The sequence below is a fragment of the Urtica dioica genome, chromosome 2 (assembly GCF_054948205.1).
Source record: "Urtica dioica subsp. dioica isolate 48M chromosome 2, U.dioica_male_clone48M_v1_H2, whole genome shotgun sequence".
Taxonomy (NCBI): Eukaryota; Viridiplantae; Streptophyta; class Magnoliopsida; order Rosales; family Urticaceae; genus Urtica; species Urtica dioica.
The window spans coordinates 32,758,177-32,829,448 of NC_142757.1; the positions used below are offsets into that span (position 1 = coordinate 32,758,177).

The 71,272-nt window shown below is 40.7% G+C and overlaps 5 protein-coding genes and 1 pseudogene across 6 annotated transcripts; 2 read left to right on the forward strand and 4 right to left on the reverse strand.

Annotated features, from left to right (window-relative positions):
- Positions 1–19,825: 19,825 nt before the first annotated feature.
- On the reverse strand, positions 19,826–23,539 carry LOC149404427 (scarecrow-like protein 9 pseudogene; annotated as a pseudogene). Its single transcript, XR_016294358.1, has 3 exons — positions 23,489–23,539; positions 20,731–23,011; positions 19,826–20,647 (listed from the first exon to the last, which is right to left on the reverse strand). The product of XR_016294358.1 is annotated as a scarecrow-like protein 9 pseudogene (transcript).
- An 11,771-nt stretch (positions 23,540–35,310) lies between these two features.
- Positions 35,311–38,248, reverse strand: LOC149404428 (telomere repeat-binding protein 6-like). The gene is made up of 9 exons (XM_089606079.1): positions 37,962–38,248; positions 37,680–37,790; positions 37,254–37,596; positions 36,934–37,173; positions 36,767–36,846; positions 36,480–36,673; positions 36,064–36,384; positions 35,691–35,754; positions 35,311–35,604 (listed from the first exon to the last, which is right to left on the reverse strand). The coding sequence occupies exons 2-9, from the start codon at positions 37,728–37,730 to the stop codon at positions 35,452–35,454; spliced, it is 1,446 nt and encodes a 481-aa protein (XP_089462205.1). The 5' UTR covers positions 37,731–37,790; positions 37,962–38,248; the 3' UTR covers positions 35,311–35,451.
- A 181-nt stretch (positions 38,249–38,429) lies between these two features.
- Positions 38,430–42,130, reverse strand: LOC149404429 (uncharacterized). Its single transcript, XM_089607525.1, has 6 exons — positions 41,936–42,130; positions 41,314–41,657; positions 41,081–41,225; positions 40,797–40,926; positions 38,991–39,055; positions 38,430–38,543 (listed from the first exon to the last, which is right to left on the reverse strand). The coding sequence occupies exons 1-6, from the start codon at positions 42,128–42,130 to the stop codon at positions 38,430–38,432; spliced, it is 993 nt and encodes a 330-aa protein (XP_089463651.1).
- A 952-nt stretch (positions 42,131–43,082) lies between these two features.
- On the reverse strand, positions 43,083–44,226 carry LOC149404430 (uncharacterized). Its single transcript, XM_089607526.1, has 2 exons — positions 44,217–44,226; positions 43,083–43,474 (listed from the first exon to the last, which is right to left on the reverse strand). Exons 1-2 carry the CDS (start codon positions 44,224–44,226, stop codon positions 43,083–43,085), a joined length of 402 nt encoding a protein of 133 aa, XP_089463652.1.
- Positions 44,227–45,599: 1,373 nt separating this feature from the next.
- LOC149404431 (uncharacterized) lies at positions 45,600–52,275 on the forward strand. The gene is made up of 5 exons (XM_089607527.1): positions 45,600–45,721; positions 45,884–46,057; positions 51,182–51,305; positions 51,377–51,478; positions 51,554–52,275. The coding sequence occupies exons 1-5, from the start codon at positions 45,600–45,602 to the stop codon at positions 52,235–52,237; spliced, it is 1,206 nt and encodes a 401-aa protein (XP_089463653.1). The 3' UTR covers positions 52,238–52,275.
- A 15,219-nt stretch (positions 52,276–67,494) lies between these two features.
- On the forward strand, positions 67,495–70,014 carry LOC149404432 (uncharacterized). The gene is made up of 4 exons (XM_089607325.1): positions 67,495–67,990; positions 68,143–68,350; positions 68,464–68,629; positions 69,696–70,014. Exons 1-4 carry the CDS (start codon positions 67,574–67,576, stop codon positions 69,781–69,783), a joined length of 879 nt encoding a protein of 292 aa, XP_089463451.1. The 5' UTR covers positions 67,495–67,573; the 3' UTR covers positions 69,784–70,014.
- The last annotated feature ends 1,258 nt before the right edge of the window (positions 70,015–71,272 follow it).

Here is a 71,272-nt window from a genome sequence, read left to right on the forward strand (position 1 = left end):
TTTTCTACAGCCATATATATATATATATATCAGACATTCATAGTTTGTTCTTGCAGCTTTATTTTAATGTGTATGATAAAGTCCCACTATAAATAAAAAGAGCGATTTTTTTATATTTTTTTTTAATTTAAACATAATTAATTTTTTTTAATTCTGAGATGGTGACATGTGTCATTTCATCTAATTTAACGGCTCGGATACTAAAGGAGGAACAAATTCTTGATTTTGGATATTTTTCCCGTATTTGTTTAATAATGGATACTTAAATGTTACAATCTGTAAATATTGGATCTTTTTATCGTCATTTCTTCTTACTTTGTATTTAATATTCGTGTTTTATACGAAGTCTTTTTGAGATTCATAAATAAAATTAAATCAAATTAAACACAAATCTATATTGTTTTATCCGTGATTGTTGATATTCATAAACGGCATTATTTTCGACCAACCACACTCATAACTCCAAACATATGAGATGTAAGTGTAGAGAAAATATAAACCACTCATGTGAATACTATTATTTTCTTCATGTTATTGGTAACTCAAAATCAAATAACGTTATTAATATGGCGCGGAAAACGAAAATTGAGTCACTTATAGGTAAATAATAAATGCCAATTATAATGTTTCACAGCAAAGTTGTTCAAATTGCTTAACGCTATTCATCATGATTTGGTTGATGTAAATTATTAGAGTTGTTGGATAAACAAAAATGTACATCAACCAACAGCCCACGCGTAAATGTCATAAATGTATGTCTCAACCTATTTTTTTTAAAACTTGTTCTTCTCCCTAAGGTTTCGGAACTTGGCGAAAAGAATCGCCATGTAAAGTCCTATCACTCCGCCTCCTAGCAGTAGATGTCTTATGTGAGGAGATAAGGTGGTACCAAAGTCCATGGATCATAATCGGGGATCTCAATACGATTATGACAATCGAAGGCCAATCGGGCCGGACCAGGAAAAATACCATCAAGGCCTACTTCAACCGGGCCGAAGGCGAGCCCGCGCTCACTCGCGTCGCAACCACGCATAACATAGGCCGCGCGCCCCGCATCATAAGCGCCGAAGGCGCGCGCGCAGCTTGCTCCCCCCGGCGCCCGATATGCGCACGCGCGGTCTGCTCCTGCGCCCCACGTCCGACATTCACACGCGCGGCCTACTCCCACACCCCGCGGCCAACATGCGTACGCACGGCCTGCTCCCACTCCCCGTGCCCCTAGAAGACCCCCCCCCCCCCCCCGCACTCAAAGGAAGTGCGCGCTCGGCGCGTAAATGAAATGGCACATGGCACGCCGCGCCATCCACCCGATGCGGAGCCCGTGCGCATCCGCGCAGTGCTCCAACGTGCTGCATGCGCGCCCCAAAACCGCCTCGCGTGCCCAAAATCCGCGGCGTGCTCCCCGATGTGCATCCAAAGGCCCTCCTAGACCTCCATATCCACTATAAATACCACCTCTCAATGAGGGGGGGAGACATTCATTCCTCTCTAAGATTATTCGCTCTCAGAGTTTTTAAACGCTGCCAGAAACTTTCTGCGCATAATTTCCTCTGATCAAGCGCTTAATCCAACGCACAAGTTGCGCCTGATATTTTCTACTGAAAATCTCCTACGTCTCCAGCGCACAAGCTGCGTCCCTACGTCTCCAAAGAGAGAAAACACACATTCTCTCTCGGGTCACTCGATCCTAGAGTCCCGAGACGTCGCCGAGGACTCCTCCACGCTCCGTCTCATCTGTCGAGCACACCCTCTAGGCTCCGCACCTCACGTAGCATATACACATGCCTTGAACTACATTTTGACTTGATCCCGCAATGCGGGTACATAGGCTGCTCACAAGAATCACAGTCACACCCCTCATTCATCCCTTTCTCTCCTTAGAGAACACCTCCGACTGGAGGAACCTCAACTCGAGACTTTCGAGTTCACACTTTTTGCTCGGGTGCGATCACTTGGTCCGACCTTGGGTCGAACCGCCCGAAGCTTTAAATCGTTGTTCATTTTCGTGCGACAACAATAACCATCTTCTTCGCTCATGGTTTTCTTGATCAATTTAAGAGAGTTAACATACTAATCATGTGTTAGTGATTGTGTTTTTGGATTTCGATTTCTTTTTGGATTTTTTTTAGTGTTTCGATTGATGTTTTTTAAATGTCAGGTCGTAGAGATGATTCTCTTGAGATGATTGGTGCTCAATTGGATGGCAAAAATTACTCATATTGGAATTATGTTATAAGGAATTTTCGGTGTGAAAAATCTATGTGGAGTTACGTAACCTATGTATGGCCTAAGCCCTCTGATGAGAAGGCCGTTGATTTTGCGACTTCGGTTGATGTTTGGGAGGCTGATAATGAGAAGATTATCATGTGGATTAACAATTTGTTACCCACTCGATCGATGTTCAGTTCGCAAAGTACGAGACTGCGAAGGAGTCTGGGAACATCTGGAGAGACTCTCTTGGTCAGTTTTTTATGGTGCTTCGTGACGACTTTGAGGGATTATGTGGTGCGATTCTTCACCGCAGTCCTCTTCGTTTTGTTGATGTTGTGGTCAATGAGCTATTGGCCGAAGATATTCGTCTCAAGTCTAAGGTTAACAAGGCTTCACCCACCACATCGCATACGGTCCTTTCTTTCCCATGTCGGCCGTCTGGTGGCAGTAAGCCCAAGCCATCAATGACAGTCCCTCTGCATGAGTGTGCTTTTTATAAGAAGAATGGGCATTGGAAATCTCAATATCCAGTCTTGTTGAGCAGAAGTAAGGTGCAACTACAACAACGACAACCTCAGCAACATCGTCCACTCCAGCCTCAGCAACGTTCGAAGGCTCTGTGGGCACCTCGTCTCCTCGTCGCTCCTCTTGCGACCGGCTCCACAGCTTCCAAACCAGGGATACACACACACACACTCAATTACCATACACACACACATACACACCCACACACAGAAAAACACATTTCTTCGCGTCCAGTGGTGAGTCTCGGTGGTTGGTTGGGTCGTGTGGACGAGGGGTCGGCGATTTCTTCTCGGCCGGTGCTCGATGGTCGAATCGGAGCCGACGACGGGGGTGCGAGAGGCGAACCAGGTCTACACACCTACAACAAGAAATAGAGGGAGACAAAGTTAGAGAGAGAGTCGGACATAGAGAAAAAGAGAGAAGAATAGGAAACTCACCTGAGGTCCGGCGGCGGGGGCTCAGCTGTTGGAATCGATCTAGGGTTTGAGAAAATAATTAACGCTTCGGTAAGCGGCGGAATTTTAAAAAATTTCTTTTACAAGTAAAACAGTTTTTACTAACCTAGACAAGTGCAAGTACATGTAATTAAAAACCAATATGAGCTAGAAGTTTACTAACCTTTCTTGAAGCTTGAACTTTGAAGAAGCTTGTGGAAAGTTTGCAACGCTCGTCTCCCCTCGCAGCACGTCTCTCTTTCTTTCCTCGGCACCTCGAGCAACCACGAAAGTTTCTATCACTAAATCACTCGAAATAAAGGAATTAGTGAGTGGGCACTTTTAAACACTACGACTTAAGAACAAGTCTTGAAGTCGCAGAGCTAAACACTAGGTCGAGTGAGGACCTAGGTGCCAAGACAAGAAAAAATCGAAAATAAACTAGAGAGAGAGAGAGAGAGGATTTTCGGCCACAAGTTCTAGAGAGAGAGTCTCTCAAATCTCTTAAACTTGGATGAATGAAATGTGAGGAATGGGGCTCCTATTTATAGGAGAGGTTTTACCTTCAATAAGGTACTTTCCTCTTCTATAAAATATCACATATTCATGAGCAAAAATCCCTTATTTCCCATTCCATGTTGGGCGCCCAAGGCTGCCTCCTAGAGGCTTGGATTTGTTTCATTTTTTGTTCCTTGCCTTGCCCATTACTCTCTTGGCCGAAATTCCTTGTGCATCTACATGCAAATTTGTTTCCTCTTTTTCTTTTGGCAAGTATCTAAATACATTTATGCACAAAATAAACTCTCTTTCCTTGGGTATTATGGGCGCCTATTCTCACCTAGAAGGAGCTTCTAGAAGCTTCTTCATTTGTTCATGACAACATGAGAAAAGCCCATTAAGAATTTTCAATAAAATTCTTATGAAACGAAATTAATTCACAAGGCCCAATAATCAAGTTATGGCCGAGTGACATTAAGTCATCAAATGAACTTGTCAAAAAATTTATTGACATTCATTTCATCATATGTCTCAAAAGACAAAAATACCCTTTTGACTATTTTCGTTCTTGTTTTGACTTAGCTTCCAGTTTAACTATTCCTATCGATGTGATTCGTGACAGTGACCTCATGGACCCAAATGAACAAAGCTTGAGCTAAAAACTTGGACTCAAAAGTTCACAAACCTTTTCCAAGTTTAGCTTAATGCCAACTGACTCCACTAAAGAGTTGACACTGAAAATCTCTCGGTTCAAATGAATTTGTTTTCTACTCAAGAATTCGACCTAATTATGATGAGCGGATCCACTGAATATTATCTATGTTTACCCTTCATGAATGTCATCAGCTAGTCAGGATTTACTAAATTACCATTTTACCCTTCTAGCTGTTATTTCCTCAACTCCTTTGTCGCTTGTGAATAAGTTAGAAACAATGTATTGACGAGGAGCTAACAAGTCACATTGTTTCATCCAAAAGAGTCAGGACTCAATTTGGACACTGGCCAGTTCATTTATTCACACTCCAAGGAACAAAGCATGAGGTGACATACATTGCATTTCAGCAATCTTGTACATGAATTCCATATCTATGAGAACTTCACAAAGTTACTCATGACATTCTCACAACTCAGTACTTCACCAATAGGCCCTGTTCGGAATCACATAGTGAGTCCGAACTCTGACTTTCTCAAATGAGAATACTAAGGTGTGAAATGACATGTCTCATTTCAGGATTAAGGTAAGCATGATGCAATTCATACATAGTGACTTCGAGACATAAGAGGTTAAATGGTTTGTTCTTATATTGTCTCTAGAAGTGCACTGGTCAATTCAGTACCTTCGGAAGATACCTAGAAGAACTATAGAGTCCCCAACTCTCAATGCCTCATAACCAGACATCATAGATTCTTCTAACAATCATACTGAGGTCAATAGTCCTTTGACCCTAAGATTGCGAATATATCGTTTTAAGCAAACTACGAAGAGTTTGTTCATGCAAATCTACATTTGTCTCTTCGTAAGTTGTTAAGTTTGTTTATGGACTAAAAGACTATGGTTTTATCATAAAGCTTCAGACAAGGAAGATTGAATGAACGTTTCAACTTTTTATTAGTGAATAGGCAATTACAAGCAAGAGTCTTCGTAAGACTATATTACATCAAATGTACACAAATAGACACTACTACTCTTCTTGTGGGCACCATTGACAACAAACTCCCACTTGACTCAAAGAAGATGTGAGTAGTCCTAGATGCCTAATCCCTCTCGAAGTTGGTCGAAGACCATGTTCGCTAGGGCCTTGGTGAATGGATCTGCCAGAGATCTACTTCACCTCCACGTCTCCGCGTTGCGTGATCTCTCGAATCAAATGGTATTTCCTCTCAATATGTTTAGAGCGCTTATGGCTTCGAGGTTCCTTTGAGTTAGCGACAGCCCTACTATTATCACAATAAAGGGTCATGGGCTCGTCGACGTTTGGAACAACTTCCAAATACTTAAGGAATTTTCTAAGCCATACAGCCTCTTTGGATGCTTCACAAGCAGCCACATATTCTGATTCCATTGTGGAGTCAGCAATGCAAGATTGCTTAATACTCCTCCACACAACAGCTCCACCATTAAGGATGAACACAGATCCCGACGTGGATTTCTTGGAATCCTTATCCGCTTGAAAATCGGAGTCAGTATATCCCGTCATAGTCAGGTCAGTACCTGAGTATGTAAGCATCAAGTTCCTATTTCTTCGAAGATACTTAAGAACATGCTTAACAGCAATCCAGTGCTCGGGTCCAGGGTTGGATTGGAAACGACTTACTACGCCAACGGCGAAACAGATGTCAGGTCTAGTGCAAAGCATAGCATACATGAGGCTTCCTACGGCAGAGGCGTAAGGAATCTTCCTCATGTCTTCAATCTCTTGTGCAGTCTTGGGAGACTGGTCCTTAGAGAGTGAAACTCCATGCCTAAAGGGTGTTTGACCCCTCTTGCAGTCTTGCATCGAGAAGCGATCCATCACCTTATCAATATAAGATGCTTGAGAGAGCGACATGGTCCGGTTTTTCCTATCTCGAAAGATTTGGATTCCCAGAATGTATGCGGCTTCTCCTAGATCCTTCATATCGAATTGCTTTCCCAGCCAGACTTTAACCTCAGATAACTTACCCACGTCATTACCAATGAGTAATATATCATCGACATATAGTACCAGAAACACAACCTTGCCTTCGTGTATTAACTTGTAAACACAAGGCTCATCCATTGACTGTTCAAACCAAAGCTCTTTACAGTTTCATCGAATCTAATATTCCATGACCTAGATGCTTGCTTTAGTCCATAAATGGATTTAAGAAACTCACAAACCTTGGTCTCTTGACCTTTATCCACGAAACCGTCTGGTTGAGCCATGTAAATGCGCTCGTCAAGATTGCCATTCAGAAAGGCTGTCTTGACATCCATTTGCCAGATCTCATAGTCGAGAGCTGCAGCTATGGATAGGAGTATGCGGATGGATTTAAGCATCGCGACTGGCGATAAGGTTTCTTCATAGTCAATCCCTTCTTGTTGGGTATAACCCTTCGCCACAAGTCGTGCTTTGAACGTCTCGACGTTCCCATCAGGACCCCTTTTCTTCTTGTATATCCACTTACACCCTACGGGTTTAATCCCTTCAGGAAGGTCTACAAGTTTCCAGACTTTGTTGACATACATCGAGTGCATTTCAACTTTCATGGCGTCAAGCCAAAGGTTTGATTCAGAACAAGCCATCGCTTGGCTATAGGAAACAGGGTCATCCATGTCGGAGACGGCTACAAGAGAGTCTCCATAAGACATGTACCTGTCAGGCTTTTGAGTAGCCCTCCCACTACGTCTAAGTACTACTTGACGAGATTCTGATGAGTTAGGTTGTGTTTCAGTTGGGGTAAGAACAGTTCTTACAGATGAGGTAGAAGCTTCCTCACCCAACTTTTCTTCAAGCACAATTTTGCTTCTAGGTTTTGCATCTTTCATAAAGTCCTCCTCAAGGAAACGAGCATTCGTGCTAACGAAAGTCTTATCGTCCTCGGGACTATAGAAAGTAAAACATTTGGTTTCCTTTGGATATCCCACAAACAGGCACAATTCTGACCTACTAGCCAACTTGCTAGTCTTTTGCCTCAGCACATGTGCAGGGCAACCCCTAATTCGGATGCGGCCCAAACTTACTTTACGGCCAGTCCATCATTCATAAGGAGTACCAGGAACCGTCTTAGACGGAACTTGGTTCAGAATGTAAGCGGCTGTTTTGAGGGCATATCCCCAAAAGGAAAGAGGGAGTGATGAGTAACTCATCATTGATCTAACCATCTCCATAAGAGTTCGGTTTCTTCTCTCTGACACTCCGTTTTGTTGAGGTGTGCCAGGTGCGGTAAGCTGAGAAGCGATACCTTCTTCTTTAAGAAAGTCATCGAACTCTCCAGACATATACTCACCACCTCGATCGGATCGAAGGGTTTTGATCACTTTGCCAGTTTGCTTTTCCACTAAAGCCCTAAAGACCTTAAATACGTTAAAGGTCTCGGATTTGTGTTTGAGCAAATAGACAAACCCATATCTTGAGTAATCATCAGTGAAGGTAACGAAGTATTCGTATCCTCCACGTGCCTGTTGGTTGAGCGGACCACATACATCAGAATGTATTAGTTCCAGCAACTCAGTGGCTCTTCGACCCTTATCGGAGAAAGGTCGCTTAGTCATTTTTCTTTCTATACAGGATTCACAAGTAGGTAGTGAACCTATTGCAGAGGCTTGGAGTGGACCATCCCTCACAAGTCTCTTAATACTATCTAGACTGATATGACCAAGTCTTAAGTGCCAGATGTATGTTGATTTTGTTAGATCGGAGGATTCAGAAAGTTTGATCCTCTTTGGCTCCCTAATTAGATCGTTATCTATTTCGGTGTCTAAAAGAGAAGGTTGAGTGGGATAGATGTAAAAAAGACCATTCTTCATACATGCATCAGTGACGAAAGAATTATCAGGAAACGAAATACGAATTCCATTCTTAATGAACTTTAAACAATAATCTTGCTCACGAAGACGAGCAACGGATATTAAGTTCTTCCCAAAGGTAGGAACAAAATAAACATCATTCAAGTTTAAAGTGCGGTCTTCAAAAGACAGCGTCACGGATCCCACAGCCTTCGCGGACATCAGGCTCTCATCACCCCATTTGAAACAGAACTCGCCTTCCTCTAAGCTTTTGGTTTTCTTGAAACCATTCAAGGAACAACAAATATGGTTAGTAGCAGCGGAGTCAAGAATCCACGTTGATACATTATCAGCTACTAAGCATGCTTCGGTAACTAGTACAATACTATGTTCCTTTGCTTTGAGATAGGCAGGACAGTTCTTTTTATCGGCTTTGTAAGGTCTGTTCTTAGTTCCAGAGGCGGAGGCTTTTTGCTCAGTAGCATGTGCCTCTCCTTGATTCCTCTTTCTCTTAGTGAGACCTACAGCAGTGTGAAGTCCCTTCATAAGCTTGGTAACAGTGTACTCTAGCTTGTTTATGAAGTAGTTCATCTTGGAGGTATCAAGAGATGCGGGGAGAGTTTCTAAGATCATATCTATGATATTCTTCCCATCAATCTCAGATCCTAGGATTTCCATTTTATTCAGAAAACTAATGATCAGTATCATGAAGTCTCCAACAGGAGTCCTAGCCTGCATATGACAGTTCATAAACTGTCGGACTGCTTGTAGCCTTGTTTGACGCCTTTGCCCTCCAAACATCTCAAGGAGATTGTAGAGCATGTCAGCGGCAGTCTCGATGTCACGATGTTGCTCTTTCAGCATATTGTTCATAGATGCCAAGATATAGCACCTCACAATCTCATCGGATCGAAGCCTGGCCGCTAAGGCGTCATTGTCCTCTTGAGTTGAATCATCATTCGTCAGAGGAGGACACGGGGTGGTGAGAACCCATTTGTGCTTGTCGACAGTAAGGACTATGTCGAGGTTACGTTTCCAGTCGACGTAATTGTCGCCTTCGAGTTTATTCGAGGAAAGAATTGTAGAGAGAGGGTTGAGAGACATATTTCTTATAAAAGTTGAAACAAGTTTATGATTAGTCTTTGGTTTAGGATTTAAGTTTTATTAAGACTTTTATAAAATCCAAAGGTGTTATAAACCAAATGATAATTTACTCCCTCAAGAGAAGGCCGCAAAAAATCTCCTTTTATAAGTAAATGACACATCATTAATGCTAAGCCAAGATTACAATACATCTATTTTGACTAGCCACCTTTTAAATTGGTTTGATCACTCACATCCTTTCGCAGATCCTCAAGGGAGGATTACTAGGGATTGAGCCTAAGTGTGTAACCAACCACTTAGTCCAAAAGATCAGCTTTGAAAAACAATCCCCCAAGGGGAGGCCTTGTCATCATTGCATCACTCTCGGACGTAGCTCATTGAGCAATGATCGAAGCAATAACGCCTTGGAGTACTCACATTTAAGTGAGGGTCGCAAGAGCGGCTCTTAGTCCCACGTTATTGCATCTTTCATTAGTTTTGGGGATCGTGGGTTACAAACAACGAATATAACCCTCCCACTTAGTTTTTGGAGTTGGTTCATCGACTCTTATAAGTTCGGAAACAGATTTCCTAGTTAGAGAGCGATAGAGCGGACAACTAGAAGAGAATCCTAGATCGACATGTTCAGAGTAGTATTAGTGCATAAAGGCACAAGGTACATACTCGATCTTTTCCTATTTTCAATTTCGGAAAAGTGCGTGAGGGAAGTGTGAACTTCAACTCACTCGAACACTTGAAAGTTTGAGATTACACATCTTTTTATTTTTCGGCTTGTCTACAAGGAGACCTCCCACTCAAATTTTCAAGAGCATATAGATTTTGAACATATGTGATATAGATATAGTTTTGAAAACATTTTGAAAATTTATTTGATTTGGATGACAAAATATTTTTCAAGTTTGAAAGTGAAAACGGTTTTTCAAAATTCAAACTAGTTTTGTAAAAATTCAATTTCAATTAAACTTACAAAAATCAAAACATTTTAATCTTACACATCATGTTTATAATCATATGAAAAACATTTTTGCTCAAGAAAATTTTCTCATTAGAGTTCTATAACTCATGGTAGTGGGGTTTGAAAATCCGGATTTCTAAAAAACTGGAGTTTCAGACAGCCGCGCACCTCGGAGTAAAATCGTCATATCTGGCGGCTCCGATGTCCTTTTGAGCCGAAATCGGTGGCATTGGACAGAGGACAGACAGAACTTTAATTTGATTCAAGAATCATTAAATTTCGATTTCTGAGCAGAGAGTTATGCCACTTTTAATGCGGGTTTACTCCAGCTCGAAGAAAAAGAAATAAATTAAAACTTGATCCTATTTAGGTGCGAAAAAGAATCAAGTGTAACGGAACGTTTTAAGATGTTGTTTAAAGCTTTTATTTGTGTTTTATTAGCAGGGTAATAACATAGAATAAAAGAAATAACAACAAGCATAAAACGAATACGATAAATAAAAGAAACTAGAAAGACAAAGTAACTAGTCACAAAATTTACCGAAATTTCTCAAATCTTTAAAACACGTTTTTCAATATAAAAAATTAAAAACTTTTAGAACTGATTCTAATGTGTTTTAAAAACATCCCAAACTCATAGAAAATCAACATGCTTTTTAATTTAAAGACATGAGCAATAAATTAAAAAAAAATCTAAGATTACAATTCTAACTTGTCACAAAATTAGTAAACTTTCGAAAACGATTTTCAAGCTCATAATTTTAAAAACATGTACATGCTAATCTTTGACCATAGCTCTGATACCATTTGTTGGAATCGATCTAGGGTTTGAGAAAATAATTAACGCTTCGGTAAGCGGCGGAATTTTAAAAATTTTCTTTTACAAGTAAAACAGTTTTTACTAACCTAGACAAGTGCAAGTACATGTAATTAAAAACCAATATGAGCTAGAAGTTTACTAACCTTTCTTGAAGCTTGAACTTTGAAGAAGCTTGTGGAAAGTTTGCAACGCTCGTCTCCCCTCGCAGCACGTCTCTCTTTCTTTCCTCGGCACCTCGAGCAACCACGAAAGTTTCTATCACTAAATCACTCGAAATAAAGGAATTAGTGAGTGGGCACTTTTAAACACTACGACTTAAGAACAAGTCTTGAAGTCGCAGAGCTAAACACTAGGTCGAGTGAGGACCTAGGTGCCAAGACAAGAAAAAATCGAAAATAAACTAGAGAGAGAGAGAGAGAGGATTTTCGGCCACAAGTTCTAGAGAGAGAGTCTCTCAAATCTCTTAAACTTGGATGAATGAAATGTGAGGAATGGGGCTCCTATTTATAGGAGAGGTTTTACCTTCAATAAGGTACTTTCCTCTTCTATAAAATATCACATATTCATGAGCTAAAATCCCTTATTTCCCATTCCATGTTGGGCGCCCAAGGCTGCCTCCTAGAGGCTTGGATTTGTTTCCTTTTTTGTTCCTTGCCTTGCCCATTACTCTCTTGGCCGAAATTCCTTGGGCATCTACATGCAAATTTGTTTCCTCTTTTTCTTTTGGCAAGTATCTAAATACATTTATGCACAAAATAAACTCTCTTTCCTTGGGTATTATGGGCGCCTATTCTCACTTAGAAGGAGCTTCTAGAAGCTTCTTCATTTGTTCATGACAACATGAGAAAAGCCCATTAAGAATTTTCAATAAAATTCTTATGAAACGAAATTAATTCACAAGGCCCAATAATCAAGTTATGGCCGAGTGACATTAAGTCATCAAATGAACTTGTCAAAAAATTTATTGACATTCATTTCATCATATGTCTCAAAAGACAAAAATACCCTTTTGACTATTTTCGTTCTTGTTTTGACTTAGCTTCCAGTTTAACTATTCCTATCGATGTGATTCGTGACAGTGACCTCATGGACCCAAATGAACAAAGCTTGAGCTAAAAACTTGGACTCAAAAGTTCACAAACCTTTTCCAAGTTTAGCTTAATGCCAACTGACTCCACTAAAGAGTTGACACTGAAAATCTCTCGGTTCAAATGAATTTGTTTTCTACTCAAGAATTCGACCTAATTATGATGAGCGGATCCACTGAATATTATCTATGTTTACCCTTCATGAATGTCATCAGCTAGTCGGGATTTACTAAATTACCATTTTACCCTTCTAGCTGTTATTTCCTCAACTCCTTTGTCGCTTGTGAATAAGTTAGAAACAATGTATTGACGAGGAGCTAACAAGTCACATTGTTTCATCCAAAAGAGTCAGGACTCAATTTGGACACTGGCCAGTTCATTTATTCACACTCCAAGGAACAAAGCATGAGGTGACATACATTGCATTTCAGCAATCTTGTACATGAATTCCATATCTATGAGAACTTCACAAAGTTACTCATGACAGACTCACAACTTAGTACTTCACCAATAGGCCTTGTTCGGAATCACATAGTGAGTCCGAACTTTGACTTTCTCAAATGAGAATACTAAGGTGTGAAATGGCATGTCTCATTTCAGGATTAAGGTAAGCATGATGCAATTCGTACATAGTGACTTCGAGACATAAGAGGTTAAATGGTTTGTTCTTATATTGTCTCTAGAAGTGCACTGGTCAATTCAGTACCTTCGGAAGATACCTAGAAGAACTATAGAGTCCCCAACTCTCAATGCCTCATAACCAGACATCATAGATTCTTCTAACAATCATACTGAGGTCAATAGTCCTTTGACCCTAAGATTGCGAATATATCGTTTTAAGCAAACTACGAAGAGTTTGTTCATGCAAATCTACATTTGTCTCTTCGTAAGTTGTTAAGTTTGTTTATGGACTAAAAGACTATGGTTTTATCATAAAACTTCAGACAAGGAAGATTGAATGAACGTTTCAACTTTTTATTAGTGAATAAGCAATAACAAGCAAGAGTCTTCGTATGACTATATTACATCAAATGTACACAAATAGACACTACTACTCTTCTTGTGGGCACCATTGACAACATCAGCTCGGTGACACCGCTCCAACTCGCGGCCTCCTTGCTTCTTCGGGGTCACAGCTCGCGCACAGACAAGAGAAGAAGAAGATGGGAAAAGAGAGAACTCGGAGAGAGAGAGAGAGAGGCTCGGGTTGATTTGTTTTATATCATGACCTAGAATTTGGGTGCGACTTTTCGCACCCAATGATCCGTGTCAGTACCTTTGGGTGCGACAAAGTCGCACCTAATAGCATTTCAAAAAAAAAAGGGGGAAAATTTGACCGCGATAAAATTTAAGACATTGGGTGTGAAAAGTCGCACCCAAAAGTACTATTGGGTGCGACTTTCCACACCCAATAGTACTTTTGGGTGCGAAAAGTCGCACCTAATAGTATTTCACAAAAAAGAGGGGGAAATTTGACCGCTCAAATGTTTTAAGACTATAGGTGCGACTAAGTCGCACCTAATAGTTTTGATGAAGCATTGGGTGCGACTAAGTCGCACCCAAAAGTTTTGACGGACTTTAGGGTGCGAAAAGTCGCACCCAAAGTTTAAAAAATCAGCGAAAATTTTTATATGCTTGTTTGAGTGTTGGGTGCGACAAGTCGCACCTGAAAGACTCATTTGGTGCAAATTTTGGGTGCGAAAAGTCGCACCCGAATGTCTTCCGCAGCGGAAAATAGTATTTGTAGTAGTGTTTTAAGATCCAACATCGGTAGGTAGGGAGGCGCAAACAAACCGGTAAAACCATAAGCCGGACCGGACCGTTGGTTTTTAAACCGTTGGTCCGGTTTTAAATGGTTTAAAATTTCACCGGTCCGGTTTGAACTTTTAAACGGTCTGGTCTGGTCTAAAAATTTTAAACCGCCGTTTAGACCGGATCGAACCAGTTAGTATTCAAATAAAAAATTTATTAAAAGAATATGTTTAAAACGGTCCGGTCTAAAATGGTCCAACCCGGTTTAAAACAAAACCGCACCGGTTATTATTTAAGAAAAATATAGATAAAAAATAGGTTAAAATAAAACGGTCCGGTTTAAAACGGTCTAACGGTCCAAAATGGCTAAACGGTCTAAAATGGTTTAAACTGGACCAGGCCGTTTTAACCGTTTGGTCTAGTCCGGTTTTTTTCTTATTTGGCCCGGTCCGGTTTAAACTTTTTTAGACCGTTTAGACCGGTTCGGTTTGATTTTTTGATCGGTTTTAGACCGGACCGGATCGTGCACACCCCTACCGGTAGGGAATACATTAACTCAATCTTAGGAAGCTACCTTCTAGAACACGGAATGATGCATCATAATTCATGTATAGAGAGCCCTCAACAAAATGGTGTTGATAAAAGAAAAATAGACATCTTCTAGATGTGTCTAGGGCAATTATGTTTCAAACTCATGTTCCGAAGACATTATGGGGGATAGGCTATCTATTGGCATCGCCCTCAACAAAATGGTGTTGATAAAAGAAAAATAGACATCTTCTAGATGTGTCTAGGGCAATTATGTTTCAAACTCATGTTCCGAAGACATCATGGGGGATAGGCTATCTATTGACATCATACCTCATCAATAGAATGCTCTCATAAAGTCTTAGCATTTGAAACCATCTCAGCACATTCATCACTATGTTCTACAAACACTCTAAGAATTAGAAAGTATATATTCTTATAATGTATGTACAACGACATATTGCTCACGGGTGATGATCTTGAAGAGATTGAGCATCTAACAATACTCCTAGCCAAGGAGTTTTAAATGAAGGACCTCGACCATATGATGTACTTCTTTGGAGCGGAAGTAGTTCGATCTAGTAAAGAAATCTCAATGCCTCAACATAAGTACGTCCTGGACCTCTTAGAAGAAACGTGTATTCTAAGATGTAAACCAGCACCAACACCGATGAATTTCAATGTCAAGATCAAAGGAACAAATTGATCAGCCACTGATAAAGGAAGGTACCAAAGGTTGGTTGGAAAATTGATATACTTGGCTCACACGATATCCGACGTTGTGTACGCAGTTGGGGATGTGAGCCAATACTTGCATGCTTCGTGTCGATATCACTATGATGAAGTCTTTTGTATCCTTCATTATCTTAAGAGCAATGCTATACGGCCCGATTCACGATTCCAAACGATCCACTCACGTGTTGACACGTGGTAGTTTGTTGCCATGTGTCAACACATGAGTGGATCGTTTGGAATCGTGAATCGGGCCGAAAATCAATTCCCCTCAAAGGTTGTTCAGGGAAAGGGCTATTCTTCAAGAAGCATCAAAGCAAAGTAGTCAATGCATACACCAATGTTGATTGGGCATGATCAATAAGTGACAAAAGGTCGACATACGGTTTTTGTAGCTATGTATCGAGAAATCTTGTTACATGGAGAAGTAATACGCAACATGTTGTTGCACTAAGCAGCGCTGAGGCGAAATTCAGAGCCATGGCCCAAGGAGTGTGTGAAATCATGTGGCTAGAACGAGTTCTCCTTGAACTCAATCAACCATACGAGTGCCCTATTCAGCTCATGTGTGACAACAAATCTACGATGAGAATAGCACACAACCCAATCCAAAATGATCGTATCAAACATGTGGAAGTTGACCGATACTTCCATCAAAGTGAAGCTCGATCTAGGAGAAATCTACCTACAATTTGTTCCATCTAAAGAGCAAACAGTCGATATTCTAACAAAGTGTCTTCATTGTCCATCGTTTCAAGAACTAATGACCAAGCTAGGATTGTACGAAATCTACATTTCTGCTTGATGGGAGTGTTGGAATATACGTATTAAACTTTTAAAATAGCCATAGTTTAATAACTCACCCTCTTTTAAAAAGGGTCCAGCGGCTATACAGCCCAATAGAACTTAAACTTTTGCAAAATAGCCATAGTTTGTCAACTATAAGCAAACTAGCCCAAGTAAGATTAATCTAGGCTGGATTAAATTTAATCTCAACGAACTATAAAGACAGAATGTAAGCTTTATGAAAGCTGGATCAAAATTAATCGAGGCATGATTAAATTTAATGAAAACATGTACTCTCAACTATTTTGCTATACCTAATGAAACTATGGCTCTTTTGCAAAAATCATAGTTTGAATTGGCTACTTCGTACCATTTTTCCTTTTAAAAATAGTTCAAGTTTCATTTAATTAAAAAAATAACTCACCAGTCCAAAGTTAATTTAACTAACTAAATATTTAATTTAATTAACTTCGGTCTTATGGACTATTTCCCCTAATAAAATAAAACTTAAACTAGATCCTTTAAAAAGATAAAATTGGCTAGTTGCAATAAATACTTGTAAAAAAAAACTATTTCGATATAAAAAAATAATTAAACTAGAGAGAAGATGAAAAAAAATAAAAATAAAATAAAAAAAATTAAACACACTACCATGTTTGCAAAATTATGGAAAACTTTTTTTAAACTATTCATAAACGATATATCTATAGTTTTTTTTTTTTTTTGGCTATTTTGAAGAATAGCCAAATTGGCTCAACAATATTAAGGGACTAACCCATGTTTCATTTTATTAAATAAATAGCTCAACTTTAATAATCTACCTAAACTACCCCTATCTTCCACAACCTCTCTTAACTCTAACTCATTCCCTCTCACCGCCGTCCCAAACCTCTCCGACGACGACTCCTCCACCATATCTGCCGCCGTCACGCCCTCCTGCTCCGAGATCTCGAAGCTCCGACGAGTCCAAAGATTGGATTTCTCGCATAACCAGTTCGACGGAGGCCTCGACGAATCCTCGCCGCAAAAAAAGAAGAAGAGAAAGAAAAATCTCTGATTTTGTTGATTCACTGTAAATTCACGAATATGTGAATTTAATTAACGTGCTGGAATGAGTTAGATTAATTAACTGATTTGGGAAGGATTTGAAATTCACAAATTTTTTTTTACAAAAATAAGAACTTAAGTCAATTGATATTCAAAGCATTCAATTCATTAATCTAATTCCTAATTCAATCATTTAGTAAATTAACTTTACTCACAAAAAAATCAGAACCTAAGATAATATTCAACCAATAAGTTAATTAATTAACCTAACTCACTCCAGTACGTTAATTAAATTAACTTATTCGCGAAGGAAGTGAATGCATTATGGTCTGAGCCGAATATATGGACTATTTGCTTAATAAAATTAAACTTGGGTTATTCCCCCAATAAGAATGACAAACTTGGCTAGTTACAACAAATTTCACTTTTTTTTATCACATTGAAACAATTGCGTGTGGTAGTGTATTTTTTTTTTATGGTAGTCATATAAATAACTTATTTGCTATTTTGAGATATTTATAGTTTACCATTTTTTTTAGAAATAAATTTTTATGGTTTAAAGAAACACTACTCTTGAGAGAATTTAAAACCACTTTCAAAACATTTCCTACGCAAATTCTACTTACGAATCTATACCAATCGAACAGCTCGCTTAAGCCCGAATATAAGTAAAAAGTTCAATAATATCAACATATTATTTTTTTTAAAACAAGAATACCTTTATATTAAAAACATGCGAAATCCGATTACATGAGAAGTGCTTCGGGAAAAATCCGAAACAAGCCCCAAAAAAGGAAACAAAGTAAAAAAGGGATACCCCAAACACAAAATATCCTACGAGCCTATTTGAGAAGAAAAAAACTTATAGTTTGCAAAGCAAAATACCATACTAAAATCCACGAAAACCAAAAGCATCCTTCGAACCTCCTTTCAATCCAAGCGAAAGACTTTATAAAAAACCGTAACGAATCCTCATGAACTTCGGTTTCCGTAAGCTAAGTAGATAGACCGTTTTCCGAAGATCTCTTTTATCCATTTCGATCTTCCCAGCCTTTCCTTTCTCCGATTGGGTGTAGACACCACCTGTTCTATGCCACTTTGCTCTATCCCATTAGACTTTGGAGACTTGACATCCCGAGAAAGAGCGGAAGGAAGAAGAAGGATTCTGGAATCCGGGATACCGTCTTCCTCGCTGCAAGAGAACGCACCGTACTCGAAGAGAGCCGCCATGCCATCCAAAGTCTCGAGCGTATCAACATGAGCAGAAGCCGTCTCCAAAATCAGCCCATGCCCAATATCTGGGGGGCTGAGAACTGAGCACATTCGCTGAAGTGAATAAGAGCGATATGGTCACTCGTCCTTGAAAGAAAAGCCTCACTCTTCAATCCCAAATCGCAACCCTTTAGGGAAAAAGAGTGATCAGGCTCGTAAATGCCCAAAACCTCCTCTGCTTTCCCAACTCTGGAGTCATCAGAGATCCTCGAGCCGAGCGGAGTGACAGGAACAATTGGAGAACTGCGAATACTTCATTCTTCTCCTAAAAGCTTCTTTCCTTTCGAACCCTGGATCTTTTGAGAACACCTCCTGCAAACACTTCTTGCGAACCCCCGATCAATCCAAGAAGAGTGGGGAACAAAAGACTGCTCGGGCTGAACTCCCTTTCCGATTCTATTATGGCCATGCACTACCTCTACAAAACTGACTTTCTTATTGACTTCCTTGTTAACCTCACAATGTTGCACCTTGTTATTGTAAGACATATCTTCTGACCATCTTTTAAGAGTCGAACTCAGAATCCTCGCAAAACCTCTCCATCTGTTTCCCCGAGAGCCCTCTGGAATTAGAATCATCATGTCTTCTCCTTGGGCCACCTTCAAGAGCCTCAAACAAGAACCTCTCTTGTTGACCATAACATCCACAATTATAGAGAATCTGTTCCCGATATACCTCCTCCAAAATCTGACCTCTGAAACGAATGCCAAACATTTTTCCACAATCCCGACCAACCAACAAGCTGCAACCCTACTCAGAAGCAAATTGAAAGAGAAATTTCTTCTATCCTCAAAAAGACGAACGATTCCGCCATCTCTTCCGAGAGACACCGAGAAACACTTATCTTTTATCTCGCAGAAATCTACGTAAACATTGTCCCTTAGAACAACCATGATCAGGCTTCCTGGTTAGGGCTACCATAACGAAGGAAAAAGGCAACGAAATGAAGCATCCTTTTTGACCCGAAGAGAAAAAAATTCTTTTTTTCCAAAAAGTCTGCTCACGGGGACACCAAAAGACGTGGACGAAGCAGCGGAAGCCGAAAGAAACGGGAAAAAAAACACGGAGGGCGACGCGTGGGGTACACGCGCAACGGAGACTCGGACGGAGAGTGGGACGGCGTGTGGGATCAAATCTGAGCCGGGAACCGGCACAGATCAGATCGAAATTTTATTTACCGAAGGTCTACAGGGGTGGTGAGAAGTAAAAATCGTTTTCTCCTATCATTTTAGGTGAGAATCGAAGAGAAAAAGAGGAAAAAAGAGGGTTTGGTGAAGGAGAGAGAAGAGAGAAAAAGAAGCGGGATTATCTCTATTGCGGTTGAATTTAGGGCAATATGGACATATTATTGTATGGGAAAATTAGGCATACAGTCCGTTTAAACCTCATAACTTAAAATTATTATAAGACGTATGCGGGCGTAATATTGCCAAATATCAAAATTAGGAAAACTAGCCGAACCCCATAATATGAAAACGGTCCTATAGTTTTTCTTATTATATTGCCAAATATTTCTTAGGAATATATATAGACGTACTTATCACAGTGAAAAAAACATGAAAGAAATGCCAGACGTCCTGCGTAAGAAAGTAAGAAAGCGGGCTCTCAACAGCAAAAAAGCACTCGCACTCAAAACAAACAATGATTTGCCTCTCATTGCTTCCGTTTAAATGAAACGGAAATTCCAATAATAAAAATAATATTCGGTCCACCTCAACGCAACACTTGCTATGAGGACCACCGCCACGAATTCCAAAGCCGGACTTCAGATTCCTCTGGAATTCTCATTCACAACGAGTATTTATTTTATATTCCTTATCAGGGGGGGTTTTGTTTTGATTTCTTTACTTACTTTTGTGGGCAATTAGTGGTCCCTTAATATAGAAATTTGTTTGGATTCGATATTCCCATTACTTCTAAGAATATCGCTTTTCAACAATTAAATGTTAAAAGTAAACCACTTTTCAACAAGGGCGAAATACTCGAACATAAGCATTACAAAACCAATGAAAAGATAGTGATTGGAGGGGGTTTTTTTTGTGTAACTTTCATTACAGGTCGGACTTCAACTTGAAGCATGCAATAGACTTTAACAGGGTCATTAAGACGTTAGCAAAGATGCTCCAATGAAATGGCAACAGAATAAAAATTTAAAGTTAAAATGTCCAGACAAAAAGAAAAATTAATGACGAAAGCAGACTCATAATTGGATAAAATAGACTGCTTTACAGGCTTGAGAAAAGGATTAGGGCTATGTACACTACGACATATTTTTGCTCGCCTGATTAATTGAGCTAAAGCTAAACCTTTATGGGTTAACATAAAATTAAAAAAAAAAAAAAAAAAAAAAAAAAACGCTTACTTGATAAAGTTACCATGCGTGTGAGCAAAATGTTTGTTTCTTCGAAATCGGCTACAGGAATTGTCCTGCCGGGTCATGAACAATTTGTCACTGAATTGAAAGCGATAAAGACGGAGACCCAATATGTTAAAAGACAAAACTCTGTTACCTTTCAAAGCGAAATGCCCGTTTGAGTAGCCGATGCTCAAACAAAGAGCCGAGCAAGTCTAAGTAGTCGAGTTCAGGACGGTTTCCACAAGGACAGGGCAAACATGATCCGCCCTTTCCAGCCCTGTAAAAGCCATCCGGTGTCTTCATCGATCACAAAGTCGCGGTGGTAATTCGACCTAACTTTCACTGTCGCTCCTTTCATGATGTCCCGGGCGAAAGGGACCTGAAAGAACCCAGACCGCATTATGCGGATCTGCCACTGCTTGTACGTCTCCGGTCGCTCCACTCTCTCCGACCCCTCGCAGGCAATCACATTCAGAGCCTCTTTCCCGAAGATCTCCTTCTCGAGCAGCATTCGCTGGAGCTCGCTCCGTGGCACGATTGTCTCGAGCATGTCGAATATGGCGGAGAAGTGGAACAGCGCCTCTCGGAACCGGGTCACGAAGAACGGGGCGTTGTAGGACCCGTTGACTATCCCGTGGATGAACAAGTTCGGTTTGATCCTCTTCACGAGGTTGAGGAACCCGTTCCGCGGGCTGTCGACGCTTACGCTCTCGTCGAGCAGGTTCTTGGCACGGTACAGGCAGTTCACCACCACAAACTCGCCTTTCTGGATCTTGAGATCGTCCAGCGTGATGGTCTCCCACTTCTTTGCAATCGCGATGTACTCAAACGGCACGTTGAAGCCATCGGCGTAAGCCTTCAAGCGCCGCCCAGCCTCCTCGACCCGCTCGGCCGGTCGGAATCCCGACTGAGGGAACTCGATTCCCGTAATCCGGACCTTCGGGATACAGCCCGGTCTCTCCAGGGCGAGCCGCTGGATGAAGGTCGGCCACTGAAACCCGTACAGGATACCAAAGTCGATGACGTGGATCGTGGTTTCTTTCGCCGCGACGCTCCTTATCGTCCTGTTCGACGCGAAATTCGAGATCTTCCGGAAGGGGCAAGCGGCGATGTATATCAGATAAGCATTCAAGACGTCCGCGCCGCAGGTTCTCTTGCTCACGAGGCCTTTGTAGATTTGGCTTCCCGTGCCAGCAAGGCGAGCCTCGAGCCCGTCGGCGAAGCAGTTGGCCAGCCTTTGGCTTCCGTCGCCGAACGGGGAACCGTGGTGTCTGACTTGCTTGAGGAGCTCGCTCGCGCTCCGGTGGTCATCGGCTGCGACGGCCTGAGCGCATTGGATCAGCAGAGTTCTCAAATCTACGACCTCCTTTTTGGGGGCGGCTTTCCTTCCGCGGACCTTCCCACCAAACCGCCCTCTCGCCGGACCGTTCTTTCGGGTGGTGCTCTGGCTAACCCCGTTCCTCATTGTCTCTCTGACCGACGTCAAATGGCTCGCTCCGTCCCCGTTGCTGCAGAGCAGAATGAGGTCGGACATCTTCGAGCGAAGAGTGGACTCGATGTATATCGCCGCTTGCTTGTTGCTCCTCCCTTCTTCTTCTTCAGCGTTGTCGCCGCCTCTGCAATGGTTCTTCCGACCCTTGGGGAGAACCGAGGAAATCTCTTGTTCGTCTCTTTTCTCTGCCTTGACGTTTTCGTTGTTGGGTAAGAACCTACTGGCCTCTTCAACCCCTCTCTGGAACTGCCACACGGACTGGCTCTTGCCGCCGAAATCGGGAACCTTAACGATGCTGCCCGGAGAGTCCAACAAGCCGTCCCCGCCGCCGCTGCTGATCACACTGCTCGGCGAGCTGTACGAGGATTGAGAGACGCCGTAAGCGGAGAGATCGCAGAGCGGAGAGTTGTACGCAGTCAGATTCGGGACCAGTGCGTTGTCCACCAAGCCGTAGATATCCCCGTTCGCTGTGTAATCCTTGAAATCTGTCAAGAAATTCTCTTCCGCACCGTCGCGGTCTCGGAAGACGTACCCGCGGTTGGGCTCCGGCGACGGCGGGTACTTTTTCCCGAGCGCCTCATAGAAGGGCTTCTCGGCGGCTTCGAGGTCCACCGACTCCTCCTGAAATACCCGACTCTCTTCCACGACATCCTCTTCCATCAGAATCTGGCTTATGTAGTTCAACACCGTATCGGAAAAATCACAGTCCTCCGGGGAATCACACGACAGCGAATACACATCGCTGGCAAGCGCCACCTTTGGAGGAGGGCAGCGATATCCCATGTCGCCGGTCTCTAAGAACGCTTCGCCGTCATCGATGTCGCCAAATCTCGGCACCGACACGAAGCTAGGGTTTGGGAAAAGCCTAGGGTTTTCCAAATGAATTCCGTCGATAGAACCAGAATACGTTCTGAAGCTTGGATCCATAATCATCAACTTAGCACTGAACTCCAAAAAAAAAAAAAAAATTAGAAACGAAATCAAGATCTCACAAAAGCTGAAAACAAAATTAATCAGCTAAAACGAGTTCCCTCTCGACTTCAGTTTCCAAATCAATACCCTTAGTTCTCCTTTCTTCTTTTAATCCCAGGAATCCCCTGAAAACTAGTCAAATGATCAAAATTACGAAGCCAAACGAATCATCAACTCAAAGACAACCTCGGACAATCTGACCCAATTCAACGACAACCTTAATCACCACAAGACTTGAACCATATATATATTATATATTATATATAACTTAATAAACCATGTAATAAAATTAAAATACAGCATTTTTTTACAAAAGAAAAAGGAAAGGAAACTCGAAAAGTACGAATAATGCGATCATGAAAAGAAAAAAGAACAAAGACATAAAATTTATAAATGTTATGGATAATTAAGACAAAAGAGTGAATGAAGAAACTTAGTTAGAGCTCACCTCAGAGAAAAGTGACGGGGAGAAAGAAGGTGCTTCTTCAGAGGGAATAGACTTCTCGCATCGACAAAATAGGGACTATATTTATAAAAGAAAATATTGGTCTCTCTAATTCAGTTGACCAAATTACAGCTGTCGATTCTGTCTAATGCTCCATGATCGGACCAACAAGATCGCCACGTCGAATTTCTTGCTTTCTTTCTTTTTTTTCTCTTTTCTTTTTCACTCTTTCTATGATAGGAAAATTAACATCAATATTAACATTCTCAAACTACTTTCCCAAATCAACCAAAAAAATATTGACGATGTTAATAATACACTAGTGCAAAGATTAGTATACCATTAATAAAATCGTGAAATCAAAATTTATGTGATTAATCTGTCACAAATTTTGAATTTTGTGACCGATTTGTCACGAAATTCTAAATTCGTGATCAATAATTTCACAAAAATTAGAAAACTCGTTATCAATCTATCACGAAATCTTGAATTTTGTGACTGGAACGGTCACGAAAATGAGAAAGTTTGTCAGTTCTATCACAAAATTTAAGATTTCGTGACAGTATAAGTCATGAAAATACTTTGTTACGTGAAAGATGAGTCACAAAATACTTTGTTTTGTGACAGATTTGTCATGAAATACTGCTTTTTCATGCCAGATCTATTGCGAAACAAAGTATTTTATGTCTGATATGGGAAAAAAAATCATTGGTTTTAATGTTGGGGGAAATTCATTAATGAATTCAAATCTCCAATCTCACTTGAAATATATATATATATATATATATATATATATATATATATATATTAACGTTGTTTTGGGTTAAAACTTAGAACTTTCTGTTGTTCAGTCTAGGACCATAGTCTATGATCGTACGTTGGTTGAGATGTGTTGAAGTATTCTATGCTCTTCGTTCTTGTTTCTTTCGAAAGAGGTTTCTGATCCCCTTTCACCTCATCAAGGGTTCACCTTTGTGTTCATCGTGTTCTGCGTGTTCTTCGCATTCGTCGCGTTCATCATGTTCTTCATTTTCTTTGTGTTCTTCGTGTTCATCACGCTCTTCGCATTCTTCATGTCCTTCGTGCTTTTCACCAAAGAAATAAGAAAACGTAAACTAGATGAACGCGTAAAGCTTGACATGAGTAAAGCTTTTGATAGGGTCGAATGGTCTTTCATCGATACCATGATGCAGAAACTAGGCTTCGACGATCGTTGGCAGCGTATTATCTCTGACTGCATCTCTACCCCGACATACTCTTCCAACATTAACAAATCAATCGTTGGACACGTCTCCCCAGGCCGAGGTCTCTACCAAGGCTGCCGGCTCTCGCGATACCTCTTCTTAATTTGTGCCAAAGGACTTTCCTCGCTTATTAGTAAAGCCGCCTCCGAAGTCAACCACCTCTCCTTCGCTGACGATTCATTCCTATTTTTCAGGGCGAAAAGGGACAATATTGAGATTCTCATGAAGGTTCTCGACACCTACGCTGTTGCCTCCGGTCAAGTGGTCAATTTTCAAAATTCAGCGATTGATTTCATCCCAAATGTGGACGAGGAGTTGAAGGCTTTGCTGAGTAGTATGCTATCTCCCCTACCCTCTCCCACGATACCTACCTCAGTCTCCCTCCCCTCATTCGTCAAATTCGAAAGATCGCCCTTTAGAATGTATGGGACAAAGTTCGATCCCACCTTTCTCAGTGGCAGGGTCGCATGTTCTCACAAGCCGGCCGGGAAACTCTCATTAAAGTTGTCGCTCTTGCCATCCCCATTTGTTCCATGAGCGTTTTCCAACTACCAGCTTCACTATGTGATGAAATAGAATCCATCATGGTGAGAATCTAGTGGGACGGCGACTCAGGAAACTGTAAGACTCATTCGGTCTCATGGCGAAAGCTCTACGCCTCGAAAGCAGACGGGAGTCTGGTTTTCCGCAATCTTCGCCTCTTCAATAAAGCCATGTTGACCAAACAATGATGTCACTTGATCTCGAGATCGCCTTCGCTCGCCGCCAGGGTATTGAAAGCTAAATACTTCCCAAATGATTCTTTCCTTACCGCCATCCTCAAAGCGAGCGCATTGTACATTTTGGCAATCTTTATTTGGGGACACGAAGCTTTGTCCCGCGATCTTTGCTGGCAGGTTAAGAGCGGCAGTGACGTCAAAATTTTCTCCGATAAGTGGCTGTTGGAATCGATCTAGGGTTTAAGAAAATAATTAACGCTTCGGGAAGCGGCGGAATTTTAAAAATTTTATTTTACAAGTAAAAACGGTTTTTACTAACCTAGACAAGTGCAAGTACATGTAATTAAAAACTAATATGAGCTAAGAAGTTTACTAACCTTTCTTGAAGCTTGATCTTTGAGAAGCTCTTAGAAAGTTGCAACGCTCGTCTCCCCTTGCAGCACGTCTCTCTTCCTTTCCTCGGCACCTCGAGCAACCACGAAAGTTTCTATCACTAAATCACTCGAAATAAAGGAATCAGTGAGTGGGCACTTTTAAACACTACGACTTAAGAACGAGTCTTGAAGTCGCAGAGCTAAACTCTAGGTCAAATGAGGACCTAGGTGCCAAAACAAAAATCGAAATTGAATAGAGAGAGAGGAGAGGGGCGGCCAAGCTAGAGAGAGAAGCTCTCAATCTCTAATACTTGGAATGAATGAAATGTGAAGAATAAGGCTCCTATTTATAGGAGAGGTCTCACCTTCAATAAGGTAGTTTCCTCTTCTATAGAATATCACATATTCATGAGCCAATTTCCTTTTCTTCTCCTTATTTCACACGGCCAAAGAGGATCCAAGATATCCTCATATTTGTTTCCTCTTTTGACTCTACTTGGGCGCCCATCTTGATTCCTCTTAGAGGAAATTTGTTTCCTCTTTTTCTTTTGGCAAGTATCTAAATACATTAATGCACAAAATAATCTCTCTTTCACACTAAGGGCTGCACGAAATTTGGTCTCCCATTCACTTGGCTTGGACGGCCAAAAGCCTTCTAAAAAGGCTTTCTAGGTTTTTCTTTAATTGTTCATTACAACATAAGAAAAGCCCATTAAGAATTTTCAAGTAAAATTCTATGAAATGAAATTAATTCACAAGGCCCAATAAACATGTTATGGCCGTGTGATATAATATGTCATCATATGACATTGTCAAAAAAATTTATTGACATTCATTTCATGCCATGTCCAAAAAGACTAAATTACCCTTTCGACAATTTTCGTTCTTGTTTTGACTTAGCTTCCAGTTTAACTATTCCTACTCGATGTGATTCGTGACAGTGACCTCATGGACCCAAATGAACAAAGCTTGAGCTAAACACTTGGACTCAAAAGTTCACAAACCTTTTCCAAGTTTAGCTTAATGCCAACTGACTCCACTAAAGAGTTGACACTGAAAATCTCTCGGTTCAAATGAATTTATTTTCTACTCAAGAATTCAACCTAATTATGATGAGCGGATCCACTGAATATTATCTATGTTTACCCTTCATGAATGTCATCAGCTAGTCGGGATTTACTAAATTACCATTTTACCCTTCTAGCTGTTATTTCCTCAACTCCTTTGTCGCTTGTGAATAAGTTAGAAACAATGTATTGACGAGGAGCTAACAAGTCACATTGTTTCATCCAAAAGAGTCAGGACTCAATTTGGACACTGGCCAGTTCATTTATTCACACTCCAAGGAACAAAGCATGAGGTGACATACATTGCATTTCAGCAATCTTATACATGAATTCCATATCTATGAGAACTTCACAAAGTTACTCATGACATTCTCACAACTTAGTACTTCACCAATAGGCCCTGTTCGGAATCACATAGTGAGTCCGAACTCTGACTTTCTCAAATGAGAATACGTAAGCTGTGAAATGGCATGTCTCATTTCAGGATTAAGGTAAGCATGATGAAATTCATACATAGTGACTTCGAGACAAAAGAGGTTAAATGGTTTGTTCTTATCTTGTCTCAAGAAGTGCACTGGTCAATTCAGTACCTTCGGAAGATACCTAGAAGAACTATAGAGTTTCCAACTCTCAATGCCCCATAACCAGACATCATAGATTCTCCTAACAATCATACTGAGGTCAATAGTCCTTTGACCCTAAGATTGCGAATATATCGTTTTAAGCAAACTACAAAGAGTTTGTTCATGCAAATCTACATTTGTCTCTTCGTAAGTTGTTAAGTTTGTTTATGGACTAAAAGACTAAGGTTTTATCATAAAGCTTCAAACAAAGAAAGAATGAATGAACGTTTCAACTTTATTAATGAATGAATAGGCAATTACAAGCAAGAGTCTTCATGAGACTTTATTACATCAAATGTACAAAATAAAGATTACAACTCTTCTTGTGGGCACCATTGACAACAGTGGCTCCCAAGGCATCCGAGCTTCGCCACCAAAACCACTGCTCTTCCTCAACACCACGACCTCTGAGTCTCAGACCTTATCTGCGACTCTACTCACACATGGGATGTAGATAAGCTAAACTCCATCTTCTAGCCTTTGGATGTTGAGTCTATCTTATCCATCCCTCTAGGTCTCCACGACAGTCGAGACTGACTTATATGGTATCACGACGACTCAAATGTGTACCCCGTCATTGCAGGTTATCTTCGTATTTTTGAGAAATCCTCTTCGAGCCCGGCTCATTCCTCCTCCTCTTCACTGAATTTTTGGAAAATTTATGGGCCTCCTCCACTCCTCCAAAGACGAAGATCTTCATGTGGAGGCTCGTCAACTACATGCTTCCGACACTCTCAGCCCTCGCCCGCAAACACGTTCCGTGCTCTCACTACAAGAAATAAGGCTTTTGACGACATGTAAATAATGTCGTGAAAAACTTTTCCCGACATTTTCTCAATTGTCGTTGAATGGGGGGTGCTGGGGAAAGTTTTTGACGTTTAATGACATTTTTTAAATGTCATATTTAGTGTTGTTAATTATTTTGTAATGACATTTTTCAAGTGCCGTAGCTATTGTTGTGTAATCTCTTTCTATGACACGTAATTAATGTTGTGTTATACAATTGAAAATATTTTTAATGACATTTTCTAAGTGTTGTAATTATTGTCGTAAAAATTTATTTTAATGACACTTAAATAATGTCAGGATACACAATGGTTAATTTACATTTAATGATATTTTTTTAAATGTTGTAGTTGTTGTCATGAAAATTCTTTTAATGTCATTTCGGTAGTGTCGATTTTATGTATTGAGTTTTTTTTTACGTCACTTTTATATGTCGTTAATTTGTAATATATTAGGTACAACACTAATCATTGAAAAAAAATGTGTTTTTTCACGTTCTTTACATAAGTAAGAGTCAGAGTTATATTTACATACATATATAATTACAATATATTGGAACTTTAATGTAATTAATTACAATACAACACATTATGAAAAGCCAAAAAAAAAATATAATCTGAGAAGAATAAAAAAATAAGGTAAATACCACCAAATACAATTGATATATTGAACACCTTATAGCCCACATACACAGGCCCAGCACGTAACATTTTCATCTTTTACATTTTTTTTAATTTGCTTTTCAACTCCTCTTTGTCGGCAAACAAAATGCACGGAGGGGCAGAGATTCTTAGAGCCCGTCTCCCACTCCGACCTCCTTGCTGTCAAATCTCGGTTGTTCTCCTTGGCGTTTTCCCCTTCTATGACGAATCTCCGTTGTTCTCCTTGCCGACGAGTCGACGGTGGCTGGAGGTTTTGCTTCTCCGAGGCATGGAGGTCGTAGAGTCTCCAACGGTGCCGGCGGTTACCATGGCTGGTCCTCCGTCACTCTCAAAGTTTCTACACAGAAATGAATTGTTAGTAAACACAACCCATCATTTTATTTTACAAACAGAGTAAATAAAAAACTGCACATTAACACTCTATATAAATAGGGTATTTTGAAGAGTATCCACGATCTATTCATGCTATAAATAAGGGAAAGCAGTAATTTATTCTAATAACTAATACATTTTTTTTATCTTAACCGTTTCCATAATTCCACGTCTTCTGTGTTACTTAGTGAAGAAAATAATAAACTTCACGATTCCACGATTATTAGTTTAAGTCGGGTTTTGTGCTTATATTTTATCGTCTTCTAAAAAATAGGTTTATGGTTATGAGTTTATCTCTTCTTCAGAGGAACTACGCTTAGGGAAGTATTTACTTCTTTGAAAGGTAATCGTACTTGTTTGTATCTACAACATTGTATGCTAATATAATAAAAATGAGCTGCCCTTACTGAGTTTCTTCATTTGGCGTGACTTAATGAGTAGTTGAATCATTCAAGGTTGATAATTACATTTCTTTCACCATGTAATTTTTTTAAGCTGTTCCTTTGAAAATATTATTATCTTTGAGACTTGACACTGTTTTTTTTATGATTGCTATTTGCCTTCTTATTGTTTCTCAAAAAGAAACTACTCTCTTCAAATATTTTTGTGTCAAGAGCCCAAGTGATTTGGGTTTTGATTTATATTAAAAGTATTTGAGTTTCTTATTTATTCTTTTTGTAGGCTCAAATGCGTTTTTCACAGGAAGTGTAGTAGTTGTGTGGGTTTAATAAGTCAATTACACCATGACAGAGGTATTTAATTAATTTTTTTTAATTTACATCTAACTGGATACTTTTTTATATTAGTATCTACAATGCATAACACATGTTTGTATTGTTTCATTTGGATATATGATGAAGTCCTCTAAAAAAAAGCTCAGAAAAGGTTAAAGAAGCAAGTCCAAGCTGCTTTAGTGGCCACAACACACAGGAATAGAACACTAAGAATCATTGAGGGTTCAAACATTTCACAAGGGACAAGGGATTTGAACAATCAAAATGATGGAGAAACAAAAATGAAAGGAAAACTAGAACCTGAAAGGCTCAAAGCATATAAAGGGGAGAAAACATATCTAAGTGGTGTTGAAAAGAAGATTGATAGAAGACATATTAACTCAAGCCCATATGAATTTGGTTCGGATCAAAATGGTGGTCAAGAAAAGGAAAATTCGAAAAAAGACAAGGTAAAAGATACAAATTTAAGAGGCAGTGATACGAAAGCAACATGATGCATTTACTCAAGCTCAAGTGAATCAGAGTCTGAAGATATTGAAGAACTTTTTTATCATGCAAACAAGAAAAAAGTTGTTGGGGAAGAAGTAATGAGTCACTCAAAGGAAACAAATGAGCAGGATAAGTTTAATACAAAAGAACATGTCGTTGACTCGAGTTCTAGCTCATCGGAGTCAGAAGAGCTAATTGCACAAGCTTGTGAAGAAAAAGGGAAGAAAAAAGTTCGAGGACCGACACGGCTTGACATTCTTCCGGTAAGCGAACGAAAGCGTAAAAAAGTCAAGTGGAATAATTTAGGACAGCCAATTGGGAAGTTATCGGTTACACTTAGTTCTACTCTTGGGGTACTCATCAGGCAGTATCTCCCGATCACTATCAACAATTGGAAACAAGTTGATAACCAATTGAAGGAGCGTTTGTGGAGTTTAATATTGGTATGTCTTAAATTATATATATATACATATATTATTTGTAAACACATGTATTTGGGCATACACATCTAATTTATTTATATATCTATTTCAACTACCTTTTCATGTGACAGCAAAATTTTGTGATTGATCAAAAACACAAGGCCTATACACTAAGGCTTTTAGGAAGATTATGGAGAGGATACAAAAGCGAGCTATCAATCAAAATAAAAAACCTTACAAATTGTCCAGATGTAGAGAATGAACTACGACTTCTGAGGCCGTCTAATGTGAAGCCGGAAGAATGGATTGAATTCGTTCGAATAAGGAGATCGCGAGAGTTTAAAGTATGGTTTACTCATCATTTGTAGTCATTAGTTATATTCTATAGTACCTTATTAATGTATGACTTCTTTACGAAACCTTTGCTTAATATTTCAATATTTTTTAGGAAAAAAGTGCAAACATGAGTAAAGTCAGAGCAAAACAAAAGCATCCTCACACGACAGGAAGAAAGGGTTATGCAAGACTCGAGAAAGAATTAGTAAGTTTTTGAAAATAATTATACTTTTTTCCTTTAAACTGAATGATTACTTTGAGTTATTGATTGTTTATTATGTATTGTTTCCTTTTATGTTACAGAAAAGAAAGAAAAACAAAGACCACATTCCACGAGTTGAAATTTGGTTGGAGGGACATAAAAGAAAGGATGGAAAACCAATTAATGAAGCTGTGAAAGAGAAAATGGTATTTTATTTTGTAAAAAAATGTAGTAGACAGTTAACAAGCTCTAGCTACTTGTACTTTGTGCCTCTGATTTTATATATATATATATAAAAAAGTTTGAATATGATTACATAATAATACGATATTTATTTTCTAAGAGACAAATTGAAGAAGATTCAAGATCAGAAGATAGTGAAGATGTCCATCCAGAAGAAGATGCCTTAGGAAGAGTTTTGGGTCGTGAGCCTCCGGGGTGCATCAGAGGACGTGGATTTGGAGCAACATTAAAGAAATTAGAAGCTGAAGGATACAGTAAATGCTTGGAAAAGTCAGTGTATGATGAGCTGAGAGACTTGAAAGCATGGAAAGAAGAAATTCAAAGCCTATTGAGCTCTGGCATAATATCTGAAACAGTGAGTTAATTTTCTCAATTTTACATTTTTTATGTCCTACATTGTTTTATAACGTACAATTTATGTAATTGATAGAATCAAAACAATGGTGAAGATAATGGATCAGCAAAGTGTGCACAAGCATCACAGGTAACAAGAGTTGATGAATTTCTATTTTATTTTAGTAGAAACAATTATTTTTATCTTCATTTTATAATACCACTTATTTCACACCTTATTAAATACATTTACTAGACCATTCAAGGCATAAATGTTCCCGAGATTCCAAGAAAGCAGACTGTTTGTAGACTTTTACATTGGATCGGAACCGGACAATGTGTTGCGGAAGCAGAAATCGCATCCACTGACCCCGAAACATTGGTACATCATGTGCCCCTTGGACCTGATTGCTACAAAGTCTGGATTACAAAAATACTAGCACTGAAGATCCCATTGTATCGGCATTCCAATGAATTTTAATTCTACCCTTGATGATGCAAAAGGAAGTACAGTAGCATGGCCACAAAAGTTCATTCTTTTTGCTTAAAGAAAGAGGTCATATTAGCACTATATTCTACCATACAACTCTTTAGTTTATGATTTCATATTTTTTAAGAAATATTAATAACTTTCTTTTCTTTATTTTCAGATTTAAAGTTCGATCGCTCATCGTCATGAATCCTATCTATTAAATCTGTGTCTTTTTCCTCTTATGGGATTTCTTCTGTTACGTTTTATTTTTTTCAAGTATGAAATTAGATTGATGGTTTTGGCACATAATTTAAATGCTCTCAATTATTTTTAACAGTATAGTTTATGTAGTCTTTCCAATTGCATAAGTATTTCTTTTTTTTTAGAGAGGGCTTTATAAGTAGCCAATTATACAAGATCGAATATTTACAAATATGGGGGCTGGACAAATATAAGTATCTATTTCTAGAACCACACAAACACACCCCAGAAATAATTAAATGTGGGTATTGCGCCCGCCGGGATTCGATCCCGCATTCTCCCCTTGGGAAGAGAGTGGTGTTACCACTTGGCCCAAACAAGCTTGGGTGCATAAGTATTTCTTTTATTTGTACATAGTGTTTGATAAATCCTTATATCAATCTGGGTTAATGAAATAATTGGGTAAATGAGGAAAAGAAAACACATACATACCCACTCGAATATATTAAATATAGTAAAATCAATCCTAAATAAAGGGCAACTGATGGATTTTGCTTCGCCTTCGGGGTTGTCGTCGGGGATTTGCTCCGAGTCTTCAATTTCCGGTCCCAACGGGATATACTCTGGTATGTCTTGCTCGTCGAAGACGTCGTTGATGAGGGTGTCTTGGCCTCCGAGTCTCGCGATAACGCCGGCGAGACGAAAGATACTCGTCTCGATTTGCTCCATTCTTGCGTCTCGGTCGCCTTGAACGAGTGCGGGGAGAGATTCCTCTCGGGGGGCGTCGTTCTCTTGGGCTTGGCGGGCTCGGGCCCGAGTGTTGAATGCGATGCTTCCCGCCGGAGGGGCGCCGCCCTCGGAGATAGCTAGGTGGCTAGCCATTTGTTGTACGTGAGTTTTGTGGTCTTCCGTGGAGGAAGTGAGTTTGCCGGTGGAGAGCTCGTGGTTGTTCTCGAGATCCCCTCCTTCTAGCGCCAAAATATTAATGCCTGAAAATGGATCAACACGAAAACCGGTCTGCGGTTCGGTCTAGGGCCGGACCCTATGACCGCGCGGTGGTCGAACGGAGAAGTTGTCCCAACACCTGTACCTCCGTCGTGCCGGAAAAGGATTTCCGACGACTCGTCACCTGAGAAAAGAGAAGATAGTGAACTAAAGGACCGCGGAGGGGTTTCCTCCGGCGGGCACTCCGACGCTCAACATTAGTCTAGGTGTCGTGCTTCGAGTTCTAGAGAGAGAAGCTCTGATGAGAGAGAAGCAGAGGTTTTTTAAGTGTCAGCAAAAAACTCTCTCCAAATGAGAAATCTGAAGGTATTTATAGGAGTGTGATGAGTCGGGGTAGGATGGTCTTTTCATTTTTCCCTTGATTTTTGTAGGGGCTGACCATGCACAATGCTTGAACCTTCCTTGCCCTCGGCGGGGCTGGGATTTTTCCTTCCTGGCCCTTGGCAGGGCTGTGATTTTTCCTTCCTGGCCCTTGGCAGGGCTGGGACTTTTCTTTCCTGACCATTGGCAGGGCTGTGATTGCCTTCACAATATTTGGGTTGGACTTCCTCCTGGAGGTCGAACCTGGCCTGGAGGTCGAGCCTGCCTGGGTTGGACTTCCTCCTGGAGGTCGAACCTGGCCTGGAGGTCGAGCCTGCCTGGAGGTCTAGCTCGTCTGGAGGTCGAGATCGCCTGGAGGTCGAGCTCGCCTGGAGGTCGAGTCTGGCCTGGAGGTCGACCCTGGCTGGAGGTCGACCCTGGCTGGAGGTCGAGCTCGCCTGGGGGGTCGAGCTCGGGTCGAGCCTGGCCTGGAAGTCGAGCCTGGCTGGAGGTCGAGCCTGGCCTGGAGGGCGAGCCTGGCTGGAGGTCGAGCCTGGCTTGGAGATCGAGCCTGCCTGGAGGTCGAGCTCGCCTGGAGGGCGAGCCTGGCCTGGAGGGCGAGCCTGGCTTGGAGATCGAGCCTGCCTGGAGGTCGAGCTCGGCCTACAGATCGAGCCTGCCTGGAGGTCGAGCTCGCCTGGAGGTCGAGCCTGCCTGGAGGTCGAGCTCGCCTGGAGGTCGAGCCTGGCTGGAGGTCGAACCTGGCCTGGAGGTCGAGCCTGCCTGGAGGTCGAGCTTGCCTGGAGGTCGAGCTCGCCTGGGGGTCGAACTCGCCTGGAGGTCGAGCCTGCCTGGAGGTCGATCTCGCCTGGAGGTCGAGTCTGGCTGGAGGTCGAGCCTGGCCTGGATGTCGAGCCTGCCTGGAGGTCGAGCCTGGCCTGGAGGTCGAGCCTGCCTGGAGGTCGAGCTCGCCTGGGAGTCGAGCCTGGCTTGGAGGTCGAGCCTGGACGCCAGGATGAGAGGTCCCCTCAGGGGTGAGCTCGACTTGTCTTAATCCCGGGCTCTACTCTTTGGGCCGGGATTGCCATGCATCCTCGCTTGAGTTGGGCCTTGACGTTTTTTAATATGGGAAAAATCTCACATAACAAGTTCTAATGTTACCATGCATCCAAAATCAAGTACTTTACGAACTCGTTGCAGCACATAAACACTACACAGGGTACAAAGAGTTCATACGCTTAAATAATAACTATATAAATCTGTCTTTACAAAGTTGCACGAATGTGTATTTTTCTAAGACCAACAAATTGGTTAGCTATACTCGCTCTTTCCACGTTGTTTCTTTATGGAAGGCAAGGCAGAGAAATGGTTAAGAAATAACATCAAATTGGTATCAAAGCCTGTTGCTTGGCCTGGCGGTGGGACCAGAACGCTTGCGCTGCCAAGACACGGTCAAGAAGCTCTTGTGGGACCGGTTCCCCTCTCCGCTGTTGTGGCGATATCCGAGCCGTGTGCACCAACGTCTTCCATTTGTCCTACAACAACATGGTGTCACGCCAATATAGAAAAAAAAAAAAAAAAAAAAGACAAAAGATCGCTCGTTCTATCCATAATCCCTTACCTTGAGATCCACATAAGTTCGGTGTTTCGCATTGTCGAAAGCGTAAAACTTAACATCGCGCCACCTGAAATCATAGTTTTAAGAATAAAAAGGAACAAAATTCAAGATGCAGATTAGGAGTGTATTTACACATGACATACAATGGCTAAATAATAAATAAGTATAGTTACATGAGAGCGGAAAGCAGACTTGATTTACGGTAAAAGAAAAAAAGGGAGAATAATTTCGAGTTAAAATTGTCTCACACACTGATAAAGAAAACAGCGGCCTAAACCCCGAAATAATTTAATAAAATTAAGGGTGGCGTAAACGATAAACGAAGCTCCACGAGTGAACATAAAGCAGTAATAAGAAGAAACATAATTGTACCGACCTTCCGGTTCCAAGCTTCTCAACCGCCCGAACGAGTGCTTCCACTTCGGAAACAGAGAAGGGCCTTCTAATCCGGCGGTGTCCGTACTCGTGGCTGTGCCCGGGTTTCTGATGCAAAGGGACCACGGGCAACGCTTTCGTACTTGTTTTTGGCACCAGGACAAGAGCCTGTGAATCGGGGTTTGCTTTTGTGATTGGCGTGTCAGCGAGAGATTTGACTGAGCTGAGCTCGGTCCCAACACAGCCATCCGAATTCTTTTTCTTCGGTTGGTTAGGATTTAGCGAGACTTTCGAAGCAGTCCCTTGTTGGGACGCCAAATGCCTGTGGAAAAAAACATAATATAAAATATAACAGTTTCGAAACAAAGGAAGTATAAGGTATAAATATTTGTCAAACTCGGGATTTTTTTTTTTTACCTAGGTTCATTCTTGAAGGCTGTTAGAGATTGCTTGGGCTCCAAGATAAAACCCAAGTTGTGGCTCTTGTCATCTTGAGAAATCCCAGTCTGGATCAGGGTTTTGTTGTCGTCTCTCACTTTCTTGCCTTGCACCAGGATTCCAACGTGGAGTCCGTCTCCAAGTATGGATGTTACAGCTTTCATCACCATCCTCTACGGTGAAAATATATAGTTAAAATGAAATAAGAAAAAACATTAAACATTCTTCACAAACAAGAAAGAAACCTATGTTGCTCTGTCAGATACCTTCAGTGAGCCAACTGTGGCGTTCGTAGAGATGTCGATGAAGAGCTCCGGAACCTTGAAGGACTTTATACTTAGCTTCACTGATGAAAAGATAAGAAATCCTTATAAAGCAATGCATCGATTATAACTACTAGAAAAAATCACAATAAAAAGAAAGCGTTCCCAACCATTACACTCTTCTTCAGAACTCGGGCTTAATCGTTGACCTGCACCACAAAATTTCCCGTTGCTTCGGCTTTCAGGAGGTGAATCGAAGCTGTGTTTTCCGTTTAATCCCTGGTCAGACTCAGACGGAGATAAAGATTCGAGATTGACGAACTTCCTCTTTTTAAAAGGAAAGATCTTCTGAGACTTTTCATGAGCACAAGTAGTTAGCCTCTCATCACTGACTTCCTCTTTTTTCCCAACTGAAACACCAAAAAAGTCAGTTTCAATTTCTCAAACATTGTAGCAGAAAAGACATCGCTCCACACAAAATCTGCATTACCTAATTCAGATGTTTTCCAGTCAGTGTCAATTTCATCCTTGACTCTCCTATTATTTCCGTTTGGTTGTTCCGTTTTTGTGTCAATCACACCCGAAAGACAACGGTGATCATGAAATACCCGTTTCCCACAAGACTCCAGCGTTCCTGATCGGCTAGGAATTCTTCGTGTGGGATCAACAATAGAAGAGTAATCGTCGTCACAACTTGTCCGATCAGTGTTGCCATGATTGAGAGAACACGTTTCACTCTTGTCTAATAATTTACCGGCAACACTGGCTAAGATCTCAAACGGTTGATGACTCTTCACGTTCTCGGATTTCTTCCCGATTGGTGGTCCTCGCGCCTAAACCACAAGCCAAAATATAAGTCAATAATAGGATTTATTTCGATCGCTGTAAGTTGCTCTTAAGTGGAATAAACTCTCACTCTAATGGATCTCGAGGCCCGAGGAAAACCGTTGAAGCCATTTTCCAACATCTTTACAAGGCTCAACCGAAAACAGTCATCTGTGTGAAACTTCCTCACCGGATCAGAGCCCTGCAAGCAAATCAAAACCACCCATGATTTAAGGAACACTAATGGCGACTAACTGATTATATAATGATTCAATCAACTTACGGCGAAACACTTGTAATAGTCTAAAACACACATATTCACTCGTACCATCAATTAGATTTAAGAGCAAAATAGTGAAGTATAGGCTTAAACCTTTGCTCAAAATAATCACCACCATCTTGGGGAAAAAACTGAGTGAAAGAAATTGCTGTGATCGTATATTTATTTACTGATTAACAAAGGAGTGTGTTTTATATCCTAATAAAACCTCAACCAAGAGCATATAGTTTTTATGCTGCTTGATAATTAAGATCACAAACTACATTTATATCCGTACATACAGTGCGTATGTATATATGTATGTATGTATATTCAAACGAACATTTAAGTTGGGAAGAATGATGAGAGAAAACCCGTGGAAGATACGTAATTTGAAATAATTAAAGCGATCTAAATAATCCGCACATCAGGTGTTTGTTTTGTAAAAGATAAAAAAAAAAACACTGAATTCTGACAAAGAATAGCAAAAACCCCCCCTGAAAAACCACATTTTTTTTTTTTTTGAGGAAGCATTAAAAAACAGGAAAATAAATTACTAATAATAATAATTAAAAGACTTGGTCAGGCGGTTTGCGAGAGCATGAGATGACCGGTACATGCGATGGATTTGGATTTGAGGACTCCGTACGGAACGAGACATGCGAATGCCACGTGGAAGACATATCTGGGTTCAAACTTCAAACACAAACTCGCAAGTTTCGGCGGTTAAAACCACACATCACTGCTTTGATTTTCTTCGTCTAACTGTACGGTCTCGCCACATTTGTAGCCACACAAGACAAGACACAACGCAAACATACACTAAAAAAACTGCTTATAATTTGTTGCCACGCGTCAATCTTATCTTGGTCTTCAAACACGCATGTTTTGGCGGGAAAGGTTCATCTCTTTATTTATTATTATGGCCGAAATCATTATTGAAACTCCTACATCCATAAGCAAGTAATAAATAATCCTTCGAGCAAAAAAACATAATAATAATAATAATAATAAATAATCCTTATGATAGCTTTTTGGTTGATGATATTAAATGTATTGATTCTCTTTGTAACTTTAAGTTTCTGTTTGTTCGACATTCGAGAATTATATTACCGATTGTTTAGCTTGGTTAGCGGTTAATACCCGTCTGTCTTCGATGTAATCTGATACTCCAGATTGTGTTGCAGATCTCTTGACAGATAGTTTCCCTGCTCCATGAGAGCATATAAAGTTCCATTAAAACCATCCTTCTAATAAAAAAAAGTAATAAATAATGATTGTTATTGTTATATAGTGATTGTGGGGATGAAAACAGACCTCCCCATTAAAAGCATCCAGTTAAGCCCAAGCCCAAAGAAAGCTTGGTGATTATGAGTCCAGCTCGCCCAGGCCCGCCTCGACAAAATAGCATCAACCCCTTATCTTGATTAAGTCCGATTTTCTATGTCGTCAGCCCGAAAGAAGCGGTCTCCATCCGATATTTTCACCTTTTCCAGCTCGAGTCAACATACACGAAAATCCTCGAAGACCTCCGGTCCGACCAGGTGTCCTTTCGATCGACGATACAGATGAATCAACCTCAGCTATAAATAGATCTGTTTTCGTTGGAATGTCTCTATCTTTTAGGTGACCTTGCATAATCTCCCTTCATAATAGTGACACATCACTTTATATTTAGCATAACTATTAACATATGTCACGACATATAGTTAAGCTGATCTGATTTGATCACTCTAATTCTTTTGCAGAGCTTCTATGGGAGGGCTACTTGGGATAGAGTTTGAGTGTACAACCAACACTTTGGGAAATATCATAATACCAATAATAGGGAAAGCCTTGGCACTATAACATTTCTTTAAGACTTAGCTTGAAGCAATCCTTAGAATCAGAGAATCCAGAGTGCTTTCATTTGAGAAAGGTCAACTATGTGTGACTCTTAGTCCTTCATCAATAGTCATTGAATTAGTGTTGGGGATCGTGAGTTATTTCAACAAAGATGACCCTCCCACTTAGTTTTTAGAAGGTAGATTTTGTCCATTGAACTATTGAAACCAAATTTCATAAGCTTCAATGGAACCGTTATTAAAACTCTAGAATTTGTTTCTAGCCTTTTGTCACGACCTGTTTTTCCGCATGGTTCGTGACCCGTGACGTTGATTCCGTTGGACCATTTAGATTGGGAGGATATGTGCTTCAGGCAAGTGCGTGCGGTATCCATGATGGAAAGACCCTTTTGAGTTAGGTAGACCAACTTGGTTGAGTTAATGGCATCTGTCGCTGATCCTGGATCTGACTTTGAAGAAGGGACTAGACCATTCTTGCACAAACTGGTCGGGAACTGGAGCCATCCCCATGATGAGCCCAAGGCAAGGCGAAATTAGTCGAAATGGTCCGTATGAAGAAGGTTTGCGCTTCGTGCGAGATTAACGCCGAGCGCTGCATGATCTTTTAAAAGTAAGTCTGTGACACTATGCTCTATATTGAATGAGAATTGTGTCAATGCCAAGAACAATTGACTTTTCAAGATCTTTTCCCCAAGTGTTTCTTCTAAGATGTAAAAAGACACATCACAAGGTTTTACAATTGGATATATGTCTTGGAAAAAAAAATCAATATTTTGGCTAAACCATTTCATCCTCCCACAAGTGTTTTAATGGCCATTTTGATTATATATATATATATATATATATATATATATATATATATATATATATACACACACACTTGTTGAGAATGGTCATGGTTAAGTTTTTATAAAAACAATTTTGAAAAATACCAAATGAAAGTTTTGAAAAGATTTTCAAAAATAGACCATTGACTAAGATTTTCTTTCATCAAAAGATATAGAAACCATTTCTTTCATCTTTATAATTTTTAATCAAAATTTATCAACTAATTTTAATCACAATTATCCTTAAATTATCATTTGAAGGTAACGGCTCCACGAACCCTGAAAATCTAACACACTGGCTCGGAGCATATCTTCCAGAATTTGAATGGTGCACTCACTCTGCCCATCAGTCTGAGGGTGGAAGGCTGTACTAAACTTCAATCTTGATCCCATGCCATCATGGAGACGCTGCCAAAACCTCGAAGTGAATCGAGTATCTCGATATGAAACGATCGACAAAGGAACTCCATGCAGGCGCACTATCTCCTTGATAAATAGCTCATCTAGTTTATCAACTGAATAAATGGTCCTTATGGGAAGAAAATGGGCCGACTTTGTCAACCTGTCCACAATCACCCAGACTGCTCATATCCAGCCGTAGTCCTGGGTAAACCCGACACGAAATCCATCGTGATTTGATCCCACTTCCATTGTGGAACTTCCAAGGGTTGCAACGTCCCTGCGGGTTTCTGATGCTCAGCCTTAACCTACTGACATGTAATACACTTTTGGACGAACGTCACCACATCTCTCTTCATACCCGGCCACCAATAGATCTTCTTGAGATCTTGATACATTTTCGTCGCACTTGGATGGATCGAATATGGAGTTCCATGAGCTTCTTGCAGCAATTGGCGTCGGAGATCATCATCGGCAGGCACACAGACCTTACCGTTACATCTCAACATTTCCTGATCGTCGAGCTTGAATTCGCCTTCTTGGTTCCCTTGGGCGTCAAACATCTTCCCAAGCAAGAAATCATCCGTGTATTGTCCCTCCTTTATCTGCTCAAAAAGGGTTGGTCGAACTTTAAGAGCTGCTAATCTTCTAGTGATCAGCTGCATCTCCAACTTTTCTATCTCTGACTTAAGATTAGGAGACTTCCAACTAGACTCGTAGCTATTGCGGCGGTCTTTCGACTAAGGGCATCAGCCACCTTATTCGCCTTTCCAGGGTGATAATGAAGCTCAAAGTCGTTATCATTCAACAATCCCATCCAACGTCCTACCTCATGTTCAACTCTTTCTGAGTAAAGAGGTACTTGAGGGTCTTATGGTCTGTGTAAATGTCGCAGTGCACTCCATATAGATAATGTCTCCAAAGTTTGAGTGTAAAAAACCATAGCTGCAAGCTCCATATCGTGCGTTGGATACCTTGTTTCATAGTCTTTGAGCTATCGAGAGGCGTAGGCAATCACCTTACCTCGTTGCATCAACACTGCTCCTAGGCCTTGCTTCGACGCATCACAATAAATTGTGAAACCTTCAGTTCCTTGTGGAATTGCGAGGATTGGAGCTGTTGTTAGACGCTTCTTTAGCTCCTGAAAACTGCTTTCACACTTATCTATCCATTCAAACTTGGTTCCTTTTCGCGTCAATTGCGTCAGAGGCATGGCTAACTTAGAAAATCCTTCCACGAATTTCCTATAGTAGCCAGCTAAACCTAGGAAATTCGGATCTCCGTTACTATTTTTGGTCTACTCCACTCCTTAACTGCCTTGATCTTCGCTGGGTTGACCATAACTCCTTCCTTTGCAATAACGTGACCCAAGAAGATTACCTTGTCAAGCCAAAATTCACACTTCGAGAACTTGGCATAGAGCTGTTTTTCTCGGAGTTTCGCTAGAACCATTCTTAAATGCTGCTCATGATCTTCCTGAGTCTTCGAGTATATGAGGATATCGTCTATGAAAATGATCACGAACTTATCCAAGAACGTCTCAAACACTCGGTTCATTAAATCCATAAATGTTGCAGGAGCATTCGTCAATCCGAAGGACATGACTAAGAACTCATAATGCCCATACCACGTTCGGAACGCTGTCTTCGGAATGTCTTCACCTCGGACCTTAAGCTGATGATAGCCCGAACGTAGATCGATCTTTGAAAAGATTTGTGCTCCCGCTAATTGATCAAACAAATCGTCGATATATGGAAGCGGGTATTTATTCTTAATAGTCACCTGGTTCAATCCTCGGTAGTCGATGCATAACCTTAGAGAACGATCTGCTTTCTTCACGAATAACACCGGTGCTCCCCACGGCGAATGACTTGGATGGATGAAACCTTTATCCAACAACTCATGTAACTGCGTCTTAAGCTCTTTCAACTCTGCTGGAGCCATCCGGTATGGTGTCTTTGATATCAGTGCAGTTCCAGGGATCAATTCTATGCAGAATTCGATCTCCCGATCAGGTGGTAATCCTGGTAGATCTTCAGGAAATACTTCTAGGAATTCCCTTACGACTGGAATATCCTTCGGCTCTACCTTCTGCTCTTTTGACACATCTCTTACGCTTGCTAAGAATCCAACACATCCACTCTGTAGCATCCTCAAGGCTCTCATTACTGCATCATTGGAAGGGCTGGTCTCCGAGATGATCCACGAAAGTAAAACGATTCCCTCCCAGGAGCTTGAAACTTAAACTCCTTCTTATTGCAGTTAATCACTGCATGATGCTTGCTTAACCAATCCATCCCGAGTATAACGTCATAGTCAACCATTTCAAGTTCAATAAGATGAGCCATCAGCTCTCTACCTTGAACGTAAATTGGTACATTCTTGAACCATGACTTAGATTCGAACAGATCTCCTGTCGGATTGACAGTTATGAACGGGTAGGAAAAATTCAACTTTTCACTTCCTAACTTTTCAGCTATTCTAGATGCAATAAATGAATGCGTAGCACCTGAATCCATGAGTACATAAGCTGAAAGATTTCCCACAGAAAGCTGACCTGTAACCGCAGTGGACGTTCTTGCACGCACATCATTTTCACAAATAGTGAACACTCGAGCATTGGCCACAATTGTAACAAGTAACACTATTGGCTCGGCACTCGCTTGGATGTCGGTTCCCACACTTTGCACATTGAGGGATGTTCTGATTATCAGGTCTGGCGCGCTTGTTGTCGACGTTCTGGCCACTTTCTGGAAGCGCTTACCTTTTCCGTAAGAGTTTCCGCCTCCCGACTGATTCCTCTGCTGAGGTTGATTTCTAAAGCTCGTCGGATTACGGCTAGGGATGGCATTTTTACCCGAAACCCGTTAGCCCGTCCGTCATCCGGTCTTAACGGGTCGGGTAATACCCGTTCAAAATGAGTTAACGGGTTAACGGGTATTACCCGTTAGTATTTTAGCGGGTACGGGTCGGGTAGCGAAAATGTTAAACCCGCCCCGTTAACCCGCTAACCCGCCCGTTAGTTATTTTTATGGAAAAAAACTAGATATTTTTATTAAGAAAACATTAGATTACATCATAATGAGTAGGTTGTTGTTTTGATTCTTATTAAAAATTATTTTTTTATTTTTTTTAAACGGGTTAACGGGTAAGCGGGTGCTCAATTTTGGCACCCGTCACCCGGCGGGTATACCCGTTACCCGCCCCGTTGGGAAAACCGGGTTAACGGGTACGGGTTAACGGGTATTTTAATAGGCGGGTACGGGTACCGGTATTGGTGTACCCGCTAAAACCCGTACCCGTTGCCATTCCTAATTACGGCGTCCCGCCTGCTGCTGGAAGCGATTCTTCTTGAACTGATTCCCTGTGTTTGAACAAGTTTGTGGTGGCGGCACTACGATCAGAGGAGTTGGAGCATAAATGGCCAGATCTCCCCGCCAAGAGTCGATCCTCAACGCCCTTTGTCTCCACTCTCCACTAGTTTCACGATGTCAACGTTCAAACCGTGCATAAACTTTGTCTTCCGTGCTTGATCAGTCGGAACCACGGACGGAGAAAACTTTGCCAGCTCGTCAAACTTCGCAATGTATTCCGCTACCGGCATCTTTCCTTGACGCAGATTCATGAACTCTCGAATCTTGCCGGATGTGCTTGCCTCGCTCAGGTATTTCTCGTGAAAGAGGTTGATGAAGTGTACCCATGTCATAGTCGTTACATCCTCCGACATGACAGTTACCTCCCACCAGCTTCGAGCCTCAGAAGTCATCTGATAGATCGCGCAAGCTACGCGCTCCGCGTCGGACAATTGCATTTAGCTGACAATCTACTGGATCCTCTTGATCCAATTCTCAGCCGTTACAGGATCAGGACCTCCATTACTACAAATACAGTTTTCCGGTGCGGATGACTTTTGGGTGCGACTTTTCGCACCTAAAAGTCGCACCAAAAAGACTTTCAGGTGCGAATAGTCGGACCCAAAAATCAATTAAGCGCTGGAAAATTTTCGCGAATTTTTTTGAATTTGGGTGCGACTTATCGCACCCAATACTTTCTCCAAAGTAATAGGTGCGACTAAGTCGCACCTAAATGGCCTAAATTTTTCGGCGGCCAAACTTCCCCTTTTTTTTTACAAATGTCAGTGGGTGCGACATTCTCGCACCTGAATTCACTGACACAGGTCATTGGGTGCGATTTTGTCGCACCCAAAGGTGTCATTGGGTGCGACAAAGTCGCACCCAAATTCAAAAGTCTGTATAAATTAAGCAGCCGCTCGGGTTTTCATTTTATCCGAGCCAAACACCAAAAAAAAAAACACTCTCTCCGATTTCTCTTTTCTCCCACCCCTGTCGCCGCCACCACTCCGACCGCCACCACTACCACTCTCTCTCAGCCTCCGACCGCCACCACTACGCTCTCTCTCTCTCAGCCTCCGACCGCCACCACTTCTCAGCCTCAGACCAGTCCTCCGACGACCAGCCTGCAGGCTCCTTCCTCGCGCCAGACTCGATCTGAACCGGCCTCGCTCTTCCTCGCGTGACCTGTCGAAGCCTCTGCACCAAGAAGTCCGGCCGTGAGTCTCTCAGCCAAGAAGTCTAAGTCTCTCAGGTATGTGTGTGTGTGTTTATGTGTGTTCCCGTGTGGTGTGTGTTTATGGTGTGTGTTTATGTGTGTGGTGTGTGTTTATGTGTGTTCCCGTGTGCTCTATTGCAGAACCGGCCTCGCTCTTCCTCGCGCGACCCGTCGAAGCCTCTGTACCAGGAAGTCCGGCCGTGAGTCTCTCAGCCAAGAAGTCTCAGTCTCTCAGGTATGTGTGTGTGTGTGTGTGTGTGTGTTTATGTGTGTGGTGTGTGTTTATGTGTGTTCCCGTGTATGTGTGTGGTGTGTGTTTATGTGTGTGGTGTGCGTGTTTATGTGTGTTCCCGTGTATAATTTATTGTTTTTTTTCAGTGTCGCTGTCTTGATTGAGCTGCTGTCCGATCGACCCCGACCACGAGCCGCTGTCCCTGTGTGACTACGTGACTCCGTTGTCGCAGCACCGCCGCTGTCCCGCCAAGCTGCTCGAGACCCGCGCGCTTCAACTCCCCGTCGCAGCACCGTCGTGCCTCTTGCAGCCTCGCCGTGCTCTACAGGTTAGCCTCTCGTAGTCCTTTTAATTGTGTTTTTAATTACTTTAGATTAATTGTAATTAGTATAATTAGTCTAATTGTTAATTAGTTAGGTAATTAAATAGTTTTTTATATGTATATATGTATTAATAATGTAGTTAGTTTGACAAAATTGTTAATTATGAAATCGAAATTAATTTGATATAATTATAAAAATTGTTAATTATGTAATTGAAATTAATTTGATATAATTAGTAAAATTGTTAATTATGTAATTAAAATTAATTTGATACAATTATAAAAATTGTTAATTATGCAATTGAAATTAATTTGATATAATTAGTAAAATTGGTAAAATGTTTTATGTAATTGAAATTAATTTAGTTAGTAATTTTTTAAGTTAATATCATATAATTTAAGTTATTTGTTCAATTGTTAATCATGAAATTGAATTTAGTTGAGTTATTGTATAATTTAGTTTTAGTTTACATATTTTTGATAGATGAGTTGATATTGTTGAATTTTTGTTGTAATCGAGCCACGGAGGTTCGATTTAGGGTTTAGTTGATTATTAAGATAATTTTGGATGATTTGTATATGATTTTTAAATGAGTTTGCAGGTTTTTGGTTTGTTAGAATTATAGGGGAAATTCTGCCGGAATTTCGGTAGAGTTTCCAACCAATTATTCTCAAAACACTAATTTTTTTCAATTCGACTTCAAATAACATAAAATTCATAATTTCACCTTTATAGTTCTTCGTCCCTTAATTAGTAATAACTCTTAAGCCGCACTATTCGGCATCAGCGCCAACATAAGTAATCGATTTCAGTCGTCTTCGTCCCTTAGCAACAACTATTAATAATTGTTAATTTTCTCTTTCGTTTAGCGAAATCAATGTCCAATCCAAGTAGAGATTGGAATACCGAGAACAATCGGTTGTCCTTGCAGTATAAAATCGGAGTTAATGAATTTATCCGCGCTGCAAGAAGATTTCCGAACGATAATTACGAATATCGATGTCCATGCAAGCCTTGCAACAACGTGAGATGGAACGACATTGGGGTTGTAAGGCAGCATCTGCTAAACAAAGGGTTTACCCCGGGCTACACAGAATGGTATCATCATGGCGAGGTCGTGCGTTCCGTTGGTCATCTTGAAGAAGTCCCCATCGGAGAAACAGCCCAGAGAGGAGTAGGAGGAATACATGCTGCTGTGGAGGATATAAGAGATCACGAGGATTTCGATGGTGTTACGGAGCCGGCTCCGAGCGATGTGCGTGCGGATGAGCAAGTGGAAGACTTGTTCGCTGAGTTGGAAGCGGAATTGTACCTTGGATGCAAGGAGTTTTCGTCGTTGTCATTCTTGGTTTAGTTGATGCACCTTAAAGTCACGAACCATTGGACGAACAAGTCATTCACAGAACTGTTGCAGCTTTTGAGGAAGTCTCATCCAGCCGGTAATCGAATATCGGAGAAGCACTACGAGGCAAAAGCAAAGCTGAAGCGTTTTGGCATGGGATACGAGATGATCGACGCGTGCATTAATGACTGTGTCCTATTACGAAAACATCTCGCGAACGTCGACGTGTGCCCGATATGTAACGAGAGTAGATGGAAGCCAACTGGTAAGAAGATACCGCAGAAGATATTGCGATATTTTCCCTTGAAAGATCGATTGAAGCGACTGTACGCATCTCGACACACGGCGCTTCATATGCAGTGGCACGAAAGAGATCGCGTCAGGGAAGCTGGCGTTCTACGACATCTTGCTGATGGTACAGCGTGGAAGAATTTGGACGAGAGATACCCAGGTTTTGCTGCAGAGCCTCGGAACGTGCGGCTTGGGCTAGCTGCGGATGGATTCAACCCGTTTGGGGATATGAGCCTATCATACAGCATGTGGCCTGTAGTATTTACGGTGTACAACTTGCCGCCTTGGTTGTGCATGAAGAAAGAGTACCTGATGCTCACGCTTCTGATCCCGGGGCCCCATTCACCAGGAAAAGACATGGATGTTTTTTTGCAGCCTGTGGTTGAAGAGTTGAAAGAACTGTGGGAGAATGGAGTCCGCGTTCGTGATGGAGCCAGAGATGAAGTGTTTCGGTTGCGTGCCGCGTTACTTTGGACGATAAACGATTTTCCGGCTACATCGTATTTATCGGGATGGAGCGGTCAGGGGTATCTCGCTTGCCCTACGTGCAACTTTGACACGCCGTCCCTAAAAGTCAGAAACAGGATCGTCTACTACGACCATCGTCGGTTCTTAAAAATCGTCACCGATTGAGGAAAAGCAACGATCACTACAAAGATAAGCACGAGAAACGAAATAAACCCGAGAAGTTGACTTCACAAGACATACTCGCTCAGTTGGCTGGTGTTTCTTGCACGACTACTGGCAAACACGCTGCCTCTGTAGGCAAAAAACGAAAGCGAGCTGAGTGCGAACTAAATTGGACCAAGAAAAGCATCTTTTACGAGTTGCCGTACTGGTCTGAGTCGCAGTTGAAACACAACATGAACGTGATGCACGTAGAGAAGAATGTGTGTGAGAATCTTCTCGGGACGATGCTCAGCTTGGAAAAGAAGAACTATGACACCGAGTAGGCGAGGCTTGACTTGATGGACTTGGGCATCAAGACCGCTTTGCTCTTGGAACCAAATGGGGGTGGGTATTACAAACCGCGAGCGTCGTACGTTTTGACCCTTGAGCAGAGACAGCGATTTACAGAGTACTTAAAATCTGTCAAATTTCCCGATGGTCTCGCTGGGAATTTAAAAAAAAATGTGACAACTGATTGGAAGCTCACAGGTTTGAAGTCGCATGATTGCCACGTGATCTTGCAAAGATTGTTGGCTGTTGGTATTCGTCCTTTTGTGCCACAACCAATACATGATACGATCACTGAGCTTTGCAACTTTTTCAAGTTGATAAGTTCGAGAACATTAAGAGCCGAAGATCTTGAAAGAGCGCAAGAGTCTATCGTCGAGATCTTATGTAAGCTTGAGATGATATTTCCACCTGCTTTTTTCACGATCATGGTTCACGTGGCGATGCATCTACCAGAGGAAGCGTTGCACGGCGGCCCGGTGCATATGCGGTGGATGTACCCTTTTGAGAGATACCTTGGGACGTTAAAACATTTTGTCAAAAATAGAGCTAGACCAGAAGGCTCTATTGCAGAAGCTTATGTTGTAGAAGAAGCTCTAACGTTCATTGCAAGGTATATTGAAGATAAGAAAGTAGTTGAAGAAGTTCAAGTGCGAGAGCTCTCCGTTTTTCGATCCGAGATGTGTGTGCCTTATGGGATGATGAACGCGATAGTATTAGACGATGAGCAAAGAGAAAAAGCGGAGTGGTACATCTATACCAACTGTCCTGAAGTGGATCCGTATTTGGTGTAAGTAATAGATCCACTTGCTTCTCTAACTTATTTCATTGTTGTATTTTGTTTAATCAATGTTTTAAACATGCAACAGCGAGCATTTGGATTTCCTGAACGAATCCGGAGTTCGCGATATTGAAGCGGAGCATAGAAAGGGATTCAAAGATTGGTTTGCGAACAAGGTAATAACACAATAACCCGTTTTTTTATAAACACACAAGTGCTAACCAATACTTTGTTTCGTAATAACCAGATTTTTGAAATGAAAGCTAGTGGCTCTGACGTGTCTGACGAGATCTACTCGCTTTCTATCGGTTCCCTTCAAGTCGCTTATCAATATCCATGCTGCTTTGTTAACGGCGTGAAGTTTAGTACTCATCGTCGCGATAATCAACGAGTCACTCAAAATAGCGGTGTATGTGTGCCTGTGGATGATTTCACTTACTACGGTCGCATGGAAGACGTCTTGGTGCTGAATTATAGGTACGACTGTCGTGTTGTATTATTCAAATGTATATGGTACGGTGACAAGCACGATTCTCGGCGACTATTTCACAACGACAAGACTACTGGAGAAACGAGTGCTTTTACCGCGAAACAGTGGTTTACAGAGGAGCCGTACATACTCGCAATTCAGGCGAAACAAGTCTTTTACATCAAAGATCTTGTTTTAGGTGGTAACTGGGAAATCGTTCAGGAATGCAATCATCGAGGGATTTGGGACGTTCCTGAAGTCGACCTCACCACCTCAGCCTCGATTCCGTTGATAATAGAATTGTCAAACATCGATCGTCTGAATCATCGACATGAAATCGAAGATGCTGAGCTAGTAAATATCGTTGACGATGGTGAGGAAGACGATGACGATCATGAGGAATGCATCGTTTTTGAGGGAGAAGATGTTGATGTTGATGTTGATGTTGATGTTGATGTTGATATAGGTAGTGATAACGATGAATGAGAACTATCTATGTAACCACGGTTTTCCTCCGCCATATGTGAGGTTTTATAATAAAATATATCCGTGGTGTCACCCACGTTTTTGTATGATGTTGTTTCCTTTTGTTTTGTGATGTATGTTCACAAATGTTGTTTTATTTTATACGATGTCAATTTACAAATGTTGTTTTCATTTTATAGAATGTCGACCGCTTCGGGTTCTGGTGGAGATTCGCCACAGAGACCGGATTCTCAAGGTCCGCCACGGGAACCTGATTCCCAAGGTCTTAAGATATCAAGGGGACCAACAACCGGCTCGACGTCGGCGCGAGCAACACAGGGTGTACCGGGTGCGAAGGTGGTCAAGTGGGACCCAATAAACCAAACATTCTATCAAGAGATAGGGAAAGAAAATAAAAAGGTTGGACTATTTAACAACCGCATCGGTGCTTTGGTGAAAACACATATCCCGCCTACGACTCGTGATTGGAGTGAAGTGACGCCCCAGACGTTGGCTGCTATTTTGAGCGCACTTCATTCCGAGTTCAGATTTGTGTACACGGATCTTGACACCGGCGAGGATCTGCCTGCGGATTGCTATCAGAATACGATTGATCAGGCTATCATTCGGAATGCCAAGATCAGGCGACGCAACCAGAAGTCCAAACTATCAGAGAAGTTCAGGTTGGAGTTTTGTGGGAGCACAAAAAACGCTAAGGCGGAAACACCACCGGGATATAAGAAAGAGGATTGGGAGGCGGTGGTAGACGAGTTCGCAACTGACGATTGGAAGGCACGTAATGTATGATTGTAATAAATCACAATATCTTTATCAGATTGAATAATGACAAAATTAATTATTTGCAGAAAAAGTCTAATCGCAACAAGGAGAATTCGAAGAAGAAGAAGACGAGGTCGACTCAAGGATCTCTTTCTTTCTTGGCTCATCGTCATTTGAACGTAAGTTATTCTAATTTTGAAATACTTAATTTGAAATAAATTCAATACTTATATTTTCATAACAATTGCAGAGTAAGGATGATGGGACTTTGGGCTCCGCGTTAACGACGTGGGAGCAAAAACACCATAATAGAAAAGGTGAATGGACGACAGATTGGGCGAGACGAGCACATGTAAGTCATATGTTATAATTAAGATTACGTTACTTACATAATAATTAATTTTTAATAATTTTTTTATGTGTAAAGGCGCGGATAGTTACTCTACTGGCGGATCTTCAACGACAAGCAGAAGAGCAAGGCGTAGTCTTTAACCAGGACGATGCAGAGGAGCACGCAATGCTAGAAATTCTCGGGAACCGTCAAGATTGGTACGTTGGAATAGGTCCAACGGTCCCGAGATCAACTTGGGCTATTGCTCAGGCTCAGGACGAAAGCTCATCGTCAGGCTCAGGCTCGTCGCGGCGCCGCGTTCCAGATCTAGTGGTTGGCGAGCTCCAAGCTCAGGTGGCGGCACAACAACTCGCTATGGATGAGATGAGGCGAGCCAACCAACAGCAGATGGAGGAGATGCAGCGACAAATGTTCGCGTTCACGCAGCAGTTTTCGCCCTTGCCTCATATGTCGTCCGGCACGATGCCACATATGCCTCAGATGTCGCCCGACATGATGCCACAGATGCCTCAGACGACGCCGTCGCCTCAAATGCACCCGTCGCCTCAGATGCACCCTATGCATCAGACAACGCTGCCATCAGTTTCAATGGCAGATGCTCAGACGACGCCGTCAGCTTCAGCAGAATTCCAGCGAGAGCGTACGAGCGGCAGTGGACGAGGAGGTAGCAGCAGTTCTGGAGCAAGATTTGGCGGAAGAGGGAGTAAAATGTTCAAGGAGTGGTTTACAAACCGAGGAAAAGGAAAGGGAAAAGAATGAACATTTTTTTTAATTATTTGTCGTACATTATAATAATTATTGTAATCGAACAACTAATGGTTAGTTTTTATTATTATTATGAATATTAATTAATGAATTTTCTATTTAATAAACTATTTAGTACATATTATTTGATTACAATTATAGAATTCATAAGCATAATAAATAAAAAAAATTTAAAAAAACTATTGTAGGCCAACGGGTGCGACTGGTCGCACCCAAAAATTTGGCGGGTAGGCCAACGGGTGCGACTGGTCGCACCCATAAATTTGGCGGGTAGGCCAACGGGTGCGACTGGTCGCACCCATAAATTTGGCGGGTAGGCCAACGGGTGCGACTGGTAGCACCCAAAGGCCTACCCGCCAAATTTATGGGTGCGACCAGTCGCACCCGTTGGCCTACCCGCCAAATTTTTCGCACATTTTTTCTGACTTATGGGTGCGACTATGGGTGCGAAAAACCGCACTTAAAAGTCGCACCTAAAAGTTATGACCTTCGGGTGCGACTTTTCGCACCCATGACCTTTAGGTGCGAACTTTCGGGTGCGAAAAAGTCGCACCTAAAGTCGCACCTAAAGTCGCACCTAAAGGTATCATTGGGTGCGAAAATTGACTTTCAGGTGCGAAAAAAGTCGCACCCAATGCTGTTTTTTGTACTAGTGCTCCTTCGAACACTGGTGGCTTCTGCTTTCGGAATCGTTCGTACACTGGCTCTCCTACAACAGGGGCTACCTCAGGAATACGATAGTTGAGCTCCTCCGCTCTCACTACCGATAAGGCTGGAAGAGGTTCTTGAGGTTGGTTCTCGGAATCTAGAGGAGGATCCGGTTGAACCTGCCAATCCATTCACTCAAGCAGCAATGCCATCAAACGGTTTTGTCTTTCCATTGCTCATTCCTTTGTTACGCTTCTCTAGCCTGTCGTTCCAACGATTGCTCTATCCTTGCGATACGAGCGTCAAGACTTTCCCCTTCTTCCGCCATTACTTCCAGATTCTAAAGGAACCGCATAACAATAGCCAGCTCAGATACCGAACGACGCCAGAAGGCTCAAAATAGCATTTCATACACTTCAACGAATTCAAAAGAAAACACAGCACACCGACACATTCATAGCCTCAGATTCCTTGTAACCATAAACAAAAAAAGGTCACACATGTAGACACTCAAACCGTAAACAAGATGCTCAGTCAACTAATAAATCTCACAGTCTACAGAAACGACTAAACTTGTGGCTCTGATACCAAAAACTCTGTCACGACCCGCAGGACACCCGTCGCCCTCGAATCGCGACCTTTTTTCGTAACATCTTTATAATATTTTCAAAAGAAATGAACATAAAACATTTTCAAACGTCATTTACAAAACGTTTATTAAACAACAGCGAAAATAAAATTAATTTACATATAAGGAATAACAAGGGTTTCTAGAACTAGTCTGCTAAAAACCGGTAAAAATTTTCGCTTCTAAAAGGGTTACAAAAATGCGGACTACCCTAGCTTGCTATTCATAAGTACGGGCCCATAACCGTGCTAACCGAGTTTCAAAACGTAAAAAGAGTTTCAGGCCGATCATCTAAACATTACTATATTATAAAAGTTATTTCACAAGCTATATAAAAACATTCTCGAGCATACAAGCTCGGTTTTCAAAAACCTGATACCTATTCCCTAAAAAGATACTTCCTATGCCACATGTCGTCATGAGATCTACCTTGACTAGCACTCCTTCTTTGCCTGAGCTTTTCCTTTATCTATAAGGAGAGGGATTTATGGGGTGAGTCACACCGACTCAGTAAAACCTACTACTACATGAGATGCATAGATGCAGATGATGATTGCAGATGACATATTCAGAAGAATAAAGAAGTTCAATCATTCAGGTAGCATAGCGAAAGATTATTCAATAACATAAGCATATATAGTTTTAGAACTCAGTTCTAAAACAATCACACAATCATATAGGAATCCGACTAACAACCGATTTCCTAGGAACTCATCCATCTCACTCATCTCGGCGCCTTACATCAGTGGACTGGCCAATCAACACGTCCGCAACCATTCATAAGAGATGAGTAAACCATTCCGAGAAATTGAGCCTAGTCCTTGGAAGGCCGAAGCTCTAACCGTCTAGGATCCATTAGCACATGTAGGAATCCGACTAACAACCGATTTCCTAGGAACTCATCCATCTCACTCATCTCGGCGCCTTACATCAGTGGACTGGCCAATCAACACGTCCGCAACCATTCATAAGAGATGAGTAAACCATTCCGAGAAATTGAGCCTAGTCCTTGGAAGGCCGAAGCACTAACCGTCTAGGATCCATTAGCACATGTAGGAGGGCCTTAACGCGCGTTTAGTGGAGGGGATCAAACCTTCACCAATCCCTGGTTGCTCCAGGGTTCATATTTCCCTCAGGACAGGTAAACCACATGTCGACTCACCTGAAGCCACCCATAGATTTCCCATTAAAGGGCCTTTGAGAATGCCACCCGCTACATTGCCGACAAGGGTTCATTATGTTTTACAGGAGCTGTCTACAGTCTACCTGTCTATCTTATTACAGGAGGAGATCTTATCGGGATAAAACCCGTCATTAACATTATTAATTTCATTGTATGGCTCTACAAGTATTTTAGAAGGAGTTGTCGACAGCTGTGAGGCTGGACCTCTCCTAGAACAGTTCCTCTCGAGATTGAATCCGGAGGATACCGTCTTTCCTCCTCCTGCTGTCCTCTTCATCAGGACAAAGGGGTAAAACCTATTACAGAAGCTTAACATAGTTTTAAAGGCTTCAAGGTTCTTAACCCGCTAATCGCTTAATCCTATCATTTTATTATCTTATTAGTTAGTGGCCGAAGCCTTATTCGGTCATCTTGTCTAACTGAGGGTTTCTCTTGGTTTTAGGATTAAACAAATAAACATAAACAATTATTCTACTAGGCACCATTCCCCTTTTGGCGCCTCAAACCTAAATCCCACTTACCCGGTCTAGTTCGTCGGAGAACTCGATGAATTCCGAAGTCTCTTTGCTTTACATGCTTCCCGAGACCTTAAGCACGTCCTGAAGCGTCGAGAGGACTAAATCCGAAGTTGAAACTTTGTTAGTTATTGGATTCAAAACTACTTGAAAAGATAAGGTTCGTTGTCGGGATGAGATTAGAGTCGGTTCAGAATTCGAGAATTTGATTTATTATTCTCCGGTTTTTTGGAAGTCAAACTTATTCAAGCATCGCATATTTTCGTATCGAGAATAATACGAAATAAAATCCAATAATAGGCTTATGAGTCTTAAATAAATTGATCCGAATTTAAAGTAACCGAGAATTCCAAATCGAAGAATTAAATTAAATTCTTAAACGTTATTAAATAAATAATCATAAATTATCTATTTAAATACAAGAAATACATTCCATAATCAAATCCAAGAGTATTTAAACGCTATAAGAGATTAAAAGGCTCACGAGTTAATCGAGCTTTAATTTCGATAACCCTTTTTCTCGAAACTTCAAATTCCGGCTTCGTTGCCTTCGATTCTGCCGGTTCCCACTCATCCGTCTAAATCTGTAATCAAGTCGGGAAATCCGATAACGAGTCAATTCATGATTCCCAAAACATAACCGAATCTTGAAATCCGAATCCCGACACTTAAATCCAAAACCGAACCCAATCCAAATCGAATCCATACTAACCAAAATAATCTCAACAAAGTTGGTCACAAACAAATCCTGAGGCTCAGATTAAACATTACGAAGCATAACGGCCAAAAACGCATCATGCGGCCAAAACATGCTCACACGGCCAAACAACCAAATCACTCGGCCAAGCACACTACAACCCAAAATAACCATTCAAAACATCTAGAATTCATACAAACTATCACAGCCTCAAAATAACAACACCAACAATCAGAATTCCTCAACCAAGACCTAAAGAATTCACACGGCCAAAACAAGTAAACAACCAAAATTCGTCCAAAATCAAACAACGCTTCTCAATCAAAACCCAGGCATCAAACAAATACAAAAACATCTCAGAATCACTAATCAATCCTAAAAAATCAAAAAGCCCCAAAATATTAGATCTTCAAACCCTCGTTCATCAAGATTATCGGCCAAAATATTCAATCCAACCAAGAAATTCTGAGTTCAATCCTCAAATTCAAGCCATAATCATCATCAATCGAGCTCAATGAACAAACAAAACCAACCAATTTCACAGATCTCAACCCGGAACCAAAACCCCCAAAATTCAAACTAAGAACCCTAACTTCGAATTTAAATCCAAGGAAGATAAATTCTCACCTCAAACCAAGGAATTTCTCATTCCCACAGCTTCCTCGTCCTCTTCCCGACGGTCACCCCTTCCTCCGGCGTCTCGGCGGCTCACGGCGATCTCGATCTCCTCAGCTCGGAGCGCGCGCGAATGGAGGAGCTTTGCTTGCGAAGATGGTACGCGAAGGTGAAGGAAAGATGAGAGAGATGAGGTCGGGGGTCACTACTAGAAATATGACATTTAGCTACGAAAGTATTAGCGACGACTTAATCGTCGCTAATTTTTCGTCGCTAATCACCTTTTTAGCGACGAATTTATCGTTGCTAATTATTTGGTTCCAAAACTTCTAAAGTTTCGCGGCAAAGACAATTAGCGACGATAGTTTCGTCGCTAATTATATCTATTCGTCGCTAAGTTCGCGGGAAAACAATTAGCAACGATATTATCGTCGCTAATAGTTTGGAATTAATATCGAATTAATTTCGAATTTTAACCAAATTTAAAGAGGGAAAAATCCCCCCAAAATAATTTAAATGAAATGATTTAGCGACGATAAAATCGTCGCTAAATGTGTAAAAAAAACTATTAGCGACGATTAAATCGTCGCTAAATGCCTGGTTATGACTGAAAATTTAAGTTCATTTAGCTACGAATTTTAAACATTTAGCGACGATTTAATCGTCGGTAAATGTCTTTAAATACCAGATCGCGTATCAGTTTCCCCCATTTTTCCCCGACCTAAAAATCTTCATTTCTCCGATCTCTCCCAAAAACCCAATTCTCCTCCGACGAACCTCCGTCCTCCGCCGTCCCCGAAGCTCCGGTAAGTCGCTCTCTCCTCATGTCTCTCTCTCCTCACATCTCTCTCTCCTCACGTCTCTCTCTCTCCTCAGATCTGTCTCTCCGAAGCTCATCGCCGTCCACCGTCGTCCTCCGCCGTTCCGCCGCCGATGCCGAAGTCCAGCTCTCCGCCTCTTCCTCCGCCTACACGGCTCTTCCTCGATCCGCCACCGCCGGTAAGTTTATATATATATATATATATATATATATATATATAAGTTATATTTTATATATTTACATAATTTAGTATATAATTAAGGATATAAGTATTTATATAATTAGTTATAATTATATAGGATATAAGTATTTATATAATTAGTTATATATATAATTATTTAGGATATAAGTATTTAGTATATAATTTATTATATAATTTAGTATTTAGGATTTAATTACGATATAATTTAGGATGTTTGATAATTTAAAATTGTAAATTAGGATTAGAGATTAAATATGTATATAAGTATAGTAGATTAGAGATTAATAAATTAGGATATGTAATTTTGTTAATTACGATTAGAAAATTTAAAATTATTTAATTTTGTGTAGTTGGCCTCGACGTTAGGAGATCGATATGGTTTGTCGCTTAATTCGCATCCAATTTCGACCGATTCTCTAAAGCTAACAAACTTAAATTAATGAATTAGTTTAACGAAAATTAGGTAGTTTATGTGAAATTAATTAATTGGTTATGGATTGAAATTGAAATTGAAATTGGATTTATTTTTGTTAGAAATGAATAAAAATGTGACATTAATTAATTGGTTATAGATTTAAAAATGAATAAAAATGTGAAATTAATTAGTTTATAGATTTAAAAAAGAATAAAAATGTGAAATTAATTAGTTGGTTATGGATTATGTATTTTAATAATCGAACCACTGAGGTTTGATTTATCGTTAGTTTTAGGATGTTTCTATGCAGGTTTTAAAGTTAAAGGCTTGATGTCGGGTTGCTAAGTTTATAGGGGAGGTTCTGCCGAAATTTCGGTATGATAGTGAAATTATAAAATAAAATCTAGAAATTACTAAATTTTTAAATGTTGAATCTTTAGGTAAAATAAAATGAGTTATCTTTAGGTAAATTTCAGATGGCTACGGCTACAGGAGCCGGAGGCAGCGGAGGCGGGGATGACTACCTATCCCGTCTCCCGAATTATTGCGAGTCGGCGCCCGTACGCGATGGCGTCGAAGAAGCCGACGAGGATATCGAACCCGCCGTGCGTGGACCGACGCTCGGGAAATGATCTGAGCGTGCACGGCGCCCCGGGGTGAAGGAAGTCGTTATTTATAACGAGGAGTTTCAGTCGTTCTTGCAGCCAGAGCGAGAGATGGATCCGGATCTCGCGACGTTCGCGAACACGCTCGGGTTGGTCGTCTGAGACAAGATCTCGCCTACGGTCCCAAGGTGGACGACTGCGAACGTGGGGCCGGCGAAGGAGGCCGAAATCCGATCAACGATTCGAGACAAGTACGACATTCGAGTCGATGGCGACGCAACCGGGAAGAAGAAGGCGATTGTCGATGCGGCAATCATTCGAGACGCAAAGACTCGTCTTCGCGATTGGAGGCATACCTTGCGGTCATGGTTCAACATCGACTGCAAGAGCAGCGTACAGGTGGCGCGGTCGATGAAACCGAGGACCGTTAAGCTCGACACCGACTGGGAGACGCTTATACAACGATATTTGAGCGATGAGTTTAAGGTAATCAAATCATTTACGTTAAATATGTGTTTACCCTTTTATTATACAATTTGTTATTTACGTGTACGTTTACTATATTACGGGCCATACAAGCGAAGAACAAGGGAAATCGCTCGAAGAAGAAAACGAAGAGTCGACAGGGGACGATTGGATTCTTGACCCATCGCATGAAGAACGTAAGTTTTATGTTTATATGATACTTCAAATCGTTAAAACTATCTAACACTTGAAATTTTGTTTACATGCAGAAGAGCGTTTCACGTCGAGGAGGGGGAAAACGAGCGGCAGGACGACAAAGCAAACGCCGCGACTAGTGTTTTATTAGATATTTTGTGTATTGTAGATTATTGTTTACATATTTCTTGATAATAAAAAACGTAACCGGATTTTATATATAAGTTGATTTGGATAATATATTTTGGTTTTTATTTGATTTTTCATGTTAGAATTTCATAAACGAAAAACAAAATAAAAAATAAATAATTAACGACGATAAAAATTAATAATTTTAAAAATCGAAAAAAAAAATTTGTAATTAGCGACGACAAAGTCGTCGCTAATTATTAAAAAATTAACTTATTAGCGACGACTTAATCGTCGCTAATTCGCGCGCAAAATTTTCCCGCGCGAATTAGCGACGATTCAGTCGTCGCTAAATAATTAAAAAAACTCCTAATTTAAACATTTAGGGACGATTTAATCGTCGGTAATATCGTCGGTAAATATTTAGCGACGATTAATTCGTCGCTAAATATATTTAGGCACGGACATTTAGCAACGATAAAAATCGTCGCTAAAGAGATTTAGCGACGATTATGGGGTTTTTAGCGACGAAAAAAATCGTCGGTAATGGTGAGTTTTGTTGTAGTGGGTGATGGAGAGGATCGGTGATGATGGTTATGGAAGTAACAATTTTTTTTCTTTTGCAGGTGTGCTATGTGTGCGCGCGGGTCAGGAGAAGAAGAAGAAAGAAAAGAAGAGAGAGAGAGAGAGAGAGAGAGAGAGAGAGAGAGAGAGAGAGAGAGAGAGAGAGAGAGAGAGAGAGAGAGGTTGGCCAAAAATGAGAGGAAGAGATAATCCACGTGGCAAGTTCCTCTTGAGCCACATGTGGACAAGTGGCCCACGTCTTTATGGCCATGTATCTCTCCAGACAGCCCTTTTCTATTTATTTATTTCGATCTCGTCCCTTATTTGTTGCACATAAGTCCTTTCAAAATAAAACTTCACAACTTCGTCCTTGATTAATTGAAAATAATCTGGAAAAAAATTAACCGAGAAAATCTTCATTAATTCTCGTTACCTTGAATATATTTTAAGGGATTTCGGAATTTATTTTCACTCTTGAGATTTTTAAATCTCCGAGTACATTCCGAGAAATTTTTATTCGAAAAATAATTATCGAATTCACTCTATTATCCTTATTCCGAAATTTCCTCACCCTTAAATATTATTTCCTCCGTTCTCAAGCCCTTAAATTTATTCCAACATTCAAGTGCTTTCAAAAATCCTTTTCCTTATATTCGGATTATCGAAATCCATCATTTCCTTATTGATTTATCCAAATTTACTATGAATTTCTTCCGAAATTCTAAAATTCCACTTAGAATGTGAAACGAGAGAGCCTAGAGAGAACATCTCTAATAAACTGAAACAAGAGAGATCGTGAATTTTATAATTCATTCAACACGGAGAGAGAAGAAAATTTCCTTTATTTATTGATAAGAGAAATTTTTACAGAATCTGACGTGTACAAAAGTCCGGTCTCACACTTCTTCACCCAACTTTTTTTCAAGCACAATTTTGCTTCTAAGTTTTACATCTTTCGTGAAGTCCTCCTCAAGGAAACAAGCATTCGTGCTAACGAAATTCTTGTCGTCCTCGGGACTATAGAATGTGAAACCTTTGGTTTCCTTTGGATATCCAACGAACAGACACAATTCTGACCTACTAGCCAACTTGCTAGTCTTTTGCCTCAGCATGTGTGCATGGCAACCCCAAATTTTGATGCGTCCAAGATTTACTTTACGGCCAGTCCATCATTCATAAGGAGTACCAGGAACCGTTTTAGACGTAACTTGGTTCAGAATGTAAGCGGCTATTTCGAGGGCATATCCCCAAAAGTAAAGAGGGAGTGATGAGTAACTCATCATTGATATTACCATCTCCATTAGAGTTCGGTTTCTTCTCTCTGACACTTTGTTTTGTTGGGGTGTGCCAGGTGCGGTAAGCTGAGAAACAATACCTTCTTCTTTAAGAAAGTCATCAAACTCTCCAGACATATACTCACCACCTCGATCAGATCGAAGGGTTTTGATCACTTTGCCAGTTTGCTTTTCCACTAAAGCCCTAAAGACCTTAAATACGTTAAAGGTCTCGGATTTGTGTTTGAGCAAATAGACAAAACTGTATCTTGAGTAGTCATCAGTGAAGGTAATGAAGTATTCGTATCCTTCACGTGCTTGTTGATTGAGCGGACCACATACATCATAATGTACTAGTTCCAACAACTCAGTGGCTCTTCAATCCTTGTCGGAGAAAGGTCGCTTTGTCATTTTTCCTTCTATGCAAGACTCACAAGTAGGTAGTGAACCTACTGCAGAGGCTTGGAGTGGACTGTCCCTCATAAGTCTCTTAATCCTGTCTAGACTGATATGACTAAGTCTTAAGGGCCATAGACATGTTGAATTTGTTAGATCGGAAGGATCAGAAAGTTTGACCCTTTTTGGTCCCTAACTAGATCTATATCTAATTCAGAGAAGGTTGAGTGGGATAAATGTAAAAAAGAGCATTCTTCATACATGCATGAGTAACAAACGAATTATCAGGAAACGAAATACGAATTCCATTCTTAATGAACTTTAAACAATAATCTTGCTCAAGAAGACGAGCAATAGGTATTAAGTTCTTTCCAAAGTAAGGAACGAAATAAACATTATTCAAGTTTAAAGTGCGGTCTTCAAAAGACAATGTCACGGATCCCACAGCCTTCGCAGACACCAGGCTCCCATCACCCCATTTGAAACAGAAGTCGCCTTCCTCCAATCTTTTGGTTTTCTTGAAACTAGTCAAGGAACAACAAATATGGTTAGTAGTAGCGGAGTCAAGAATCCACGTTGATACATTATCAGCTACTAAGAATGCTTTGGTAATTAGTACAATACTATGTTCCTTTGCTTTGAGATAGGCAGGACATTTCTTCTTCTCGGCCTTGTGAGGTCTCTTCTTAGATCCAGAGGCAGATGCTTTGTGCTCAATAGCATGTTGTTGTCAATGGTGCCCACAAGAAGAGTAGTAGTGTCTATTTGTGTACATTTGATGTAATATAGTCTTACGAAGACTCTTGCTTGTAATTGATTATTCATTAATAAAAAGTTGAAACGTTCATTCAATCTTCCTTGTCTGAAGCTTTATGATAAAACCCTAGTCTTTTAGAGCATAAACAAACCTAACAACTTACGAAGAGACAAATGTAGATTTGCATGAACAAACTCTTCGTAGTTTGCTTAAAACGCTATATTCGCAATCTTAGGGTCAAAGGACTATTGACCTCAGTACGATTGTTAGAAGAATCTATGATGTCTGGTTATGAGGCATTGAGAGTTGGAGAGTCTATAGTTCTTCTAGGTATCTTCCGAAGGTACTGAATTGACCAGTGCACTTCTAGAGACAAGATAAGAACAAACCATTTAACCTCTTATGTCTCGAAGTCACTATGTATGAATTGCATCATGCTTACCTTAATCCTGAAATGAGACATGTCATTTCACACCTTAGGTTGTGTTTGTTTATCCTCTTGAAAAGAGTTTTTGACTTTTCAAAGTAAAAAAATTGAAAACAGAAGCCAAATACCTGTTTGGTTAGTGATTTACGTTTGCTTTTTCAAAAAAGTTTTGGAGTTGTTTTTCAAATATAACAAAGAAAAGCCAAAACTGTTTAAAGGTGTTTTCAAAAATTGTTTTTGTTTTCCTTTACTGTGGAATGGAATGAGGCTGCTAGATTGCTTTGTATGGAGAGAAAGTCAGATTTTGGAGCCTCGTTGGACCTCAAGATATTGTTTTTTCATATATATATATATATAACTTAGTGGAACCTAAAAGTTATCGACAGTACTAGTATTTGTGTGACATGAATGCTTTTTGTTTCAAGTTTTTGCTAAAGTTATTAGTCAGTTGTCCAAAAAAATATTACTAGGTGCGGATAAATGTTGTTATTATTATTATTTTCTTAATTAGCTTTAATCAAGTTCATGTTTTGCAATGAAGAAAATGAATGGAGTGCCGGTTTATTTCTATAAATTTGGTTAACTTCTCTATCCACTTTCCCACCAAATAATAAAGTACGTAGTACATGTTCTCTATTTGCCAATAAAATTCATTACTAAATACTTACTTCTCATGCACATTGTATTGATCAAGCTATGTGGAATAATTATGCATGATTTCATATTTATGATGACAAAAAATTTGTTGTATTCAATCTAAACAATAATGTCATATTTATATTTTGTATAGTTAAATTTATGTTTAAAAAAATTGAGTTAAGAAATTGTTTCCATGTACCAAACAGTTTTCATTTTTTCAAAAAAAAAATTGAAAAGTGTACCAAACAGTTTTTTCAGTTTTTTCAATTTCTCAAAAACAAAAATGAAAACTGTACCAAACAGCTTTTTGAAAACAACTGCAAAATAATTTTTCAGTACAACTACAAAAATTTGAAAACAGAAAACAAAAAACTTTTTGAGTTAACTACCAAACACAACCGTATTCTCATTTGAGAAAGTCAGAGTTCGGACTCACTATGTGATTCCGAACAAGGGCCTATTGGTGAAGTACTAAGTTGTGAGTATGTCATGACTAACTTTGTGAAGTTCTCATAGATATGGAATTCATGTACAAGATTGCTGAAATGCAATGTATGTCACCTCATGCTTTGTTCCTTGGAGTGTGAATAAATGAACTGGCCAGTGTCCAAATTGAGTCCTGACTCTTTTGGATGAAACAATGTGACTTGTTAGCTCCTCGTCAATACATTGTTTCTAACTTATTCACAAGCGACAAAGGAGTTGAGGAAATAACAGCTAGAAGGCTAAAATGGTAATTTAGTAAATCCCGACTAGCTGATGACATTCATGAAGGGTAAACATAGATAATATTCAGTGGATCCGCTCATCATAATTAGGTCGAATTCTTGAGTAGAAAACAAATTCATTTGAACCGAGAGATTTTCAGTGTCAGCTCTTTAGTGGAGTCAGTTGGCATTAAGCTAAACTTGGAAAAGGTTTGTGAAGTTTTGAGTCCAAGTGTTTAGCTCAAGCTTTGTTCATTTGGGTCCATGAGGTCACTGTCACGGATCACATCGATAGGAATAGTTAAACTGGAAGCTAAGTCAAAACAAGAACGAAAATAGTCAAAAGGGTATTTTTGTCTTTTGAGACAAAGGATGAAATGAATGTCAATAAATTTTTTGACAAGTTTATTTGATGACTTAATGTCACTCGGCCATGACTTGATCATTGTGCCTCGTGAATTAATTTCATTTCATAAGAGTTTTATTGAAAATTCTTAATGGGCCTTTTTCATGTTCTCATGAATATATGAAGAAGCTTCTAGAAGCTCCTTCTAGAGACATGTTGGGCGCCTACCCTATAGAGAAATAGGAGAGTTTATTTTGTGCATAAATGTATTTAGATACTTGCCAAAAGAAAAAGAGGAAACAAATTTGCATAAGGATGCATAAGGGAACTTCGGCCATGTTGAGAGAAAAGGCAAGCCTTGAACAAAATAGGAAACAAATCAAGGCTTCTAGAAGCCTTGTTTGGCCGAGTGTCTCAAGAGGGAAAAGAGGAAATTGGCTCATGAATATGTGATATTCTATAGAAGAGGAAACTACCTTATTGAAGGTGAGACCTCTCCTATAAATAGGAGCCTCATTTCCTCACATTTCATTCATCCAAGTTTAAGAGATTTGAGAGACTCTCTCTCTAGAACTTGTGGCCGAAATCCTCTCTCTCTCTCTCTAGTTTATTTTCGATTTTTTGCTTTGGCACCTAGGTCCTCACTTGACCTAGAGTTTAGCTCTGCGACTTCGAGACTCGTTCTTAAGTCGTGGTGTTTAAAAGTGCCCACTCACTGATTCCTTTTATTTCGAGTGATTTAGTGATAGAAACTATCGTGGTTGCTCGAGGTGCCGAGGAAAGAAAGAGAGACGTGCTGCGAGGAGACGAGCGTTGCAAACTTTCCAAAAGCTTCTACAAAGTTCAAGCTTCAAGAAAAGTTAGTAAACTTCTATACTCATAATAGTTTTTAATTACATGTACTTGCTCTTTGTCTAGGTTAGTAAAAACTGTTTTTACTTGGAAAGAAATTTTTTAAAATTCCGCCGCTTCCCGAAGCGTTTAATCTTTTTCTTAAACCCTAGATCAATTCCAACACATGTGCCCCTCCTTGATTCCTCATTTTCTTAGTAACACCCTCAGCAGTGTGAAGCTCTTTTATTAACTCGGTAACAGTGTACTCTAGCTTATTCATGGAGTAGTTCAACTTGAAGGTATCGAAAGATTCGGGGAGAGTTTCAAATATCATATCTATTTTGGTCTCCTCGTCAATCTTAGATCCTAGGATTTCCATCTCATTCAGGCAACTAATTATCAGCATCATATGGTCCTTGATAGGAGTCCCAGCCTTCATGCGACAGTTCATAAACTGTCTGACTGCTAGTTGTCTGGCTTGATGTCCTTGCCCTCCAAACATCACATGGAGATTGTAGAACATATCGACGGCAGTCTCGATGTCACGATGTTCTTGTTGCAACACATTGTTCATAGATGCCAAAATATAGCACCTCGCAATCTCATCGGATCGAAGCCTGGCCGACAGGGCATCTTTTTCCTCTTGTGTCAAATCATCATTTGTTTGAGGAGGACAGGGGGTGGTGAGAACCCATTTGTGCTTGTCAACATTAAGGACTATGTCGAGGTTACGTTTCCAGTCGACGTAATTTTCGCCTTCGAGTTTATTCGAGGAAAGAATGGTTGAGAGAGGGTTGAGAGACATTTTGCCTATAAGAGTTGAAACAAGTTTATGATTAGTCTTTGGTTTAGGATTTAAGTTTTTAACATTTGATAAAATCCAAAGGTGTTACAAACAAAATGATAATTTACTCCCTCAAGAGAAGGCCGCAAAAAATCTCATTTTATAAGTAAATGACACATCATTAATGTTTAGTCAAAATGTCAACACACCAATTTTGACTAGCCACCTTTTAAATTGGTTTGATCACTCACATCCTTTCGCAGAGCCTCAAGGGAGGATTACTAGGGATTGAGTCTAAGTGTGCAACCAACCACTTAGTCCAAAATGCCAACTTTGAAACAACAATCCCCCAAGAGGAGGCCTTGTCTTCATTGTCTCACTCTCAGACGTAGCTCATTGAGCAATGATCGAAGCAAAAACGCCATAAAGTACTCTCACTGACGAGAGGGCCACAAGAATGACTCTTAGTCTCACTTTAATTGCTTCTTTCATTAGTGTTGGGGATCGTGGGTTACAAACAACAAGTATAACCCACCCACTTAGTTTTTGGAGTTGACGCATTGTCTCTTATAAGTTCGGAAACAAATTTCATAGTTACAGAGCGATAGAGTGGACTTCTAGAAAAGAATCTTGGATCTTCATGTTAAAGGAAGAGCAGTATTAGTGCATAAAGGCACACGATACATACTCGGACATTTTCCTATTTTCTATTCGGGAAAGTGCACGAGGAAAGTGTGAACTTCAACTCACTCAAACACTTGAAAATTTGAGATTACACGTCTTTTATTTTTCGGCTTGTCTACGAGGAGACCTCCCACTCAAATTTTCAAGAGAATATAGATTTTGAGCATATGTGATATAGATATAGTTTTGACCGAGGTGACGCGAGGGAACCTAGTAATGAGGCGAGTGTTAACAAGGCATTGCTCGGGCAAGCCTCGGCACTTGGATGCAGTTCTAGTCGCTACGAGTGAGACTCTTCGGATGTAGTTCCCGTTAGGATATCAATGTCCGTGAGGATGAAGTGAGCGAGGGTATCATGAAGAAGACCGAGGAAAGATAGGCCGGCCTCGACTGTGAAAGTCTTGGCGCCGCACGGGTTAATATTGTGCTGAAAATCTTGGACCCATTGCAGAAAGAGCTTAATGTCCAGAATGAAATTTTTTTTAAAATTTTGAACGTTGATGAAGTTTATTTAATGTTTTTGATGAATTTAAGTTGTTTTGGATTTCAAAAAATGTAACTTGTTGGTTCGCAATTATTGTAAGTGTTTCGTGCAAAGCGAACAATTTTGATTTTCTTGGGTGAAAGTCAGACTTTTTTTAGTTTGTTTGTTTTTCTAAAAAAAAAAAAGAAAAAAAAAAAAAATCGAAGTAGCAATCAAGTATTCGGTACAATATAGCCCTCTTGAACCTGACTTTTCTACCAAAAAAAAAAAAAAAAAAAAAAACCTCTCCCCCCAAATCTCCCTCAGAAACCCTAACAATGGCGGCGATCAGAGACTCCGACTCCTCCCTGGCGTTACTAACCAACACCGAAGTAAAGCGACCGAGAGACACCAGATTGAAAAACAAGACTCCAGCCACCGTCCAAGAGATCACCGCCGAGCAGATCCTCCGCGAGCGCCAAGAGTCCGAGATCCGGCCGCCGAAGCAGTTCGGGAGCGAGGACGGGATCCAGGATGCCATCGTCCGGAAGAGTACCTGGTTCGATTATGTCCTTAGCTCTCCCATTGCGGACTGCTCGCTCAAGGTGAGAGCGGATGAGATTTACCGGAAGTTTCTGGTGTTCGAGAAGCAGTTCGAGAGCCGGGACGGAATCGAGGACGCCATCGTCCGGAAGTTGAGGTTCCTGTACGAGGACGAGGTGAGGAAGAACCCGATGGGTTACGATACATGGAAGGTAACTTTATTTCCACTGCCCTATCTTTTTACCAGTAAAATATCAGTAATGTTCGATTGTATTTGTCATTCGGTCTGATGCAATCTTTCCTGTTGTTGATTGCGAAACATTAGCATTGTGTTGTTTTCTCTTTCACTTTTGGTTGAGAACAGAAATACATAGATTTTGAGATCTCCGAGGGCGAGCTGGGAAAAGCAAGAGAACTGTACGAGCGCCTGCTGGACCGAACCAAAGACCTCAAGGTGTGGATCAGCTATGCCAAGTTTGAGGCCACTGCGATGGAGCATATAAACAACGGTGGAGACTCTGCGGAAGACCATCTTCGGGAGCACAAGAAAGAATGCGTCCATAGAGCTAGAAGTAAACCTGGATGTTTATTTGAGGACATTAAACACTCCATAATTATTACTATTTCTCTACTTTTAAATCCCATATAATTCTTTTGATTTAGCGGCCATCTTCATGTGAATCAGAATTGTTCGAGAAGGCAGTGAACTACTTCAAAACACATGCGCCAGAGCTGAACGACGAGAGAGCAATGCTTCTTGAAGAATGGCTAAACACTGAAGCGAGTTTTGGTGATCTCGGTAACGTCAATGCTGCGAGGAGGCATATCGCCTGCGGATACGGACCAGCTGGGTATGGCACTGAACTCATATTTTTATTGAGTTTTACTAGCGCAAGTAGTAGAGAACTATAACTTGCAAGTTTTATTAAAAATAATTAATTTGAATTATGAAAAAATGACATGAACTAGCCAATTCAAACTATGGCTTTTGCAAAATAGCCATAGTTTCATTAGGTTAGGCAAAATAGCCACCACTCTCTCCAGACCTTCAATCCACTCTTCGCTCGCCGGAACGAAACCGATCAGTCTCTTCTCTGTCGACCGGGAGGACCATCTCGACTCCCATGCGCAGCACCGCGGGGCCCGGCCGCGGGCGGTGGTCGGCCATGTGGCGGGCGGCGGCGACTATCTCGCTGGCGAGGGAGGGCAGGAGCTCCGACGCCGGGAAAATGCCGTCGACGAACCTTTCCAGCGAGGAAGCCCTCCTCGTCGCCGTAGAGTGACGGAGAGTCCCGAATCTCCGTCCATCTCCTCACCTTCGCCGCCGTGACGGAGAGTCCGACGGGAGGTAAGATCTGTGCGATTGCGGTGACTGGAATGAGGTCTGAGAAGTTGGAGATCAGAGAGGGTCGGGGATTAAATTTTAAGACTGAATAAAATCTCTGAATTAAATTTAATCCAGGTCTGCCTAGATTAAATTTAATCCAGAAATTCTATCGGGATTAAATTTAATCCAGCCTGGATTAATCGCAGTTTGGCTATTTTGCTTATACTTGATAAACTTTGGCTATTTTGCAAATCCTTAAGTTCTATTTGGCCATTTAGCCGCTTGATCCTTGAATTATAATGTAACTTTAACAACTATAGTTTAAAGCTAAACAATTTCAGACTGTTGTATTAAGATTGTGTCGTGATGATACATTCTGAAAATTATAAACAATTATTTCAACTGTCTACATATGATTTTAAGTTATTTAGTGCTTAGATTTCATTAAATTGTTTTTTTTTTTTAATTAGTTTTATGAAAATGACTTATTACGAAACCAATAGTTTCTTTGCTCTCAAGGAAATCAACGTATTCAACTTTATTTCGCTAGTACCCATGTTTGACATGCGATTTTTGCAACTTTGTCGCAGATTTGAAGAGTTAACTCTTGAGGAAGTAGACCAACCTCAAGATTTTGAAAGCTGCAAACAAATGGAAGAATCGCAGGAAGAATTGTAGCATTGGGCCAGCGAGCCAAGCAATTAATTAGGGGCCCTGTTTTTATTTTATGAATCAGATATAGGGATTTGGACTTTTTTTTGCCAATGGACATTTTTGGACTTTGTTTACAGAGGCAGAGGCAGCAATAGGACTTTTAAATTTATTTTGATTAAAAGTAATTACTGTTATACTCGTTTTTAATTATTTTTTGTAAAGAAAAACTAAAAAACAATACATACTTTCTCTCTCCCTCTTTCTCTTTTTTTAGTTTCTCATTCTTTGTTTTTCTAGTTTCTCTCACTTTGTCGCTATCGTCTTTTTCTAACTTCGCGGTCGTTCCTTGTCTTTCTTTAATTACAATGTCGTCCCTCGTCTCTCTCCCACTTCGCTGCCATACTATGAAAATGTGAAATAGTGTTTCATCTTACTTTCCACGTGTTGTGATATTAGTGTTACGCTTCACTTCCACGGCAACCACAAGTTTTTTCGTCGTCATCTCTCTCTATCCGTCCTCTTATCTCGATCCCCACCACCTTTTTCGACGCAGCAAGCTCCCACAAACACTCTTTCGCTTTTTATTCTGGTAAGTTATTCAAACACTTTGTAGGTTTTTATTAGTTGAAGATGTATTTAACAATTTCTTTACAGCGTTTGTGATCAACATTGTCATTATATTCGGTGGTTTCGTGATAATGTTGGCAAGAGTAACCTTTTTTAGACTACTTTGTCTTGTAATTTTGACATAAAATTTGTGACGATATGATTGCGAAACTAAATAATGCAGTGACAACATAGTCACGAAACCACCAAATATAATGACAACATTGTCACGAAACCAATGAATGTCACGATACAAAGGACTTTGGTAACAATATAATCACGATAAACTGAATTCTTGACAATACTTATACTATACATTGGTACAAATTCTCACTGTTCTATTTATCTGCACTATTTGTAGTTATGAAAGACATTTATACCTTCGTTAAGCATAGCGGTAGTTGGGTGAAACATTAATGATACGATGCCGGTCCTAGTTGTGGAGTGGGAATCTTAATACCCGCAAAAGCAACGTACGGCGAGTTCATGCAGCTGTAGTATGCCACACTCAATCGCTCACCCTAAAATTCAAGTCCTATGTGTTTCTTACGAGACAGAAGGGTCGGTACCCCCAATAAATATTGACTCCAACCTAAGTTTGAAATGTTACTTGCATCTTCGAAAGGAGAAATCGGACAAATTCAAACTGAGTTTGGTAGTAGAGATGGAGCCATTGGAGCTAGAGCCCTCCGTTTCTGACTCTGCAGGCATTGGTTCAACTCCGAACACCGATCACCTTGCAGCACAACATGACATGTCGTCTCCTATCACGGAGGCTAGTTCTTCTTAGATTCCCGACCCAAATCAGAGTCCTTCAGGCACACCATTGCAAGCCCCTCCGCACTCAGGCACACCAGGACCGTGCCATACGCCTTGCTCAGAAACGAGGCGGACAGTTCAATGTCCT

Excerpts from the sequence above, each read along its gene's own strand:
- LOC149404431 (XM_089607527.1), top strand. The coding sequence starts at position 45,600 with ATGTGTGTTCCCGTGTGCTCTATTGCAGAACCGGCCTCGCTCTTCCTC. Across the intron at positions 46,058-51,181 it reads GCTCTACAGGTTAGCCTCTC|ATTGAATAATGACAAAATTA; the intron begins GTAGTCCTTTTA and ends TATCTTTATCAG. Across the intron at positions 51,306-51,376 it reads TGGCTCATCGTCATTTGAAC|AGTAAGGATGATGGGACTTT; the intron begins GTAAGTTATTCT and ends TAACAATTGCAG.
- LOC149404428 (XM_089606079.1), bottom strand. The coding sequence starts at position 37,730 with ATGTTGGAAAATGGCTTCAACGGTTTTCCTCGGGCCTCGAGATCCATT. Across the intron at positions 37,597-37,679 it reads GGGCCTCGAGATCCATTAGA|GCGCGAGGACCACCAATCGG; the intron begins GTGAGAGTTTAT and ends CTTGTGGTTTAG. Across the intron at positions 35,605-35,690 it reads GAACTTATGTGGATCTCAAG|GACAAATGGAAGACGTTGGT; the intron begins GTAAGGGATTAT and ends ATGTTGTTGTAG.
- LOC149404432 (XM_089607325.1), top strand. The coding sequence starts at position 67,574 with ATGGCGGCGATCAGAGACTCCGACTCCTCCCTGGCGTTACTAACCAAC. Across the intron at positions 67,991-68,142 it reads TGGGTTACGATACATGGAAG|AAATACATAGATTTTGAGAT; the intron begins GTAACTTTATTT and ends GGTTGAGAACAG. Across the intron at positions 68,351-68,463 it reads ATGCGTCCATAGAGCTAGAA|AATTGTTCGAGAAGGCAGTG; the intron begins GTAAACCTGGAT and ends CATGTGAATCAG.
- LOC149404429 (XM_089607525.1), bottom strand. The coding sequence starts at position 42,130 with ATGCCTCTGACGCAATTGACGCGAAAAGGAACCAAGTTTGAATGGATA. Across the intron at positions 41,658-41,935 it reads TGTTGATGCAACGAGGTAAG|TCGAAAGACCGCCGCAATAG; the intron begins GTGATTGCCTAC and ends TGATGCCCTTAG. Across the intron at positions 39,056-40,796 it reads CAGTGTGTTAGATTTTCAGG|GGAAACTATCTGTCAAGAGA; the intron begins GTTCGTGGAGCC and ends CTCATGGAGCAG.